Below are 72,089 nucleotides of genomic sequence, written 5' to 3'. Positions count from 1 at the left end.
ATTTACCCTGTTAAAACCCCCCCCTCACAATTTTCTACTTTTCAAGAAGGTCCCACAGTCCAAAGATGTGCTGGTTAGGTGGATTGGCCGTGCTGAATTGCCCCTTAGTGTCAGGGGGACTAGCTAGGGTAAATGCGTGGAGTTGTGGGGATAGGGCTTGGATGGGGTTGTGGTCGGTGCAGACTTGATGGGCTGAATGGCCTCCTTCTGCACTGTAGGGATTCTATGATTCTAAGATCACCCCTCATTCTCTGAAACTCCAATAAACTAGGCTCAGTCTGCTCAACCCTTCCCCATAAGCCAAACCTTTCATTCCAGGAAAGGGGAAACAGTGGTGTGGTGGTAATGTCAGTAGACGAGTCGTCCAGAGGCCCAGGCAAATCTGCTGTGGGTTCAAATCCCAACTCGGCAGCTGTCGGAATTTAAATTCAATTCACAAAATGTCTGGAAATGAAAGATAGTCTTGTTATTGGTGACCATGAATCTCTGATCAATCGTCATAAAACCCCATCTGCTTCACTTATATCTTTAGGGAAGGAAATCTGCCATCCTAACCTGGTCTGGCTTACGTGTGGCTCCACAGCCACAAAAATGTGGTTGATTTTCAACTGTTCTCAGAAATGGATGGCACGGTAACACAGTGGTTAGCACTGCTGCTTCACAGCTCCAGGGACCTGGGTTTGAATCCCGGCTCGTGTCGCTGTCTGTGTGGAGTTTGCACATTCTCCTCGTGTCTGCGTGGGTTTCCTCCGGGTGCTCCGGTTTCCTCCCACAGTCCAAAGATGTGCGGGTTAGGTTGATTGGCCATTCTAAATTGCCCCTTAGTGTCCCGGGATGCATAGGTTAGAGGAGTTAGTGGGTAAATATGTAGGGATATGTGGATAGAACCTGGGTGGGAGTGTGGTTGGTGCAGACTCGATGGGCCGAATGGCCTCTTTCTGCACTGTAGGATTCTATGAAATGGGCTTGCCTGCCATTCAAAGGCAATTAGGGATGGGCAGCAAATGTTGGCCTTGCCAGCGACACCCACCGCCCATGGAAAAAAAAAATTAGCCTATGGTGAATCTTCTCTGAACTGTCTCCAATGTAAATTTGAGGTGATTTGATTTATTATTGTCATATGTATTAGTATACAGTGAAAAGTATTGTTTCTTGCGCGCTATACAGACAAAGCATACTGTTCATAGAGAAGGAAATGAGAGAGTGCAGAATGTAGTGTTACAATCATAGCTAGGGCGTAGAGAAAGATCAACGTAATGCAAGGTAGGTCCATTCAAAAGTCTGATGGCAGCATGGAAGACTTGAGTCGGTTGGTATGTGACCTCAGACTTTGTAGCTTTTGTATCTTAAATACGACCTTAAGTAAATTGAGGTACTGGATCGATCCAGAGTGAGACGTTGCAGGTAAAGGGACAGAAAAGGTCAATAAGTGGGTTGGGGGTGGATAGACATGGGCACAGAGGAGAATGGAGGTAATGAAATGGTCACTGAACAATGTTTAAAGTTTATTTATTAGTGTCACAAGTAGGCATACATTAACACTGAAATGAAGCTACTGTGAAAATCCCCTAGTCGCCACACTTTGGTGCCTGTTCGGGTACACTGAGGGAGAATTTAGCATATCCAATACACCTAACCAGCACGTCTTTCAGACTGTGGGAGGAAACCTGAGCACCCGGAGGAAACCCACGCCAACACGGGGAGAACGTGCAGACTCCACACAGACAGTGACCCAAGCTGGGAATCGAACCCGGATCCCTGGCGCGGTGAGGCAGCAGTGCTAACCACTGTGCCGCTGTGCCACTCCCAAGTGTGGAGAAATGGAAAGTGTGGCACATGGCGAGATGAAGCAGTGATCATGACTACAGTGAGGGAGCTCATGTGGGTACGAGAGAGGTGAGGAGGACTGGACATTGGGAGGGAAAGGTGAAGATAAATCTAAATGAAGGTTTAGTGATATAGAATGTGGAGTTATACGATGAGAAGACAGAGCTCGGATTTGAAACAGAGTCTGTGCTGGGGCAGTGGTAGTGAATCAATGTTGTGGCAGCATCAGTGTATTAACATAGATTTTTTTCATAAACATTTCCAATTTCTTCATTTGGCTGTGTTTTAATTGATTCCTGTAAGATGCCTGTGTTTATCCAATGTACTGTCAGAGCATGTGGACCGTAATGCTTTAACTGGATCATCCATTTTTGCTGCTTCTGTTGAGTGCAGGACTAAAGGGTGATGTGTGCATCTGTGTCAGAGTCTTTGTTCAGCTCTTTCTCTTGGCCCTGAAGGTGGAAAAAGATCTAATTATTTTGCTTTAACACAGAGACATCAAGAAAGGGAGTATGAAATTCTCCCGTTGAACTAGATAAAGAGATCTGTGAGGAATTCTCCACGGGCAAACACCATTACAGATAGTCAGACTGAAGCCTTTGTGATTTTGTGATTGCCCCAGTCTTCTCACAGCTTTTGGAGCTCGTAGCTTTGTGTCTTGATCAGAGGCTGATGAATAGAAGCAATGATTATTGTCCGATAATTGCTGGAGCATCCTTATCTGTTATTTATCAATCATAAGTTAGGGCGTATTTTCTGGTGGATGATGTGAGATGCTGTGCCATCCCTGCCTCAGCTATCTAATCTCGGCCAATCTCCTGCCTCTTTGTGACCTCAAAAGACTGGCACAATTGCAGCTGCCTCATTCCCTATCCTGCACTTAGTGGCGGCTGCTCATCCCTTGCTCACCTTATTGTGCAGGTTAGGTGGATTGGCTATGCTAAATTGCCCATTAGTGTCCTAACATGTGTAGGTTAGGGGGATAAATGTGTGGGGTTACAGGGATAGGGCAGGAGTGGGCCTGGGTAAGATGCTCTGTCAGAGAGTCGGTGCAGACTCGATGGGCCAAATGACCTCCTTCTGCACTGTAGAGATTCTACGATTCTGTCCTGTGGCACAGGAAGCAAATGGATTTCATTGTCCTCAAATGAACAAGAAATAACAAGAAGTGTAGTCACTGTTGAAACTTCTGCTTTAAATCACCTTCAATGCCAGGATACAGAAGAGCTTTTACAAAGAGGAATTAATGGTCAGATTGTTTCAATCCATGCTGAATTAGATTTCTACACCCAGTTGTAGAATTGTCAACCCTCCAGGATTGGCCTGGAGTCTCCAGGAATTAAAGATCAGTCTCCAGGATTCTGCAGTGATCCCAATTGGAAACCCTACTTGGTTATCCCTGTTTTATTAATCCAGACAAATTTTGGTTAATCAATGCACCTCTGTTTCCAAATCTAAATTAAGTGAAGTGAACTTAAGTGAAGTTTCCAAATCTAAATTAAGTGAAGTAAACTTTGGACCGGTAATGTTCATGGCTTTAATTCAGAAAACATCATCTTCAATGTGTGGCTTCACCCAGCATTGGGTGACAATGGCCTTTTGTTCACATAGCCTCGATCCATCATTCCACATGTCCTCATGTGCTGTTCAGCTGTTTAAAGTTTCCCTGAAATGAAGTATTTTCCTATGAGTGGTTCACAATCTGTTTTTGTTGTGCAGTATTTACAATTAAAGGCACAACAATGAAGTGTCAGATTTAGCGCAGGGCAACATTCAATCACAAAGTTTAAAGTTTATTAATTGTGTCACACGTCGGCTTACATTAACACTGCAATGAACTTACAGTGAAAAACCCCCTAGTCGCCACACTCCGGCGCCTGTTCGGGTACACTGAGGGAGAATTTAGCACGGCCAATGCACCCAACGAGCATGTTGTTCAGTCTGTGGGGGGAAACCGGAGCACCCGGAAGAAATCCACGCAGACACAGGGAGAACGTGCAAACTCCACACAGAAAGTCACCGAGGCTAAAATTGAACCCAGGTCCCTGGTGCTGCGAGGCAGCAGTGCCAACCACTGTGCCAACCGCGCCACACAAACATCCCCAGCAAAATATCCAAGTGATGAATTATTGGCGAGTCGTCCAATGAAGAAATGAAGATGAACTCAATTTCACCGCACAACATTTCTTGCAGCAATGATACCACCACAAGCTTCTTGTCCTCAATGTTACCCTCAGTAATGATCATGTCCTTTCAGTATCCAAAAACTAGCCTTTTTGCCCGCTGTTCCCAGCCAGGTTCCAATGAAAGCATAGAATGGTTATAGCACTGAAAGAGGCCACTCAGCCTGTCATGTCGGTGCTAGCCTTCTGTAGGGGCAAGTCCCCTGGTGCTATTCCCTTCCCTTTTCCCCATTGCCCTGCACATTCTTCCTTTTCAGATCATGCCCTTTTAAAAGCCTCCACCACACTCCCAGGCAATGCATTGTCAATTCTAACCACTTGTTGTGTGAAAATACTTCTGCTCCTGTCACTATTGTTTCTTTGGCCAATTACCTTAAATCTACACTCACTATTTCTCGACCTTTCCACCCTTGGGAATGGTTCATGGAATCATAGAATCCCCACAACGCAGAAGAAGCCATTCGACCCATTGAGTCTGCACAGACTCTCTGACAGAGCATCTTACTGAGGCCCTCTCTCTCACTCTATCCCTGTCATCCCACACATTTCCCATGGCTAATCCTATCTAACCTACACATCTTGGGACAATAAGGGACAATTTAGCATGGCCAATCCATCCTAACCTGCACATCTTTTCCCTATAGTTCCTATAGGGAGGACTGTACGCCTCATTATAGGGTTATCAACCCCGCATAACATCATATCTCTTCTTAACCTCCTCTTCTCCGAGGACAACAGACCCAACTTCTCCAATCGTCCTACGTAATTGAATCAACATTTATAATCACACTGCAATAAGGTTAGGTAATCAGGCGATGCCATTCCATCCTGCCAACAATTAACGAGGGTTGATTCTGTACATCACAATAGAGTGACCATTCGTTTGCCCGGTTTAATACTAGCCTTTCTAGTTTTCAGCTGATCTGTCCACTGTCACTACCAGATGCTTTTACACCTGGTATTTTTAATCTGGTACCTCCCAGGCTTTGATCTTCATTAGTTGTTATCAATGTTATTTAACATCACGATTAGGTTGGCCTTGCAAGTGCCCGCAAAGATCCAACTGGATAAAAGCAAAATACTGCGAATGCTGGAATCTGCAACAAAAACAGAAAGTGCTGGAAAGTCTCAGCAGGTCTGACAGCATCTGTGGAGAGAGAACAGAGCCAACGTTTCGAGTCTGGATGGCTTTTCATCCACCAGCTCTGACAAAGAGTCATCCAGACTCAAAACGTTAGTTCTGTTCTTTCTCCACAGAAGCTGTCTGACCTGCTGAGATTTTCCAGCATTTTTAGTTTTTGTTGCGGCTTTATCTATTGCTGACTATTGACAGATTATTACTGGAATGCTGAAAATGTTTGACAAGCCACTTCAGGTTTTAGAGGAGGAATATTGCCCCCAAAAGAACTGTAAGAAACTACAAATGGATGTGAACGAAGCCCGGTCCATCGCGCAAACCAGCCTCCCATCCATTGATTCCGTCTACATTTCCTGCTGCCTCGGAAAAGCAGCCAGCATGATTAAGGACCCCACGCACCCCGGATATTCTCTCTTCCACCTTCTTCCGTCGGGAAAAAGATACAAAAGTCCGAGGTCACGTACCAACCGACTCAAGAACAGCTTCTTCCCTGCTGCCATCAGACTTTTGCATGGGCTTACCTGCTGTCCTTACCTGATCTGGTCTACATGTGACTCCAGACCCATGACAGTATTGTTGACTGCCCTCTGGAATGGCCTCGCAAGCTAGTTGTATTCAAGAAGGCGGCTCACCACCACTTTTCCAAGGGCAATTATGATTGGACAATAAGGTTGGGTGGCATGGTGGCACAGTGGTTAGCACTGCTGCTTCACAGTGCCAGGGACCCGGGTTCAATTCCAGCCTTGGGTCACTGTCTGTGTGGAGTTTGCACGTTCTCCCCGTGTCTGCGTGGGTTTCCTCCGGATGCTCCAGTTTCTTCCTACAGTCCAAAGATGCGCAGGTTAGGTTGATTGGCCATGCTAAATTGCCCCTTAGTGTCAGGGGGATTCGCAGGGTAAATATGAGGGGTTATGGGCTTAGGGCCTGGGTGGGATTGTGGTCGGTGCAGACTCGATGGGCTGAATGGCCTCCTTCTGTACTGTAGGGATTCTATGAATAAATGCTTATCAGCGATGCCCACATTCAGTCAATGAATATTAACAAGTACTCAGCCAACTGTCTCTTCATTGCACCTATTTTATTTGTTCAACCACTCCCAGTGGTAGCTAGTTTCACATTCTGACTGCTCCCTGAGCAGATTTATTTGTGTCTGTCTTGGCTCCGTGTTCTGGACTCCCCCACAAATGGAATATGGGAGAGTCCAGATTGGTCAAGATTGGTGGCATAGTGGTCAGTGAAGAAGGTTATCTCGGATTGCAACGGGATCTTGATCAATTGGGCCAGTGGGCTGACAAATGGCAGATGGAATTTAATTTAGATGAATGAGTGGTGATGCATTTAGGTAGATTGAACCAGGACAGGACTTACTCAGTTAATGGTAGGGCGTTGGGGAGAGTTACAGAACAAAGAGATCTAGGGGTACATGTTCATAGCTCCTTGAAAGTGGAGTCACAGGTGGACAGAGTGGTGAAGAAGGCATTCGGCATGCTTGGTTTCATTGGTCAGAACATTGAATACAGGAGTTGGGACATCTTGTTGAAGTTGTATAAGACATTGGTAAGGCCACACTTGGAATACTGTGCGCAATTCTGGTCACCCTTTTACAGAAACAATATTATTAAACTAGAAAGAGTGCAGAAAAGATTTACTTAGGATACTACCAGGACTTGATGGTTTGAGTTATAAGGAGAGGCTGGATAGACAGGGGCATTTTTCTCTGGAGCGTAGGACGCTGAGGGGTGATCTTATAGAGGCTATAAAATAATGAGGGCATGGATCAGCTAGATAGTCAATATCTTTTCCCAAAGATAGGGGAGTCTAAAACTAGAGGGCAAAGGTTTAAGGTGTGAGAGGAGAGATACAAAAGTGTCCAGAGAGACACATAGGGTGGTGAGTGTCTGGAACAAGCTGCCAGAGGTAGTAGTAGAGATGGGTACAATTTTGTCTTTTAAAAAGCACTTAGACAGTTACATGGGTAAGATGGGTATAGAGGGATATGGGCCAAATGCGGGCAATTGGCACTAGCTTAGGGGTTTTTAAAAAAAGGACGGCATGGACAAGTTGGGCCGAAGGGCCTGTTTCCATGCTGTAAACCTCTATGACTCTATGACTATGACTCTAAAGAAAGTTACTTACCAGCTTTTTATTTCTGATATGGTTTTGAGCGCCAATGTTCGTTATTCTCAGTTAGTATTCTATGAAATAAAATATATCTGTTTTCTAAACCAACCCTCGATATCACAAGATCTCCAATCCTGCTCTCTCCGAAATGAAAGTTAGACTCTCTGGTTGTGCCAATTTGATGGAGATGATAAGTCACAATTGAATCTGTCAGTATCCAACACTCTCTGGGGGTGGGTCTGGGAGTCCCTGAGAGTGTGGCGGTGGAAGATTCAGATGCGGCTTTCCGAAGGGGAATAGGATAATAATCTAAAGAGAGAGAGATCACAGGGCCTTGTGGGGAGGGGGTGGGAGCGCGCCTAGCTGAGTAACACTCAGAGACAGCTAGGCCAAATGGCTTCTTTCAGTGCTCTAACCATTCCCCGATTCTGTCACGCAGTCTTTGGGTTTCCGTCACTTTGAATCACGGAGGAAGTTTAGCTTGGTTCCTCTCAGGGAAAGGGGAATGTCCTGTTGGATCCCTGGGCCCATTTGGTTGAGATTTAGTCCGCTCAGTCACAAACTGTACTTTTTTATTCCCCTAGTTGCCATGGTTACAATACTCCTTTGCCGGATTTATCCGCCTTCCTAAGTTTGTTTCGGAGGAGGAGTTATGTAATGAGCATCCCTGAGGCGATTCCATTCACTGGACGCTATTGTCCAATTTCTGTTTCAGGCTTGTGTTATGTAAGGAGAAATGATTTATGTTTCACTCCCAGAACGATTGCAGTAAACTGGTTATGAGATAAAGAATGGCCTAGTGTAAATGGCATTTAGGTATTGATTTATCACACCCTCACCCTCACCACAGGGGGAATTTTCCCGTGCTGCCCACCATGGGAATCGTAGCGGGTGTGGGCGGACCATGCAAAGCTGCGTTGACGTCGAGCGGGATTTTCCGGTTTTGGGACGAGCATGGCCGGAAAATCCCGCCCCACATACCCGAGCCGGATATATTTCCACTTACCTCCCAATCTGATATTGTTCATTATTAGACTATAGCGATGTAGTGATTATAGTGATTTTGAAATATCATGAATTCAAGTTACTAAGAATTCTGTGAACCAATACCCCCAAAAAAATCATCATAAACTGGACTAATCCAACTAACGTTCTTCAGAAAAGAGAACATGGAATTCCTACTGACAGCAACAATTTGCATTTATGTAGCACCTCTAACATAGTAAGACATCCCATAGTTCCCCACGTGAGAGTTACCAAGCAACGGTTGACACTGAACCACATAGGGAGGAATTAGGTGGCCCAGACCATGGGTAAAGAAGGAGCTTTTAAGGAGTTTTTCAAAGCAGGAGAGAGAGATAGAGAGGCAGAGATATTTAGGGAGCAATTTCCAGAGCTTCTGATTTGATTTAATTTATTATTGTCACATGTATTAGCACACAGTGAAAAGTATTGTTTCCTGCACACTATACAGACAAAGCATACCATTCATAGAGAAGGAAACGAGAGAGTGCAGAATGTAGTGTTACAGTCATAGTTAGGGTGTAGAGAAAGATCAACTGAATGCGAGGTAGGTCCATTCAAAAGTCTGATGACAGCAGGGGAGAAGCTGTTCTTGAGTCGGTTGGTCCGTGTCCTCAGACTTTTGTACCTTTTTCCCGACGGAAGAAGGTGGAAGAGAGAATGTCCAGGGCGCGTGGGGTCCTTAATTATGCTGGCTGCTTTGCCGAGTCAGCGGGAAGTCTAGACAGAGTCAATGGATGGGTGGCTGGTTTGAGTGATGGACTGGGCTTCGTTCACGACCCTTTGTAGTTTCTTGCAGTCTTGGGCAACAACTTAGCACCTTGGCAGCTAAAGGCACGTCCACCAGTGGTGGAGCAGTTAGAGTCATGGACGTGCAGGTGTACAATGATCCTGGAGGGAATTACAGAGATAGGGAGGGGCGAGGCCACAGAGAGATTTGATGAAGATTTTGAAATCAAGGTATTGCTGGATTGGGAGCCAATGTAGTTCATTGAGGTTAAAGCTTTCTAATCTACACGTCAGTCCAGTCTCTGGCAGAGTCTTGTATTTTAACTGGCTATTCCAATACTAAAGGGCATCAAAGCTGGAAGGTTGGATGATGTTGAGTAGTATGAAGTGATTTAAACTGAGAGGTTTACCTGGGAATGAAGGAGTCTGCTGTGTTTACAGACTGGATTATTGTCCTCATTGATACCAACCCTGTTAAAATACACTTTTAAGAACTGGAGGTTTATCTCATGATGAATGAATAGAACATGTTGTTCACTTTATTCTGAAACATTACCTGGAAAGTTCAGATATAGGATCTTATTTGCAGCAATCACTTGTGAAGCATATTCTGAGAATTTTCTTGAGGTCAGAATTACCCTATGGAATAAGAGTGTGCCCAAATTCTCTAATGCTTACACTTTCTCAGCTGTCTCCCTGTTGCAGCATCAACACCTGACAAACCAGCGCCTCTTCCAGTGACAGGATGGAAAGTTTCACATCACACATTATCATCATACTGGTACTGGTGAGACCGCACCTAGAGTACTGTGTACAATTTTGGTCCCCTTATTTAAGAAAGGATATATTAGCTTTGGAGGGGGTACAGAGAAGGTTCACCAGGTTGATTCTTGAGATGAGGGGGTTAGCTTATGAGGAGAGATTGAGTAGACTGGGCCTGTACTCATTGGAGTTTAGAAGGTTGAGGGGAGATCTTATAGAGACATATAAGACATATAAGATAATGAAGGGGCTAGACAATGGAAACAAGAACTAGGGGGCATAGCCTCAAAATACGGGGGAGTCAATTTAGAACAGAGTTGAGGAGGAACTTCTTCTCCCAGAGGGTAGTGAATCTTTGGAATTCTCTGCCCAATGAAGCAGTAGAGGCTACCTCGTTAAATGTGTTTAAGTCGCAGATAGATAGATTTTTAACCATTAAGGGGATTAAGGGTTATGGGGAGTGGGCGGGTAAGTGGAACTGAACCCACTATCAGATCAGCCATGATCTTATTGAATGGCAGAGCAGGCTTGAGGGGCTAGATGGTCTACTCCTGCTCCTATTCCTTATGTTCTTATTATCATCATGGCTGTCCCTCGATTCGAGGGTGACATTTACTCAGGGTGGCGGGTTTCTGCCAGGGGTCTTCATGTGACTGAACAGGCCAATTCTCACCTTGAACATGGGGCAGGATGGGATCTAGAGAGCAATTTCCGCTTCCTTTTCTTTCCTCCTCTGCCGCCACTCTGCCTCACCAGGAAGGCATTTGGACTCGAAGTGTGGAGCAGTTTGATGGACAGGTTGTCGCCAATTTGAACGATGGGTGGAAGTTCCTCCCAGTCATTGATTTCAACGCTGCTGCACTTCAAGGAGAGCTTCAGAGTGTCTTTGTAACGTTTTCTTTACCCTCCCTGGAACACTGGCCATTTGACAGCTGAGAAAATTGGATCTGGTGAGGAGACACTTTTTGGCCATTCAGGGAAGGCAATGGCCGAGTGGTATTATTGCTAGACTATTAATCCAGAAGCTCAGCTAATTTCTGGGGACCCGAGTTCGAATCCCGCCACGGCAGATGGTGGAATTTGAATTCAATAAAAAATATCTGGAATTAAGAATCTACTGATGACCATGAAACCATTGTCACTTGTCAGAAAAACCCATCTGGTTCACGAATGTCCTTTAGGGAAAGAAATCTGCCATTCTTACCTGGTCTGGCTTACATGTGACTCCAGAGCCACAGCAATGTGGTTGACTCTCAACTGCCCTCCAAGGGCAACTAGGGATGGGCAATAAATGCTGGCCAGCCAGCGACACCCATGTCCTATGAATGAATAAAAAAGAAAATTCAGGTACAGCGAGGTTGATTTTGCGGGAATTTTACCTCAATGTTGATGGACTTACCTTCAAGAAGGACACTGGCATTTGTTTGAAGGCCCTCCCATAATGGGGAGATTTGATAGAGGTGTATAAGATTTTGATGGGTATAGATAGAGTGAATGCAAGCAGGCTTTTTCCGCTGAGGCTCGGGGAGAAAAAAACCAGAGGGCATGGGTTAAGGGTGAAAGGAGAAAAGTTTAAAGGGAATATTAGGGGGGGCTTCTTCACGCAGAGAGTGGTGGGAGTGTGGAATGAGCTGCTGGATAAAGTGGTAAATGCGGGGTCACTTTTAACATTTAAGAAAAACTTGGACGGGTTCATGGATGAGAGGGGTGTGGAGGGATATGGTCCAAGTGCAGGTCAGTGGGACTAGGCATAAAATGGTTCGGCACAGACAAGAAGGGCCAAAAGGCCTGTTTCTGAGCTGTAATTTTCTATGGTTCTATGGTTCTATAAGGCAGTGATGGTTTTGTGTCAAGAAACTGAACTCATGCTTGGGTACATTTTCAAAACTGGGGTTTCTACGTAAAATCAGGTGGCTTGTGCCACCTCCAGAACTTCGAGACGGTGACTTATACTTTGCTTTCAATCTTTTTCTGGTGCCGTGTCCTGTTGACATGCTCTTTATCTGGCCAGTAAGAGTCCAAAGCCTGCTCAACCTCATAGAACCCAACACCTGATTGAACTTTCAGCTTAAAAATATGCTGAGGGGAGCAGACATTCCATCCTGTGGGAGCTGTTATTCTCGACATTAAGACATTAGACCATCTGCTTAGTAATCTTTTCATCAAAAAAAAGTGCTGATTGATATTGTTGATGATGAAGTCTGCTTGCCTCTCACTCGTTAGTTTGTGAGTTGCCTATGTGAGTGAGGATAGCACTATAACCGCCTGTTATTGAGGAACACAAATATAGACACAGGTCATGGACACTTTAATACTTTAAACTTTAAGGTCCATGTCCATATGTTCACAAGCATATAGTCCCCGAGCTCAGAGTCACTGTGAGGAACGGCCTGAGGTCATCAAGTCAGCAGAATTTAGTCTGTATAGCGCACAAGAAACAATACTTTTCACTGTAAACCAATACATGTGACAATAATAAATCAAATCAAATCAAATAATTTAGTCTGTCTTGGACGGGTGTGGGTACAGTTTCTCAGGTTAGTCTAAGGTTAACTGTTATGAGTCACTTGCGAATGGGTAAACAGGCGAGTGATCCTGTGAATTAGCATAACGTACCATTGGTGGTGCACCTACTGCCAGTTCATTCACCCCTGCCCCCTGAAGGAGGCCATTCAGCCCATCGAGTCTGCACCCACCACGATCCCACCCAGGTCCTATCCCCGTAACCCCACATATTCACCCTGCGAATCCCCCTGACACTAAGGGGCAATTTAGCATGGCCAATCAACCTAACCTGCACAACTTTGGACTGTGGGAGGAAACCGGAGCACTTGGAGGAAACCCACGCAGATACGGGGAGAATGTGCAAAGTCCACACAGACAGTGACCCAAGCCAGGGATTGAACCCAGGCCCCTGGCGCTGTGAGGCAGCAGTGCATTGGCCATATGAAATTCTCCCTCAGTGTGCCAGAGTGTGGCAACTGTGGGGATTTTCAGTCACTGCATTGCAGTGTTAATGTAGGCCTACTTGTGACACTAATAATAAGTAAGTGAAATCCTAAATCTTTTGGAGTTTTAGGCATGCTTGCTTGATATTTCTTTTCTATACAAACAGAGGTACACGCATTTCCATTGAATTGAATGAAAAGCTGTAGCGAATCACAAAAACAATTGCAAACTTTCACAATTGAACCTCCTGTCATTACAGCTCTCAGTTGCTGTATATAGAATAATACACGACTAGGAGTGTATTGCAAGGCAACAATTATTCACAAGGTCCAGGAGATGACACAGTGATTACTACCTTATCCTCACTCACCATCACATTTATCTCTTATAATAAATACTAATCACGTAGCAAGCTCTCACCATTTGGAAATTTTCTGTGACAGTTTACAGAATACAATGCAACATCCCATTCATTACATTGTCTGATTACCTATTCTGACAGCTGGCTGCAGAGTAACAGCCTTACCGAAGGTTATTGTTTTCACAATCTGTAGTAAGAACTTGATGTGATTGTCTAAAGACAAATCTGATAAGTGTCTACGCGCCGTTTTGGAACTGTGCACACGTTTCCCATTCAAACATCTTATACAACGCCAATTACACGTAACCCTGTCAAGCTTGTGTTTAAATTCCTTTTGGACATTTTCTAAATGGTACAATGCTAAATGGGGGCAAAGAGGTGAATGGTTCACACGCACACATGAATCTTTGGAGATGGAAGACAAGTTGATAACACTGTTTAAAAAATAGAGTCATCGAGTCACAGAGGTTTACAGCATGGAAACAGGCCCTTCGGCCCAACTTGTCCATGCCGCCCTTTTTTTAAACCCCTAAGCTAGCCCCAATTGCCCGTGTTTGGCCCATATCCCTCTATACCCATCGTACCCATGTAACTGTCCAAATGCTTTTTAAAAGACAAAATTGTACCCTCCTCTACCACTGCCTCTGGCAGCTTGTTCCAGATACTCAACACCCTCTGTGTGAAAAAAGTGCCCTTGTGGACCCTTTTGTATTTCTCCCCTCTCACCTTAAACCTATGCCCTCTAGTTTTAGACTCCCCTACCTCAGCACTTTCAGGAAAGGAAAAAATTAAATCATAGAATCACTACAGTGCAGAAGGAGGCCATTCGGCCCATCGAGTCTGCACCGGCCCTATCCCCGTAACCCTACATATTTACCCTGCTAATCCCCCTGACATTAAGGGGGGAACTTTACCATTCTGAGTCTAAGTGCCGAATCCGGGCGTCAAATAGTTCCGCGCCTGGAATCCCCTTTCCAGCGCGCCCATACGCATTTTGCCGGCTCCGGCCCGATCCGCACTGTGGGCGGGGCTTAGTGCTGGCGGACCGATCGGAGCTCTGAACTGCGCATGCGCAGTTCGAAAAAGATCTGACAGAGCGCGCCCAGGCGCGAAAGAAAGAAAAAGCAGAGAGCGGAGAGAGTGGCTTTACTCTTCCCTGCAGGGGCAAGAGAGCGGGAGAGATGGCTGTGGTTGGTAGTGTACCAGTGATGGTGTATCCCTTTACAGGCCCAGCTTGGTCCTTCTCCAGTGTCTCCTCTTGGACTTGTACTGATCTTGTTGTCGGTTTTCATGCGGATCCACTATGGAATCGGCCGGTTCTGCTTCATCTTCTTAGCGAGGAATCGCTTCATCCTGAAGGTTTTGTGGGATGGCATGGCCGCACGTCCACTCCGGCAAGAGGGATCGGCCGCAGACAGGCAGCGGAACCCCCCTGACCAGAGGATGATACGTCACACCCCCTCTCCTCCTCACCCCCCCACCCCCCCCGAGGATGATACGTCACACCCCCTCTCCTCCTCACCCCCCCCACCCCCCCAGGGGATGAGACGTCACACCCCCCCCCCCCCGACCAGAGGATGACCTGGGTCAGAGAGCCGTTGCAGTCTCTGACCCCCCGCTCTTCGGAGGCTGCAGCGGCGACTTCAGACTTTTATTTTGCAGGTCGGTGACAGCGCGGACGCGGATCGGGCCAGAAGACGGTAAAGTGGGATTTGGCGGTAGAGTTGGGCGCGCGGTTCATTAAGTCAATTTAAATGCATGCAAATACATTTAAATCGTCGGGCCGCCCGATTCGGGTGCGGGCCGGACCTGCGCTCGAATCAGGTGTCGGTAAAGCCGCGATCTGCTCGGATTCGGGTGCAGATCGCGGTATAGGCCCAACGCCCAACTTTACCGCAATATTGCGCCTGAAAACGGGCGCGAAGGTTTGGTAAAATCAGGCCCTTAGGGTCTATTTGGCATGGCCAATCAACCTAACCTGCATATCTTTGGACTGTGGGAGGAAACAAACGCAGACAAAGGGAGAATGTGCAGACTCCACATAGACAGTCACCCAAGGCCAGAATTGAACCCAGATCCCTGGAGCTGTGAGGCAGCAGTGCTAACCACTGTACCACTGTGTCACCTGAGCTCAATGTTAGCTTGTAGCTTAACGTTTTACGAGGGAGACAATGTTTTAGGGCCATTCTCTGGCAAAGCCAGCGTTGGCGCATGGTTGCATCACATGTCAAAGGAAACCTGTCCTTCAGTGGGTAAAAATAGCATTTGTCATCCAAATATACACACGGGAAAACTTCCAATTCTCCCAGATGCACAACTGAACTCTTGGGTATTTTTGTCCTCAATCTGACCACACAATGAACACTCAGTGTGCAACTTGGCAACACCTTAGACACTCTGACAATGAAAACTTTAGAAATAAGATACATAATTAGGTTAGGTTGAATCTCTGCCCTTGATTTACACTCTTTGCTCATGATTGCTGCTGAGCATTCTTTGCCTGTTGCAATGTTGACTTTGACTAAAGTGTCCCCTCTGGAGACAGAGCTGAACCTCTTTTCACAACTGCCTGATGGGGAGACAAAGGGATTTGGATCCATTTGAGAACAGCAGCCCGAGAACTGACCCAGATGGAAGTGTCTGTGTTTGGATTTCTTACACAAATGTTTTACCTGCTGCCATATGTGTTCCATCCACAGCCTTCGTCTCACAGTGGCCGCAGCTGTAGCACAGAGAACATATTCCACAGCTGGAGCACTGTGTGCAGTTCTGGTCGCCACATTACAAGAAGGATGTGATTGCACTGGAGAGGGTGCAGAGGAGATTCACCAGGATGCTGCCTGGGATGGAACATTTAAGTTATGAAGAGAGGTTGGGTCGTCTTGGGTTGTTTTTGTTGGAGCAGAGAAGACTGAGGGGCGACCTGATCGAGGTGTACAAGGTTATGAGGGGCAAGGACAGAGTGGAAAAGGGCCAGTCACAAGGGGATATCAGTTCAAGGTGAGGGGTGGGAGGTTTGGGGGGGATGTGAGGAAAAATCTTTTTCCCCAGAGGGTGGTGACGGTCTGGAATGCGCTGCCTGGGAGGGTGATGGAGGCGGGATGCCTCACATCCTTTAAAAAGTATCTGGATGAGTACTTGGCACGCCATAACATTCAGGGCTATGGGCCAAGTGCTGGCAGATGGGATTAGACGGGTGGTCAGGTGTTTCTCGTGTGTCGGTGCAGACCCGATGGGCCAAAGGGCCTCTCCTGCACTCTGTGATTCTATAAAATTAGTAGAAATTACAATATAGAAGATCACTTGGTTCAAACAGTCCTGTTTGAACCAAAGCCATAGCAGCAGGAGTTGTAATCCTATGACCCCACCATGTTCCCTTTAATCATTTTTCCTAAACTACCTGTCTAACTCATTATTAAATATTGATGTGTCTTCAATCGCTCACTCCAATGCAATACATTCCATATCCCTGCAGCGCTCTGTGTGAAATATTTCCCCTACTCTTTGCCCGAAATCTCTTACACTCAGGATTACTAATATGTCCTTTTGTTCTTGATTCCTCAATTTCTGGAAACAAATTGGAGATATTTACTCTGTCCCATTTCTTCATCATTTTAAACAGCTTGAAAGTAAAGTTTTTTAAAGTTTATTTATTAGTTACAAGTAAGGATTATATTAATGCTGTGAAATTCTCTGAGTCGTCACACTCCGGCGCCTGTTCGGGTCAATGCTCCTAACCAGCACCTCCTTCAGAACGTGGGAGGAAACCGGAACACCCAAAGGAAACCCACGCCGACATGGGGAGAATGTGCAAACTCCACGCAGACAGTGACCTGAGGCCGGGAATCGAACCCCGGTCTCTGGCGCTGTGAGGCAGCAGTGCTAACCATTGTGCCCTATCTCATGCTCTATCTCATGATCAACTCTGTTTTCATTTTTTTTAAAATCTCCTGTTTGTCAATCTTTTCTTCAATCTTTGTGCCTCTTTACACCAGGCAACATCCTAACGAATCTGACGTGATACTCTGCTAATGGCCAGATTCATCATCACATCTGGGGGACACGGTGCCACCGTGGTGAGCATTGCTGCCTCATAGCGCCAGGGATCCCGGGTTTGATTCTGACCTCAAGTCACTGTCTGTGCAGAGTCTGTACGTTCTCCCCGTGCCTGCGTGGGTTTCCTCCGGGTGCTCCGGTTTCCTCCCACAGTCTGAAAGACGTGCTGGTTAGATGCATTGGCCATGCTAAATTCTCCCTCAGTGTTACCCGAACAGGCGCAAGAGTGTGGCAACTAGGGGATTTTCACAGTAACTTCATTGCAGTGTTAATGTAAGCCTACTTGTGACACTAATAAATAAGCTTTAAGACTCCCTTTGGCCTTGCTCAACCAAACCTTTTGTCATTTAATCTCCCCTATCCTCAAGCCTATCACAGACCACCCCTTTTTTGTTCTTTTACTCACCCTCCTCTCTTTCACTTGCTCAGAACCTGTAACATTTCTAACTTTTTCCACTTCAGATGAAAGGCCACGCCCCTGAAATGTTAACTGTGTTTCTGGACACTGCCAGACATGCTGCATTTTCCAGCATTTTGTGTTTTTATTGCAGCATTTGACTGTTGCCCAGCTGAGATCAGCGAATTCAACACAGTTGGGACGTTGACAACATTAATTTCATTGCTAATCCTAAATATCAGCCCACTTTCACATCAGAACATGAGGAAACATGGAATGAGAAAGGGCAGATTTAGCCCATCGAATTAATCACTTCAAGAAACTATACTTTACATTTTTTGTATTCTTTCATGGGATGGTGGCATCACTGACTAGACCAGCATTTATTGGCCATCCCTAGTTGCCCCTCAGAAGGTGGTGGTGAGCCGACTTCTTGAACCGCTGCAGTTCATGTGTGTAGGTACACCCACGGTGCTGTTAGGGAGGGAGTTCCAGGATTTTGACCCAGTGACAGTGAAGGAACGGCGGGCAATATATTCCCAAATCAGGATGGTGAGTAGCAGGTCACAAAGCATCTGTGGAGAGAGAAACAGAGTTTCAGGTTGGTCACCTTTCATTAAAATATTTATCCCCTACATTATGCAGCATGGTGGCACAGTGTTTAGCACTGCTGTTTCACAGCGCCAGGGGCCCAGGTTTGGTTCCCGGCTTGGGTCACTGTCTGTGCGGAGCCTGCACGTTCTCCCCGTGTCTGCGTGGGTTTCCTCCGAGTGCTCCGGTTTCCTCCCACAGTCCAAAACAGGCTGGTTAGATGCAATGGCCAGGCTAAATTCTCCCTCAGTGTACCTGAACAGGTGCAGAGTGTGGTGACTAGGGGATTTTCACAGTAACTTCATTGCAGTGTTAATGTAAAGCTACACTGATAAATAAACTAAGTTATGCAGGCTTAGTTTGCTTCTTTGGTGTGAGATTTTCATGATGGCAGCAACGTTAGAACCCATATGTTCCAAACATCATTGGTTCATCTTTCTTTATTTGCAAACCTTAACCTTGTTCTTAACCATCGCAGTTCTTTCTTACACAGTGTGTGTGTGTGTGTGTGTAAGAATGTTAGAAAGAGCCATTAAAATCCCCTAAGCTCTCTGTTTTTACTCCTTTCCCTATATTAAATAGAATCACAGTTTTGTCGATAACTGTACTGCAACCTGCAGCAACGAAAGTGAGGTTGAATGTCTCATGACATTTAATCCTGGTGATTAGTGAATACACACAAAAACTTGGAGAAATTGAAATGAGGCACCAATAGGGTTACTTAAAGACTCCCAAAATATATTAGACGCTGCCCCAACCCCAGGATATTGACCTTTTTAAAGTCTGTCAAGAATTTGAAAAATGTGAAAAGTGGGACCAAATGAACAAGAAATAAAGACAAATGGGGAACGCTGTCATTTGGAAACGATTCAGTGATGATGACACAAGGGATTGCTCAGTGTTGGTTATGTACAGCACATAAGAAGGAAATCACAGGTACTATAAATGAGCTGCTGCCACAGAGAGGAAATCTGGCAAGATGAATTGGGCTTTAAATGAAGATAATAAGAGACTTTCTCATTAGGGGATCTGTGGCTAAATCCAAAGATAAACAGTCCACCAACACACAAAACTAGGCTAGTCCAATTTCCAGAAGACAGTATGCCCACTGGGAATTGCTTCAATAAGCTCTTTATGAGTGTGGCACAGTGATGGAGGGTAAATTTTACAGGATACTCACTGAGGAACTTTACAATGCAATAGGACAACTTTCCAACGATTCGTTTTAATGTCAAACTTGCAAACTTCAAACAAGAATTCCTCTTAAGTAGACCTCCTTGTTTAGTGTAGTTGATGTCTTGATAAAGAGCTGTTTGGGGGTCACCTGTCATTTTTATTACTGCCATGTTATCTAAAAGTAACAGAATGGTATCCCCAGTGCAATATTCACTATCGCTCTGAGTGTTTACAGTCTGACAAAATCAGACAGGGTCATACAGCATAGAGCGAGGCCCTTCAGCCCATCATGTCTGCACCAGCTATCAAGCACCTATCTATTCTAATCCCATTTCCAGCACTTGGTCCGTAGCCTTGGATGCTGTGGTATTTCAAGTGTTCATCTAAATGCTTCCTAAATGTTGTGAGGGTTTCCGCCTCTACCACTCTTTCAGGCAGCGAGTTGCAGATTCCCACCACCCTCTGGGTGAAAAAGCTTTTCCTCAAATCCCCTCTAAATCTCCTGCCCCTTACCTTAAATTTACGCCCCTTGGCTACTGACCCCTCTTCTAAGAGGAAAAGTTTCTTCCTATCTACCCCATTTCCATGTCCTTCATAATTTTGCACACCTCAATCAGGTCCCCCCTCAGCGTTCTCTGCTCTAAGGTAAACAACCCCAGCCTAACCAGCCTCTCTTCACAGCTGAAACACCCCAGCCCAGGCAACATCCTGGTAAATCTCCTCTGTAAACCTTTCTAATGCAATCACATCCTTCCTACAATGTAGCGAGTAGAACTGAACACATGACTCTAGGTGTGGCCTAATGAGTGTTCTATACAGCTCCATCATAACCTCCTTGCTCTTGTTTCTTGTGCCTTGGCTAATAAAGGTGAGTATTCCACTTGCCTTGTTAACCACCTTATCTACCTGCCCTGCTACCTTCAGGGACCTATGGACATGCACCCCAAGGTCCCTCTGGTCCTCTGTACTGCCTAGTGTCCTACCATTCATTGTATATTCCCTTACCTTGTTAGTCCTCCCAAAATGCATCACCTCAACTTTTCAGAGTTAAATTCCATTTGCCATTGTTCTTCCCATCTGACCAGCCCGTCTATATCGTCCTGTAACCTAAGGCTTTCCACACCACCAACTTTTGTAACATTCATGAACTGACTGATCAGATCTCCTACTTTCCCATCAAGATCATTATTGTATACTACAAACAGCAAAGCACCAGCATTGATCACTGCGGTACACCACTGGACACAGGATTCCAGTCATAACAACTAACTTCAACCAACACTCTCTGCCACTTGTCACTGAGCAAATTTTGGATCCAATTTGCCAAATTGCCCTGGATTCCATGGGCTCTCACCTTATTGACCAGTCTCCCATGTGGGACCTTGTCAAAAGCCTTGCTTAAGTCCATATAGATGACACCAACTGCACTGCCCTCATCTACACACCTAGTCACCTTCTCAAAAATTTCAATTAAATTTGTAATCTCCACTTGACAAAGCCATGCTGACTATCCTTGATTAATACACGCCTCTCCAAGTGGAAATTAATTTTGTCCTTCAGAATTTTTTCTGATAATTTCCCTAGCATTGACGTTAGTCTCACTGGCCTGTAATTAGTTGTTTTTTTTCCCCCGTATTCCCCTTCTTGAATAATGGTAGCATATTAGTTGTCCTCCTGTCCTCTGGCACCTCTCCTGTCCTGTCTTTCTTGGACGCACGCATCTCCATCAAGGACAGTCACCTCAGCACCTCACTGTACCACAAGCCCACAGATAACCTCACGATGCTCCACTTCTCCAGCTTCCATTCTAAACACGTTAAAGAAGCCATCCCCTACGGACAAGCCCTCCGTATACACAGGATCTGCTCGGATGAGGAGGATCGCAACAGACACCTCCAGACGCTGAAAGATGCCCTCATAAGAACAGGATATGGCGCTTGACTCATCGATCGACAGTTCCGATGTGCCACAGCGAAAAACCGCACCGACCTCCTCAGAAGACAAACACGGGACACGGCGGACAGTACTTCCCCGGAGCAGAGAAGCTACGACATCTTCTCCGGAGCCTTCAACATGTCATTGATGAAGCCGAACATCTCGCCAAGGCCATCCCCACACCCCCACTTCTTGCCTTCAAACAACCACGCAACCTCAAACAGACCATTGTCCGCAGCAAACTACCCAGCCTTCAGGAGAACAGTGACCACGACACTACACAACCCTGCCACAGCAACCTCTGCAAGACGTGCCGGATCATCAACACAGATGCCATTATCTCACGTGAGAACACCATCCATCAGGTACACAGTACATACTCTTGCAATTTGGCCAACGTTGTTTAGCTGATACGCTGCAGGGAAGGATGTCCCGAGACATGGTACATTGGGGAGACCATGCAGTCGCTATGACAACGGATGAATGAACACTGCTCGACAATCACCAGGCAAGAGTGTCCTCTTCCTGTTGGGGAGCACTTCAGCGGTCACGGGCATTCAGCCTCTGATCTTCGGGCAAGGCGGCCTTCATGACACACGACAACGCAGAGTCGCTGAGCAGAGACTGATAGCCAAGTTCTGCACACATGAGAACGGCCTCAACCGGGATCTTGGGTTCATGTCACACTACCTGTAACCTCCACCACTTGCCTGGGCTTGCAAAATCTCACTAACTGTCTTGGCTGGAGACAATACACATCTCTTTAACCTGTGCTTAAGCCTCTCTCCACTCACATTGTCTGTACCTTTAAGACTTGATTACCTGTAAAGACTCGCATTCCAACCATTATTTTGTAAATTGAGTTTGTGTCTTTATATGCCCTGTTTGTGAACAGAACTCCCACTTACCTGACGAAGGAGCAGTGCTCCGAAAGCTAGTGGCTTTTGCTACCAAATAAACTTGTTGGACTTTAACCTGGTGTTGTGAGACTTCTTACAGTGTTTACCTCTCCTGTTGCCAGAGAGGATTTGAAAATTAGTGTCAGAGCCTCTGCAATCTTCTCCCTTGCCTCACACAGAAGACTAGGATACATCTCATCTGGGCCTGGGGATTTATCCAATTTTAAGATCACTAAAACTGCTAACCGCTCCTCCCATTGTACAGGTTCAGACACTCTGACCCCTTTCCCTCACTGCACAGATTTAGAATACATCCACCACCACCATTCCAGATAGCTCTAGACTCCAGACTCCCTCCATGTACTAATCTAGACCTCAGACCCCCTCCATGTACAGGTCTAGACACCCTGGCACCTCTCTCCTGTTGTACAGATTTCATAGAATCCCTACAGTGCAGAGTCCATTCAGCCCGTTAAGTCTGCACTGACCACAATCCCACCCAGGCCCTATTCCTGTAACCCTACTTATTTACCCTACAAACCCCCTGACACTAAGGGGCAATTTAGCATGGTCAGTCGACCAAACCCGCACATCTTTGGAGTTTAGAACACCTCCCCTGTAGGGTCTAGACTCCAGACTCCGACTGCCCCCCATCCACTCCACCCCCATACAGTTCTAGATCCAAGACCCGTTAGGTCTACCCCTCAGAACCCTCCAGTTCACTCCCTGAGCTTCTAAAACTCTAGCTTCCACACCCACCTTGTATGGGCCATGCCCAACTGGCCCAGGTTTGAGTGCAGCGATTCACCCTCCCTCCCGGATCATTGTGATATGCGTCCTGACATTGCTGATAACATCCTCATCTCTGAGTCAGAGGGTTGTAGGTTCGAGTCCCGCGACAGGGATGTAAGCTCAAAAATCAAAGTCTGTCCCTCCAGTCCAGTGCTGAGGGAGAGTCACACTGTCAGAAACACTGCCCTTCACATGAGGCATGGCTAAACTCTCAGGAGATCCCATCGCATTATGGGAAGAAATGGCATCCGGGCCAATCTTAATCCCTCAGCCAATACCTGGAAACAAGTGATCAGGGGTGGCAGTGACATTGCTTTGTAAGGGATGTTGCTGGGAGTAAATTGGTGGCTGCATTGGGGCAACACGGTGGTACAGTGATTAGCACTGCTGCCTCACAGCGCCAGGGACCCAGATTTAATTCCAGCCTCGGGTCACTGTCTGTGTGGAGTTTGCACATTCTCCCTGTGTCTACGTGGGTTTCCTCTGGGTTCTCTGGTTTCCTCCCACAGTCCAAAGATGTGTGGGTTAGGTTGACTGGCCAAGATAAATTGACCCTAGGGTCAGGGGGATTAGCAGGGTAAATGTATGGGGTTACTGGAATAGGGCCCGGTTGGGATTGTGGGCGGTACAGACTCGATGGGCCAAATGGCCTTCTTCTGCATTGTAAGGATTCTATGATTTCCTACATTGCAACACTTCAAAAAATATCACATTGGCTGTAAAGCCTTTTAGAAATCTGGAGGTTGCTACAGAAATGCAAACCTTTCTTTTCATGCTTCCGAATTACGTGTTTACTCAGGAAAAAAACAAAATAATTCAGATGCTGCAAATCGAAAAAACAAAAAACACTCAGCAGGTCAGGCAGCATCTGTGGAGAGAGAAACAGAGTTCCTGTCTCCAGCTGCATTGTAACATTTATTGCGAGGTGTCTTTGTTGCTGTTACTCTGTGTCCTGTTCTGGCTTTCCCTGTACATGCTCACTGTCCCTTAATGACAGTGACTTCTGAATCAAGGAAGTTTTGTTTATCTTTTTCCCCATTATCTTTCTGTGGGGGAGGGTTATGTATCTGGGATAGATTAGCAACTGTCAATAAACTGATAATAAATAAATTTCTTCCGGCTGTGGTCAGCTATCTGATGTGTTAATTAACCCTCTCCCTCTCCCTATAGTTGCAGGCTGGCCTGCCTTATGGGTATTTTCTGTGTTATTTACTGTCCCTCCGGAGGGCTGGCACAGACGCGACGGGCCGCATGGCCTCCCCCCGCAGCTCCCGGATTTACAATTTCTCGCACCCTGCAGTATTTCCTTTTGAGTGAATTCATCTCCTTTGCAGGAACACACCTGGATTTCCACTGGCGGCTGTGTCTGCAGCCTCTCTGGGGCTGACCTCTTCTCCCTCTCTGTGTCTCTCCCACTCCCTTTAAAGATGTGTCTCCAGGTCCGAAGCCTTGGGTCATCTGTCCCTGAGTGAGTGACCTCCCAGTGTGGCTCTGTCCAGTTTACACCCCTGTGTGGCTGACTGGGACCCTTTAATGTAAGGTTGTGATTGTTGTAGGGGGTCTGGCTTCTTCTGTGTCCCCCACCTTGGTTCTGTCGCTGCTGGTCTCAGCACCTTTCAACTCCACCTGAGACTACATCTCTCTCTCTCTCACACAGACCCACAGAGTGACTCCAGATGCTGAATGGTCTGTGGATGCAATTGCATTTTCCCCTCCCCTTTCTCCCCCGCCTCTCTGGGCAGTGAGAATGAGGGAGGGATGGGAGTGGGAGTTTGCAGTGTAGACTCCCTCAAACCGACACCACCTTTGGGTGCCAGTGTGGGGGGGGGGAAGGAGGTGGGTAGGTGGACAGGGCGGAGTCAGGTCGCTGCATCGCAGGCGCTGCTGAATTTGGGGACCGAATGAGGGAGATGGAAGATGTTTTAAAAAGAGAGGGGGAGAATATAAGCTCCCCACAACACACACACACAGGCTGAGTTCACAGAGAGAGCTGGATGGAACCATTGGACGCAGAGAGAAGTAACTTCCCATTGCAGCCTGCTGGAGATTTGGACTTGAAGGATTCTCAAACTGGGATTATTTCTGAGATGATTCGGACAGAGAGAAGAATTTAGCTTCAATCAGTCGCTGCTTTCTGCATTGTGTTTGGGGTTTTTTTTTTCTGAGAATCGTCTGGTTGGTTTTGGAACCACTTTCTTTGAGCCTGGGCTGCAGACACGGACTCCTGCCTGCCTCTCCACCCCCGGGGACTGAGCTCCGGGCCATGGGAGCGGAGTGGGGCTGGATGCTCGCAGCCGGGGCAGGGAGGAGCGGGGGCCGCTGACTGCCCCGGAGTGGAGTGGGGGGAAACGGGGCCATGGATCCGGCTCTGCCCCCGCTCCTCACCAACCTGTCCCTCTCCGCCACCGGGCAAAGCCGCTCGCTGCCTCCCAGCTCCTCCACTCCGGTTCCGGGCTCCTCCTCAGCATCGCTGCCGGTCAAGGTCCTCTTGGAAACGATCATGATCCTCATGTGTCTGGCGGCGGTGACAGGTCTGCCATCAGTAACTTCTCTCTCCTCCCTTTCCCCTGCATGTGTGCACAGTGTAGATAAGAAGCTGGGTGTACATCCAGAGTAAACCCCCCCTTTAAAAAAACAAACACAGAAGATTGAAACTGTTTGACAAACAGCTGAGGGACAAAACAACATTACAAGATCCACAAACACACAAACATTTACCATCATCATTCTCTCTGTTAATCTGTGTGTGTGCTGATTTCTGTATATCTAAACATAAAACTGCACATCAAAATATCCTGGATTTGGCCAAACCGGAATCAGTAGACTTGCAATTTGCAGACTTTATGATTTGCAGGTTAAACGAAACAGCAACGGCTTAAATTACTCATTTTGCAAACCTCTCCAGAGCAGCCCTGGGGCTGGGATGTCTGTGGGATTGCTCTCATTGTTGGACACGGGCTGAGAATTCAGTTTGAGTGCTGAGTATTCTCCTGTCCCCTCTGGGCTGGGTTAACAAGGAGCTCTCACTCCCATTCCCAATTTTCCCCGTGTTTCTCACACTCATTCCATATCTAAGGAGGGGGACAAAAAGACATCACGCGGGTAATGTTGCTGAGATTAGGTGTATCTGGAGTGTCTTTTTGGGGGATGTTTCGGTTTTTGGACTGGCTGAACTGATTCCCGAGTCTCGCAGTTCTATCTCCGAACTTGCACCCAGACCCTGGGAGGGTCCGGACCTCGAATTCCTCCCCCCCCCCCTCCCCCTGCCATTATAGATGTCTAAATCCCAGAACCACCCCCCCCTCCCCCCGCCCTCCTCCATGTACAAGTCTAAATCCCAGACTCCTCTATGTACCGATCTCGACCCCAGACCCCATCCCCCCACCATGTACAAGTTTAGACCCCAGACCCCTCCTTGTACAGGTCTAGACCCCAGGCTCTCTCCATGTACAGGTTTAGACCCCAGATCCCTTTCATATAGAAGTCTAGACACAGAGCCCTACCATGTACAAGATCTAGACCCCAGGTCCCCTCTGTGTACGGATCTAGACCCCAGACATCCTCCATGTGCAGGTCTAGACATTCACTCCCCCATTGTACAGGTTTCAAACACCTCCCCTGTATAGGTCTAGACTCCAGGCTCCAACTGCCCCCACTCCACCCATGTACAGCTCCAGATAACAGACCAACTAGGCATAGACTTCAGAACCCTCCAGTTCACCCGCTAAACTTCTACCATTCTCCTTTCCACGCCCACCTGGGTATGCCAGCCTGGCCCATGTTTGTGTTGTAATGATTGATCCTTATTCCCGGATCTCAGAGGGATTCAAACAAAGAACAAAGAACAATACAGCACAGGAACAGGCCTTTCGGCCCTCCAAGCCCGCGCCGCTCCCCGGCCCAGGATTGAATCCTGAATCCAGGATCCCCGCCCAATTTTCCAGCCTATCTACATACCAATATCCTATCCACCGAGCTGTCCCTCACAGCTACGATGCTTAACTCTTTGTTTACCTATTAACTCACCCCCACCCCCCCATTCCAGACCATGTGATCTCTAGGGAGAGGCGAAAACCCAGAGTGAAAACCCCAGGGCCAATATGGGGAAAAAAAATCTGGGAAATTCCTCTCCGACCCCCTGAGGCGATCGAAACGAGTCCAGGAGATCACACTGGCCCTGATCGGAAAATGCTTCCCAACCCTAGTCATTTCCACTTCCACGAACACCATATGAATTCCCTGCCCCCGAGACAGGTTCCCAACTATCTGCAGTCTCGCTCTGTACTGGCACCAGCAAGCTGATCATAGAATGAAGCCTTGAAACGAGAAACAAGGAACAATTAGCCCGCGCCGCTCCCTGGTCCAAACTAGACCACTCTTTTGTATCCCTCCATTCCCACTCCGTTCATATAGCTGTCTAGATAAGATTCCTTAGCCAACCCCTGTTGCTGCTTTGACAATGTGGAATAATTTTATTGTTAGAATTGGGCATTTTTCAAAATACATTTTGTCATTTCAGGGAATGTCCTGGTGATTGCAATTATCGCTGTGACGAAGCATTTCCACTCAGTGACCTCGGTGTTCCTGGTGAACTTGGCAGTCAGTGACTGTCTAGTGGGCCTGGGTGTCATGCCATTTGTCATCATGTCTGTGTTTTACCAGGACTGGAACCAGTACAACGTGAGTGTTATTTTCAAATTCCAGCTGCTTTGTGCAGGCATTTTGCTTCCAATAATTATTTTCAAAACCGGATTTTCGTGAAGGTGGCACAGTTTGGGAGGTGATGGCCCAGTGGTATTATCGCTGGATTATTATAATCCTGAAACTTGGCTAATGTTCTGGGGACCCGGGTTCGAATCCCACCATGGCAGATGGTAGAATTTGAATTCAATAAAAAAATCTGGAATTAAGAATCTACTGATGACCATAAGGGCGGCACTGCTGCTTCACAGCTCCAGGGACCTGGGTTCGATTCCCGTCTTGGGTCACTGTCTGTGTGGAGTTTGCACATTCTCCCCGTGTCTGCGTGGGTTTTCTCTGGGTGCTCCGATTTCCTCCCACAGTCCAAAGATGTGTGGGTTAGGTTGATTGGCCATGCTAAAATTGCCCCTTAGTGTCCTGAGATGCTTGGTTAGAGGGATTAGCGGGTAAATATATAGGGATATGGGGGTAGGGCCTGGGTGGGATTGTGGTCGGTGCAGACGCGATGGGCCAAATGGCCTCTTTCTGCACTGTAGGGTTTCTATGATTCTATGAAACCATTGTCGATTGTTGGAAAAACCCATCTGGTTCACTAATGTCCTTTAGGGAAGGAAATCTGCCGTCCTTACCCCGGTCTGGCCTACATGTGACTCCAGAGCCACAGCAATGTGGTTGACTCTCAATTGCCCTCTGAACAAGGTCAACTCGGGATGGGGGCAGTAAATGCTGACCAGCCAGCAATGCCCATGTCCCACAAATGAATTTAAAAAATCTCAAATTGAAACAATCTCCCCACTTGAAAAGATTCATTTGTGCTCCATTGAAAGAAAAACTGTATCTCCAATCAGTGGATGGAAATAGATGATGGATAAGACAAGGCCAGTGGCAGCAGGTAGCTACAAAAAGCAAAACTAACTCTAGAATAATCTTTGTATAATTTTAAACAAAACGCCAGGATAACTTCCGTACAAACTTTAATTGGAACATGTGGAAGCCTTTCTATTAAGAGTTTGTCCAAATGCTAATCATTACACCGGTAACCTTTCTCCAAACACAACCTATAACACAATGGTAACTTTCCAAATCAACTACATGCACGTTTGTATAGAGACTTTAACATATTAAAATGAAAAAGAGCCTTTATCAGAGCATTGTCAGTCGCAGTTTGATACCCAGTCGTATAAGGTGATATTAGGAAAATTGACCAAAAACCTTGGCCAAACAGGTCAGTTTTAAATAAGAACTGAAAGTGCTGTTAAATCTCAGCAGCTCTGACAGCAGCTGTGGAGAGAGAATAGAGTTTCTTCATCAGAAACTTTGGTGCTATTCTCTCTCCTCAGATGCTGTGAAACCTGCTGAGATTTTCCAGCATTCTCTGTGTTTCAGATCCAGCATCAGCAGTATTTTGTCTTCAGGTCAGTTTTAAGGATGGAAGCAAGAGAGAGAGAGGTCAAGAAGTTAAGGGAGGGAATTCTAGCCTAGGCAGCTAGAGGCCTGACTGTCAATGGCGGAGCGACAAGAATTGGGAATGTGCAAGAGGTCGGTATTGGAGGAGCGCAGAGATCTTGGAGGTTGCAGGGCTGGAGTATGTTATAGAGAAAGGAAGGGGTTATGGTGATGAACCTAGACTCAATACTGGATTCTCAATATTGGGCATGTACAAGAACTCTTGGAAGTGAGAATTCCAAAACAAATAGCTGATAAGAAAAGGGCATTAGGATAGTTTTCATTTAAGAAATAACTCATTTAAAATGAAATTGTAGTTCTGGGGCATATGCGAAGGGAAAAATCTGATGCCCTAATAATGCTTTTCGGTGGATAGGATATTGGTATGTAGATAGGCTGGAAAATTGGGCGGGGATCCTGGATTCAGGATTCAATCCTGGACCGGGGAGCGGCGCGGGCTTGGAGGGCCGAAGGGCCTGTTCCTGTGCTGTATTGTTCTTTGTTCTTTGCTCATTGCATATCTGGAGGACCCAGTTCCACCTCAAAACACCTGACCCTCCAAATCCTTTCAGAAACAACCCTGAACTGTGAAATATTTCAGTTTTCTTGAGAATGTTTCAGAACAGATGCTCAAAGCCCAGAATTACACTCATTAGAAATATGTATTCAATGTACTGGGACAACTGGAGAGTTGGAACACCCAGCAATATTCTTTAATTTTAAATACAACCATTTCCTAATAAAGTCTAAATCAATGTTGATTTCTAATCAGCATTTTGTTTTGTAGTCTTGTTTTGTAGTAATGTAATGCTGGAGTTAGCCTTTGTTGTTACCTGGGTTAAATCAAGGCCACCGCTCTGTGATTTCACAGAAAGACGGATGAAATTGCAGAATTTAAGTTGCAAAAGTACTGGTGAAGGATTTAGGAATCTGTGTAATAAAAAACACAAAATGACTCACTTAGGCACCATAAAACAATACAGTAGATTATAAATGGGCAGAGTCACGGAAAACAGACTCCAAAATGCCTCTCACATTCTGGAGACCCAGGCAATAAAAATGAAAATGAACGCATTTGGATCACCGTAAACCAGTCACGGTTCTTTGAGTTATTGTCCTAGAGAAGGCTCCTGGTGAAAGAGCTGAGATCTGAAATATTAAATCATTGGGGATTAAATGCCCGCTTTCATACCTTTGCATTTACGGTTATCCATCAGCGTTTCTGAAAAACCATTGTCGGATTTGTGTATTGAAAAGCATTTATTTTAAGCGCCCCGAAGTATTTACTCAATGAAAAATGTGGCAGAATCAAACGAGCCTTTTTTTTGATGTCGCTGTTCTGTAGTGGAGGTTGCAGTGCTGTACTGGGTGCCAGGGGCAGCGCTCTTGGGGTCGATTGTTGATTATTACTCCCATCCACTGAGGAATTCAAAAATAAGACTAGAACATGTAAGAAAAACCCACTCCTTTCACCGCCCCAGAATGTCCCAAAGAGCTTTCCAGCTAATGAAGTGTTGAAGTGTAAGGGTAAAAATACCGCGGATGCTGGAACCTGAAACAAAAACAAGTGCTGGAAAATCTCAGCAGGTCTGACAGCATCTGTGGAGAGAGAATAGAGCCAACGTTTCTGACGAAGGGTCATCCAGACTCATAGAATCATAGAAACCCTACAGTGCAGAAGGAGGCCATTCGGCCCATCGAGTCTGCACCGACCACAATCCCACCCAGGCCCACATATTTTACCCGCTAATCCCTCTAACCTACGCATCCCAGGACTCTAAGGGGCAATTTTTTTAACCTGGCCAATCAACCTAACCCGCACATCTTTGGACTGTGGGAGGAAACCGGAGCACCCGGAGGAAACCCACGCAGACACGAGGAGAATGTGAAAACTCCACACAGACAGTGACCCGAGCCGGGAATCGAACCCGGGACCCTGGCGCTGTGAAGCAGCAGTGCTAACCACTGCGCTACCGTGCCGCCACTCGAAACGTTGGCTCTATTCTCTCTCCACAGATGCTGTCAGACCTGCTGAGATTTTCCAGGAAGTGTTGAAGTGTTGTAAGGTTGGAAACTTGCTTGTATGTGTTCTTCCTTTTTAAAGAATTTGCCTCTTTCAAAGGGAGACGTATGTTGCTGTCCCGCATGATTGAATCTTTCAGAAACATGACAAATTAACTCGTTGTGTATGAAATGCGATGACTCGAATCTGACAGTCACTTCGCATGTGTCCGGATCTCAAAACAGCAATGAGATGAGTGATCATTTAACCCGTTTTTAATTGTGTAGTGCAGAATGGTGGCCCATTGCCATTGGGATATGCTCAATATTAATGGAGATGAGTGAGGGGACGATTTTTTAAAAATATAACCGCAAGCTTGATTCTTTAATAGTTATAAGATGATGCGAGGCAATGTCCACTTTTTGTCTTCAGTAATCATGATGTGGAGATGCCGACGTTGGACTGGGGTAAGCACAGTAAGATGTCTGACAACACCAGGTTAAAGTTCAACAGGTTTATTTGGAATCACAAGCTTTCAGAGTGCTGCTCCTTCCTCAGCTGATGAAGGGGCAGCGCTCCGAAAGCTCGTGATTCCAAATAAATCTGTTGGACTTTAACCTGGTGTTGTGAGACGTCTTACTGTGTCTACAGCAGGTACAGGATGGAGGACAGTGTCCACCTGGGATAATTTAAAATGTATTACAGCTATTGTGTACATACTGGCGTTAAATTATGAGGACAGGTTGCACAGGCTAGCCTTGCATTCTGTTGGTGTAGAAGATTAAGGAGTGATCTAACTGAGGTGTTTAAGGTGATTAGAGAATTTGATACTATGGATAAATTAATCAATTAATGAATCTGGAATGTAATCATTGATAGTTGCAAAGACCCATCTGGTTCATTAATGTCCCTTTAGGGAAGGAAATCTGCCATCCTTATCTGGTTTGACCAACATGATGATCAGCCATGATCTTAATGAATGGTGGAACAGGCTCAAAGGGCCAAATGGCCTCCTCCTGCTCCTATCCTCTGTGTTTCTATGTGACTCCAGAACCACAGCAATGTGGTTGACTCTTAAATACACTCTGAAATGTTCAGTTCAATGACAATTAGGGATGGACAACAAGTACTTGCCTTGTTAGCGACACCCACATCCTGTGAAAGGATAAAATAAAGTAAATAGACACTATTTCCTTTGGTTTGGGAGTTCTGCACAAGGGACGCAAGTTTAAAATTGGAACTCGGTTGTACACAGATGGTGTCAGGAAGCAGATCTATACAAAAGAGCTGTGGAAGTGTGGAATTATCTATCCTCTAAAGAGCTGTTAGCCTGGGGGTCAACAGAACATTTCAAAACTGAGGTTGATAGTTTTTTTGTTGAGAAAGGTGTTACGAAAGGTGGATTGGTCATGCTAAATTGCCCCTTAGTGTCCAAAGGTGTGCAGGTTAGGTGGATTGGCCATAATAAATGCACAAGGTACGGGGATAGGGCAGTGGGGTGGGCCTGGGTAAGATGCTCCTTGGAGAGATGGTGCAGACTCGATGGGCCAAATGGCCTCCTTTGACACTGTAAGGATTCTGTGTCGACCTAGAAAAATGTTCAGAGGTAGCCAGGGGGCCTGCCATGGGTCCACGTCAGTGCTGTGGAACTTCACCCCCCCGTTAAAATAAAAACTTAAAGATCTTCCAGCCCTCAAATTCCCCTCCAAACACTCTCATGCCCCATCCATGCCACCTGATGCCGCCATGCTGTGCTAGTCTCCTAAACAACCCCATGAGCCCCCATGCCCCACATGACAATGTATGCCGTCTACCCACTCCCTAATGGGCCTTCATGCTCTCCATGCCAACCTTAAGTCCCTCCAAACAATCTCTATGGCACCTCATGCCAAGCTATGGCACATTCATGTCCATTCAACAAAAGAAGCGATGAATGCTATGTGACAGTGGGATGTGTAAAACGGCTTAGAAAAAGTCATTCCCAGCAAAGTCTCATCATGTATTCTTGACTGAGAGCCAAGAATTTCATTATCCCATTGAAACACATGAGCCCCAGGGAAAACATTGTTTGATTGACAGCTCTTGTTCTCTGATCTATGCTGTCAATTGCACAATGTTTTTTTGCACCTAATTTCGGCTTGTGACACTTTAAAGGTTTTGAATGATTGACACTTTTATAGGGCTGTCATAAAAAGTAGAAAGAAAGTGGGAAGTAATTAACCCATCTGACTGTTGTTTAGCATTTATCACTGTCACTATGTGGTACATCGCTGCAACACAGTGCACAGTTGATGAATGGGCATGGAAGTGCTATAACTTAGCATGGGATCATGTGAGGCCATAGGGATTGTTCGGGTTGCATACCGTGGCATGGAGGGCATGTGTAGCAATAGGGGTGGGTAGGGGGGCATATCTTGATATGGGGAGGCATAAAGACGGTCTTTTTAACTTACCTTTCAACATATTCCCTTAATAGACTATGGGTAGGGCTTTAAGGGTGGCGAGCTATTGACCCTTGCAATCCTGAGCGTCAGCACGTTAATACCAACTCCCGGAAGCCCATTGCCATTTCGCGCTCACTTGAGTGTTGACTGGCAGTGGGACGACTTCCATCCACCCTTGGATCAGATTGGCTGACAACTCTCCAATCCAGCCAGGCACAGTGCCGTAGTGGCCAGAAGTGGTACTGCATCACTCTGCCTGGGACTAAGCCCTGGGACCCTTGGAAAGATAAGTCCTGGGAGGGGGGAGGGGAGGATGGTCCCGGGGCAGGTAAGGGATGCCCTGAGGGGATGGGGGGGGGGGGGGGGGTGGATTGGAAGGGGGCAATCATGGTGTTGAGGAGTTACGGGGGGTGGGGTAGGGAGCCCCGAAGCTACGATGTCCTGGGGGAGGGTGGGGGCACCCCAACTCTGGGGCAGCTTTCAGATTGAGGGCCCCTCCCCACTTGCCACCCGAGATGGGAAAGGTGTAAATGCCGCTTTCCACCTCACCCACACCCGCTCCCGCCAGCCCAAAAATTGAGACTGACTGGGAAATGATCCTTAATTGGCCACTTAAGGGGTTTAAGAGGTGAAAGTGTGGGTTTCCCATCCGAGACCCTGTCCATCCATCTTGGTTTGGGAGAGTGGGTTCCACAGAGGAAACCTGCCCTTTCAAATCCCCCCCCCACCGCCTGCCCCGCCTCAGAACCCATGAGCTCCTCTCTACACTACTTACGATACCATCAATCTTTGTAAAAGTTGGATATGAATCTCTCCATTATGTTATCTACATTATTAATAAATATAATGAATAGTTGAGGTCCCAGCACAGGTCCCTGAGGGATGCCACTAATCACTGCCTTCCAATTTGAATGCATATCCATTAATCCAACTCTTTCTACCTTCTAACGAGGTCAATAATTAGCCTTCAATTCCACAAGCTTTAATTTAGCTCACAATCTCTTATGTTATCGAATATCTTCATTGCAGCATCTAATTGTTTTTAAAGTAATTCCCAGCGTATTTTTTTTAATCCAATGCTTTATCTGGAAGTCTATTCCCTGTTTAAATCCTATTGAATGTGAGGGAGAATTTTCTGATCCCACTCCCTAAAATTACTCACAACATGACAAGTATCCACTTGACCTACCCTGGCAGTAGAATTTATAAAGCTGGGATTGATGAATTTGAGTGAGGGTGTTGAGGGATTATGCAGATGGAATTGAGATACAAGTCAGCCATGATCTAATTGAATGGCAGAACAGGTTAGAAGGGCTGAATGGTCAATGTTCCTAACTTGGCGGCAGTAGTTTACATTTATTTTTGAATTCTTGAGCACCGGGTTGGGTGCCGAGCATTTTGTTTTGTCTGGTTTATCCTCCCCACATTCCTCCAACCCCCTCTACAAAAAGTGTTTCTTCCTATCCTGTCACCTTTTTCCATGTGTATGGGAAACACAGTGGCGGCACAGTGGCACAGTGGTTAGCACTGCTGCCTCACAGGGCCAGGGACCCAGGTTCGATTCCCAGCTTGGGTCACTGTCTGTGCGGAGTCTGCATGTTCTCCCTGTGTCTGGTTTCCTCCCACAGTCTGAAAGATGTGCTGGTTAGGTGCATTGACCCGAACAGGCGCCAGAGTGTGGTGACTAGGGGAATTTCACAGTAACTTCATTGCAGTGTTAATGTAAGCCTTACTTGTGACTACTAAATAAATAAACTGAAACTAACTTGCTTGTTCCCCGATCTCTTCTGTGCATGACCAGCTCTTAGATAGAGCCATTGTGACACAGAAGGAGACTATTTGGTCCATCAAGTCCATGTCTAAGAATAACCATGATTGATCGATCCTTTCACTCCCCCTCCAACATCTTGGCATCATTTTGATGATATTGTGCAATGGGCAACATTGACTCAGTGACCTGTTCCACATCTCTCACTGTCCTCATTTCAGTGGTGGATGATTTACATTAATGCCCTATATAGAGTCAAAGAGTTTTACAGCACAGAAAGAGACCCTTCGGCCCATCATGTCTGTGCCAGCCATCAAGCACCTATCTATTCTAATCCCATTTTCCAGCACTTGGTCCGTGGCCTTGTATGCTTTGGCATTTCAGGTGCTCATCTAAATGCTTCGTAAATGTTGTGAAGGTTCCTGCCTCTCCCACCCTTTCAGGCAGTGAGTTCCAGAATCCCAACACCCTCTGAGTGAAAAAGCTTTTCCTCACATCTCCTATAAACCTCCTGCCCATTATCTTAAATCTATGCCTCCTGGTTATTGACCCCTCTACTCAGGGGAAAAGTTTCTCCCTATCTACCCCTATCCATGTCCTTCATAATTTTGTACAGGTCCCCCCTCAGCGTTCTCTGCTCTAAGGAAAACAACCCCAGCCTAACCAGCCTCTCTTCATAGCTGAAACGCTCCAGCCCAATCAACATCCTGGTGAATCTCCTCTGCACCCTCTCCAGTGCAACCACATCCTATAGAGTGGTGACCAATATCAAGATTAAACACTTTGCCTTCCAGAAGATGCTGGAATGTTTATAATTTTTTAAAAAACTCATAAACATCAATCTGCTTTTTGTTGTTTTAGGCATGTGGCATCATTAGAAAGATGACTGTGTTGGACCTTTGTTTATTTTAACAATAAACACCTGGTTCGCTTTTTTTGAGAAATAAATTTGCACTAATTTTGAATCCAGTGTTAAAAATTCCAACTCTGTGAGGGAAATACAAAGTTTAAAGTTTATTTATTAGTGTCACAAATAGGCTTGCATTAACACTGCAATGAAGTTACTGTGAAAATCCCCTAGTTGCCACACTCCGGCACCTATTCAGGTACACTGAGGGAGAATTTAGCATGGCCAATGCATCTAACCAGCACGTCTTTCGGACTGTGGGAAGAAACCAGAGCACCCGGAGGAAACCCTCGCAGACACAGGGAGAATGTGCAAACTCCACACAGACAGTGACCCAAGCCAGGAATCGAACCTGGGTCCCTGGTGCTGTGAGGCAGCAGTGCTAACCACTGTGTCACCGTCCTCTGCCATTCACACTCCCCGACAAACCCCATGATTTTGCACCTCTCTGTAATCTCCTTGCAAAGTTGTTCCCCTGTACTTTTCCTACAATACACCCAGTAGTAACAGCCCCTTCTAGGTTCAGTCTACAATATTAACATGGTGGCACAGTGGTTAGCACTGCTGCCTCACCGCGCCAGGGACCCGGGTTCAATTCCTGGTTTGGGTCACTCTCTGTGCGGAGTCTGCACGTTCTCCCCATGTCTGCATGGGTTTCCTCCGGGTGCTCTGTGGTTTCCTCCCACAGACCGAAAGACGTGCTGGTTAGGTGCATTGGCCATGCTAAACTTGCCCTCAATGTACCCAAACAGGTGCCGGAGAGTGGCGACTAGAGGATTTTCACAGTAACTTCATTGCAGTGTTAATATAAGCCTACTTGTGACTAATAAATACATCTTTTTCTTTGAGAATTCAGTAATCTCAACCTTCCTCCCAGGAAGTCGGACTAGTACAGGAAAAGCCAACTGGAACGGGGAGGGGGGGGGGGGGGGGCGGGGGGAGAGGGGGGGGCGGGGGGGGGGGGGTGAGGGCGGGGGACAATTCAGGCTGTGAGGATGTTCGCTGTTCTGAAATAACTTCAACAGAATCAGACTCCTTTTACCCCGTCCAGGGGAGTTAAAGGCTCTGAAAAATAGCTAAACCAATCTATCCAAACATATTAGAGCATGGAAGAATGAGGAGGACTTTGATCTGGTATCATTCAAATCACACCGGACAGTCTTACAAGAGATCGCCATGGATAGGAGCACTGGAGAATGCAAATTGCCAGCTGAAACAAGCTGTTAATGTGTGTGTCACTGAGCCAGTCAAGCCAGTGAATGAATTTGAAGTTTGACAGCTGTGGGTTGCTTAATGTAACAGGGAGATACTTGGTTAGAGAGAAGAATGTCAAGCACCACTTGTCAGAAAAAGCCTCACTTGTTTCATTAAAAAAAACACAACATCTAAGATGCCAGTGCAATATGTTAAAAAGAAGTTGTAATACATGAAAGGGTATGCAGCATCTTTTCATGGAAACACAGCCAGCTGGTTCTTAACTATCCTGCCCCAACATAATTGTTCAAAACTGCTTTTGTGTTGATGCTTCTTTGTTTAGATAAAGCGCATCCATTTCAGGAAGTAATTTGTATGGAGATATATATATATGCCAGTGAATCACACCCAGCTTGGTCACCTTGTGGAGAGGCTGTAACTAATCTCGGATGAAGTGCAAAGGAGGAAGGAAGAAGAGAGCTGAGAAAGAAGGGGATTGGGATCCCTACACAGTCACTGCACTGATTCCATTGTGCAGCTCTTTACTGGTACAACCTTGCTCTGCGCCATGAGGTGTTCACTTATACCCAGGGACTTGTTACTCTACCTCTGTCTCCAGATGAGGCGTTGTAACTTTCCTTATGGATTGATCTTATTCAATGTTTGACCAATTTTCTACAATGTCATCTCTCTTGAATATCCTGACTGTCTGCAGGAAGCTATTATCTACCTGACCGTCATAAATGGGGTTGTTTTTAAGATAAAGTTGGAGGTCAGAGCATTGTTAACCATTGATTCTCGCGATGAGTTCCTGGACTCACTTTTACCCTACCCTTACTTTTGAACACATGAACATACGGAATAGTAGCAGGGGTAGGCCATTCGGCCCCTTGAGTCTGCCCCGCCATTCAATAAGGTCATGGCTTTTGTTTCGAATTCCACATTCCCATCTACTCCCGATAACCTTTGATTCCCTTACCCCTAACAAATCTATCTACCTCCACTTTAAAAATATTCAATGGTCCCGCTTTCACCGCCTTCTGAGGCAGAGTCTATCACACAACCCTCTGTGAGAGAGACTTCTGGCTCTCAGTGGCCTTGTGGTGTTATTGGCCCTTCAAGTACAGCTCACTTGCTGTACGATTGGTATTAGAGCCATTTAATGGGGAGATTTGGACTATGATTCTCCTCAAGATGTTAACAAGTAACACTATTGCAGCACTATGCTGCACTCTACCATGTGGGCTCAATGAGGTGAGAATCTTCAGAACTAGTTATGTAAAGTCCATTACAATTTGCTAGCAGCCATTAACTTGACTATGCTGATGGTCTCCTGGCTGACTTTCCATCTTCCATCCTTCACTAACTTAAGCTCATCATAAACTCTGCCACCCGTATCCTAACTGGCACCAAGTTCCATTCCCCCATTACCCCCTGTGCAGGGGCTGGGTGACTTGCATTGGCTCCCAGTTTCCGTTTTAAAATTCTCATCCTTATTTTCAAATCCTCCAGGGCCCCACTCCTCCCTTCAGCCCCACAACTCCCCGGATATATGCCTCCAATTCTGACCCCTCCTCCAATATGCCTCCAATTCCCCTCCAATTCTGACCTCTTGCACATCCGCGATTTTAGTCACTCCACCATTGGCTGCCATGCCTTCAGGCGCTTCGATCCTAAATGCTGGAATTCCCTTTCTAAACTTATCCATGTGATCCTTAAATGCCTTCAGGGATGGGCAGTAAATGTTGGCCCAGGCAGTGACACCCACATCCTGTGAACAAATAAAAGAAAATAAATGCAAGTCCTTATTTTTCATATTCTCATTTGTAGCCAGAAATATTAAAGTTTCCATTCCTGCCTTGGTAGAGCCAGTTCCCCGGTTATTATTAATGCCAGAAATATAACGGCAGGAAATTCCCACCGAGGAACCATTTTGTAACATTTCTTATCTATGTGAAAAAGGGGTAGATTGTTCGAGAGTTGAGGAGTTGGTTCCCTGCCTCCACTGGAGTTAAGGGTGGTGGCACATGCCTCACAGTGCCAAGGACCCGGGTTCGATTCCTGGCTTGGGTCACTGTCTGCGTGGAGTTTGCACGTTCTCCCTGTGTCTGCGTGGGTTTCCTCCGGGTGCTCCGGTTTCCTCCCACAGTCTGAAAGACGTGCTGGTTAGGGTGCATTGGCCGTGCTAAATTCTCCCTCAGTGTACCCGAACAGACGCCGGAGTGTGGCGACGCGGGGATTTTCACAGTAACTTCATTGCAGTGTTGATATAAGCCTACTTGTGAGTAATAAATAAAGTTTACTTATAAAGGGTGGAGTGAGTGATAAGCCCTCTGCCCTGTGCTACCAAGGAAAGAGGATCAGTCTATCTGTAAATGGGTTGGAACTTGAAGCTAGAAGTTAGTTGGAATTTATTTTTCACCAGTCAGTGGGTGGGAAAGTCACAAGATGAACAATTTCATCACCAACAACTCTGAATTAGCGCACATGCAGCTCATTCACACATCGTAAGAAATCATTCATAGCTGATAGAGATGGGCACAAAAAGCAATCAACAAGGTTCTGGGAACTTGTTTTCATTATTCATTCACGCGTCGCTGGCTCGGCCGGCACTTACCGCCCATTTCTAATTGCCCTTGAGAAGGCGGTGTGGAGCTGCCTTCTTGAACCGGCTGCAGTCGGTGATGTTAGAGAATAACTCATCTCCTGACTCCCCAAAGCCTGGGGACATCACCAACTGCAGCCGGTTCAAGAGGGCAGCTCCACACCGCCTTCTCAAGGGCAATTTAGATGTCAGGGAGGGAGTTCCAGGATTTTGACCCAGTGACTGTGAAGGAACGGTGATATACTTCCAAGTCAGAATAGTGAGTGGCTTGAAGGGGAAACTTCAGGTGGCGTTCCCATGTGTCTGCTGCCCTTGACCTTCTGGGTGGTAGTTGTCGTAGGTTTCAAAGGTGCTGTCAAAAGAGCTTTGGTGATTTGCAACAGTGCATCTTGTAGTTGGTGCACACTGCTGTCACTGTTCTTGATGTTGGAGGAAGTGGATGTCGGAGCTGGTGCCAATTAAGCGGGCTGCATGGTCCTGGATGATGTTGAGCTTCTCGAGTGTTGTTGGGAGCTGCACCCATCCAGGCAAGTGGGGAGTATTCCTTCACACTCCTGACTTGTGCTTTGTAGATGGTGGACAGGCTTTGGGGAGTCAGGAGGTGAGTTACTCTCTGCAGAATTCCCAGCCTCTGTCCTGCTCTTTTAGACATGGCATCTGTCTGGCTGGCTGGTCCAGTTCAGTTTCTGGTCAATGGTAACCCCCAGGATGTTGATTGTGATATTAGCCTCTCTCTCAATGGGGCTGAAATACAAAGGAGCAGAAGTTACATTTCAGCTGAACAAACCCATTGCCAAATCCCATCAGGACCACTGGATTCAGTGTGGGATACTGCACTGCGGGATGGATGGATGGAGCTTGGGAGGGACAGCGCAGATCCGCCAGAATGTTCTCTGGGCTCAGACAGTTAGATTATGCGTTCATTGGCTCACGTTCTGTCGAGTTTAGAAAATTGAGGAGTGATCTGATTGAAAAATTTAAAATGTCAAAAATTAGATCTGGGGAAACTATTTTTTCAGCTGGGTGAATGGCAATGAGTGGAAATAGACTGCGATGGGTGCTGGGCTGTTCAGGAGGGAACTCAGGAGGGACCTTTTTATACAAAGTTGTAGAAGTCTACAATAACCTGCCCCAAAATGCTACAGATGTTGGCAGATAATTACAGCTCTCAGGATTGAGATTGATAGATATTATGCTGGGTTAAGGTATCAAGGGATATGGGGTGACTTTTCCTGTTCTGCCCGGGAATTGTAGCGAGTGAGGGGCAGACCCTGGAAAGGTCTGTTGATCGCGGGCAGGATTTTCCAGTTTCGGGGCGAGCGCAACCGGAAAATCCCACCCCATGGTGTCAAAGCTGGTAAATGCAAGTCAGCCGTGATCTAACTCAACCCTGGAGAAGACTCTTGCAGCTGAATGACCTCCTTCTGCATATTTCTAAAAAGAAATCCCATGTAAAATATGTTTCCAGTCTCCCTTCAGAAACACTGCCTTTGTATGGACGACTTATCAAGGCGGGGGAGCCACCAGAATTATGCATTGACTCTTGGTCCAGCAATGTCTTAATTTTAAAATTTTTACTTTTGTTTTCAAACCGCTCCCTGGGCGGGACTTTCCCGTCCTGCCCACCACGGGAATCGTGGCGGCTGGGACACGGGGACCGTGCAAAGGTCCGTTGGCCTAGGGCAGGGATTTTTGACCTTGGGACGAGTGCGGCCAGAAAATCCAGCCCTCTATCTCTGGAACCTCTTCTGGCACCTCAACATCCTGAGATCACTGCGCTCCTCCAATTTTGACCCTGTTATGGATCCCTGATTTTAATTGCTCCATCAACGGTGACTGTGCCTTCTGCTGCCTGGGGCCTTAAACTCTGGAATTCTCTCCCTGAGCCTCTCAGGCTCTCCAGCTCACTTTCCATCTTTAAGACCCTCCGTAAAACCCCGTCACTTGTCCAGTTATCTTCATAGAATCATCATAGAAACCCTGGGTGACAGTCATAGTGCAAAAGGAGGCCATTTGGCCCATTGAGTCTGCACCGACAACAATCCCACCCCTGGGATCCCAACCTCTCAGGTTGTTTGATGCCACATTTTGTTTGATAAAAGTACCTTGGGATATTTGACTATGTCAAAGGTGCCATCTAAATGCAAGTTGTTTGAATTGTGTGAAACAGCTAATGAGGTAACGCCGGAAGCTTTCTACAGGGTGCTGGATGGAATGTAATCATAAACCGGTTTATAAAAGTTGAGATTTAGCTTTTGTTTCACAAGCGGGGAAATCGTACAGGAGTGGAGACGGGAGGTATCCCCTGATTCTTGAAACCAATAATGTTTTGATTCCTACACTTTTTATTGTCAGTGAGGGCCTTGAGATTCTGAGCCCTTGTTCAGGGTGATCAATAAAATCTCCTGAACGGTGGGTTCACATGTTCCCTTTGTCCTTGTTTTCTCTGCCTTGTACAACACAGAAACACCTGCGTGTATCTCACTGAATCTGTGAGTGTATTTGAACCCAGTGATGGTTTTGTTTTTTGAAAAACATTCTACCTTTAAACAGCCCAGTTTGTAAGGTCAATATATATTCCATTGAGTGATTGTGGAATGGTTATGGTATAGCAGCAGGCCATTCAGCCTGTCGAGCTGGTGATACTGGCTTCCTTTGTGGGAGCAACTCAGCCAGTTCCATTCTCCCTGCCCCTATCCCCTGTAGCTCTGCAAATTCCTTATCTTCAGATAATTATCTAATTCCCTTTTGAAAACCACAATCGAATCTGCCTCCACTGCATACTCGGACAGCACATTCCAGATCCTCACTACACACTTTAAGAGAAAAGGTTTTCCTCATATCCCCCATGTATTATATATGTAGGGGGTGGGTTTAGCTCAGTTGGCTGGACGGTTGGTTAGTGAAGCAAAGCGATGCCGACAGTGTGGGTTCAATTCCCGTACTGGCTGAGGTTATTCATGAAGGCCCCGCCTTCTCAACCTCGCCCCTCGCCTGAGGTGTGGTGACCCTCAGGTTAAATTACCACCAGTCAGTTTTCATACAATCCTACAGTGCAGAAGGAGGCCATTCGGCCCATTGGGTCTGCACCGATCGCAATCCCACAGGCCACCACCCCTCAACCCCACCTATTTGCCTGGCTAATCCCCCTGACACTAAGGGGCAATTTAGCATGGCCAATCAATCTAACCTGCATATCTTTGGAGTGTGGGAGGAAACCGGAGCATCAGGAGGAAACCCACGCAGACACGGGGAGAATGCGCAAGCTCCACACAGACCACCCCCAAGGCCGGAATTGAACCCAGGTCCCTGGCACCGTGAGGCAGCAGTACTAACCACTGTGCCACCGTGCCGCCCCACTCTGAAAGGGGAGAGCAGCCTATGGTCAACTGGGACTATGATTGGTATGTAATATATATATATAGAGTGGCATAATGGCAATGTCACTGGATTAGTAACCCAGAGACTCAGGCTAATGTTCTGGGGGACAAGGGTTCAAATCCCACCCCAGCAGCTGGTGGAATTTGAATTCAATCTGGAATTGATAAACTTGTCTCAGTCATGGTGATTGTGAATCCATTGTCGATTGTCGTAAAAACCCTAAGATTCACTAATGCCCTTTTAGGGAAGGAAATCTGCTGCCCTTACCCGGCCTGACCTGCATGTGACTCCAGATCCACAGCAATGTCTCAACTACCCTCTGAAATTGTTTGGCAAGGCACTCAGTTCAAGGGCAATGAGGGAATGGGCAATAAATACTGGCCTCACCAGTGATGCCCACGTTCCAGGAAAGATATATATTTTTTAACCTTACTCTGACATATAGACAATATATGAATATTTACTGTAACATTGGGGGGTTTACCTTGGTGGGGTTGTAGCTTACACAGGATCCTTTCTATCTCAGGGCAAAGGAGAATGCCAACATTGAGTGAACTGTCTTTACAAAGGGAAAGGTTTATCCAGGTGATTTAAGCACAATATTAGAAAAGGCCGGATGGGGAGTGTAAACAAAGATGGAGTCAATGTCGAACACACTCTCTGGTTATTAGATACCTGGTAAGAAGTCTCACAACACCAGGTTAAAGTCCAACAGGTTTATTTGGTAGCAAATACCATAAGCTTTCGGAGCGCTGCCCCTTCGTCAGATGGAGTGAAAATCTGTTCTCCAACAGTGCACAGAGACACAACATCAAGTTACAGAATACTAATTAGAATGCAAATCTCTACAGCCAGCCAGGTCTTAAAGGTACAGATAATGTGGGTGGAGGGAACATTAAACACAGGTTAAAGAGATGTGTGTTGTCTCCAGACAGAACAGCTAGTAAGATTAAAGAGATGTGTATTAGATACCATATTAGATACCTGGCAGAGAGGTGTAAGAATAAATCCTCGCGTTAGTGTGCTGCTGTTAGGACTGTGTGTTTCCTCATCACTGACTGTCACCCAGTGATTGCTGTGAGAGAACCTTGAGATGTGAAGGTGAGGGTGAGGACAGGGTAGGCCTTCCTGTGGTCTGGGGTTAGCAGTAATACTGTTGTTCCCCCACGCCCGGCCTCCACCTTGAGTAACCTGACAACACTGCATTGTTTTAGTTTTCGAGGGGAAGGTTTATGTGAGCGATTAGCTGAGCTTGCACCATTATTTTAGTGTAGAGATGTTGGGGCATGGAATGCTGTGAGGTGGTGACCATTTTCAAAGGAGATACGCATCCAGGTCTGACAGCAAGGAGGGGGAGGAGTTTAACTTTTAGACTGTTCTAGCAATGGGCTAGAATTTTCAGCATGGGCTAAATGGCCTCTGTCTGTGCTATCTATTTTTGATTTGATTTGATTTGATTTGATTTATTATTGTCACACGTATTAGTATACAGTGAAAAGTATTGTTTCTTGCGTGCTATACAGACAAAGCATACCGTTCATCGAGAAGGAAACAAGAGAGTGCAAAATCTAGTTTTACAGTCATAGCGAGTGTGTAGAGAAAGATCAGCTTAGTATGAGGTAGGTCCATTCAAAAGTCTGATGGCAGCAGGGAAGAAACTGTTCTTGAGTCGGTTGGTACGTGCCTTTTGTATCTTTTTCCTGATGGAAAAAGGTTGAAGAGAGAATGTCTGGGGTGCGTGGAATCCTTAATTATGCTGAGTGCTTTTCCGAGGCAGCGGGAAGTGTAGACAGTGTCAATGGATGGGAGGCTGGTTTGCGTGATGGATTGGGCTACATTCACGACCTTTTGTAGTTCCTTGCGGTCTTGGGCAGAGCAGGAGCCATACCAAGCTGTGATACAACCAGAAAGAATGCTTTCTATGGTGTATCTGTAGAGGTTGGTGAGAGTCGTAGCTGACATGCCAAATTTCCTTAGTCTTCTGAGACAGTAGAGGCATTGGTGGGCTTTCTTAACTATAGTGTTGTCATGGGGGGACCAGGACAGGTTGTTGGTGATCTGGACACCTAAAAACTTGAAGCTCTCGACCATTTTTGCCTCTATATATCTGAGATATATCTGCCTCTATTTCTATTCCTGATAATTAATGGCATTTACCTTAATTATAAAATGTTACACAGAGTCTGCAATACAGAAGTAGGCCATTCAGCCCAACTAGTATATGCTGCTATTTATGTTCCACTGGAGCCTCCTCAGACCTTACATCATCTCACCCAATTAACAATGCAGCGTCAAGTACTGATGACACTAAAGGATAGATTCTGTCATCATAGAATCATAGAATCATAGAATCCCTACAGTACAGAAGGAGGCTGTTTGGCCCATCGAGCCTGCACCGACAACAATCCCACCCAGGGCATATCCCCGTATCATTTAGGATTTCTGCTTCTTGCTACAAGAAAAATCATTGCTCAAGACCTTTCACTCAAGTTGATCCGACGTTGACACTGGAAGAAGCAGCAGAATGGTGGAAGTAAACCTTTCCGAGAAACCTGGCTGCTTCTCTGCGTGGGAGCGACGGAAACTAAAGAAGCATCTGCTGGAGGCTGAGTGACAGATCGTGCCACCCTCCTATTGATGGGTGAAGCAAACAGATCAGAATGTGAGAGTGCAGGGAAGTGAGGGGCCCTGCCAGTGAGGCGAGGAGCACTGCCAGTGAGGCGACAGGCCCTGCCAGTGAGGCGAGGAGCCCTGCCAGTGAGGCGAGGAGCACTGCCAGTGAGGCGACAGGCCCTGCCAGTGAGGCGAGGGGCCCTGCCAGTGAGGCGAGGGGCCCTGCCAGTGAGGCGAGGGGCCCTGCCAGTGAGGCGAGGGGCCCTGCCAGTGAGGCGAGGGGCCCTGCCAATGAGGCAAGGGGCCCTGCCAGTGAGGCCAGGGGTCCTGCCAGTGAGGCCAGGGGCCCTGCCAATGAGGCGACGGGCCCTGCCAGTGAGGCGAGGAGCCCTGCCAGTGAGGCGAGGGGCCCTGCAAGTGAGGCGAGGGGCCCTGCCAGTGAGGCGACGGGCCCTGCCAGTGAGGCGAGGAGCCCTGCCAGTGAGGCGAGGGGCCCTGCCAGTGAGGCAACGGGCCCTGCCAGTGAAGCAAGGGGCCCTGCCAGTGAGGCGAGGGACCCTGCCAGTGAGGGAGTCTTTGAGCGATGGGTTGAAGCCTACTGCCCGCATAGGCCCAGGCTTCAGTTGTGAGTCGGTGCCCCGAGCCTTGGTGATCCCGAGCAGCAGCAGTGGGGGCACTGGAACCAGGCCCCATATTCTAGAACTACTAAGAGAAAGCAAAATAAACAGCCAGGGTTTCAGCTGCTGATTGCTATCTGGAGACAGGTTGATGTGGGTGAAGGAAAGGATGGGGCCTCAGTAACACACTTACACCCAAATTTCTAGAAAATATCTTTTCCAATTCCTACAGGCAAATGGACCTAGTCCAGGGGTCCACACTTTATATTGTTTAGCACCTTCCTCTTATACACAGTGAGCATCGGTCTCAGATTATACGGTGCGTCCTGTAATCAGGATTATTACCTGCCTGGCATGCTGTCAGGATACTGTTTCTCACACATTTAAAGTCTGTGCATGTGCATCAGGTAAATGTGCATTTGTACCTCTCCTGGCTGCCTGATTGGACATGTATGCAGTGCACCCACTCACTCTGGCCCCACAGCTTTGCTATCACCTCCTGCCTGTTCGTATGGTATCCCATGCCGAGGTGTCCATTAGATTTTTTTCCCCAAGAGTTCGTCAACCTGCTCATATATTATACAAGTGGCATAATAAGGGCAGCACAGTGGCACAGTGGTTAGCACTGCTGCCTCATAGCGCCAGGGACCCGGGTCCGATTCCCGGCTTGGCTCACTGTCTGTGTGGAGTCTGCACGTTCTCCCCGTGTCTGCGTGGGTTTCCTCCGGGTGCTCCAGTTTCCCCCCACAGTCCAAAGCTGTGCTGGTTAGGTTGATTGGCCAGGGTGAATGCGCAGGGTTACGGGGAAGGCCTGCATAGGATACTGTTTCAAAGAGTCAGTGCAGACTTGATGGGCCGAATAGCCTCTCTCTGCATTGTATAGATTCTATGATACAATCTCTGGCTCAGTCAAGAACTATCTCAGTTCCCTCCAGCACAGCTCTGATGACTGGTTGTTGGTCTCAGAGGCCCCAGCAACCTGGAGTGTTCAGGATTTTAACCCTGTGAGGCCTGAAAGATCAGTCCGGGGCTGGAGTAGGGGGCTGGGAGTGGTGAGGGGACCGAGAGATTGCCATAGTAACCTGTAGTTGCTTTGTGGAGCAGAGGAGAAGCATTCTGTTGAGAAAAACTAAATTGGGCCTTTATTTATTGAGTGGCTATAAAGTTAGGCCTCAGATTCAGACAAGGCATCCAGAGCCTGTTCTAACCTGGGCGAATATATTTGGGGGTTTTGGACTGGAAAAGGCCCCAACCAATTTAGCAGTGGCTAATTGCCAGAGCAGATTCTATACTGTGCTTAATTGATTATTTTAGCACTTCCTTTAGGGGTGACGGTGGTGCAGTAGTATTGTCACTGGGCTAGTCATCTAGAGGCCCAGGCTGAAGCACTGGGGACAGGGGTTCAATTCCCACAGTAATTGGTGGAATTTTCAATTCAGTTAATCAATGTGATTACAACCTCCATTCCATTGACTCTGTCTACACTTCCCACTGCCTCAGAAAAGCTGCCAGCATGATTAAGGACCCCACACACCCCGGACATTCTCTCTGTGGTAAACCACTGTTAGCTTATTACCGGTATATGTGACATGCCTGGACACATCCCTGCCGGCCCTACCCGAGACTCCTCCCCCCACTGGTCCAGGTATAAAGGCGACTGCTCCCCACCCCCCTGCCTCAAGTCTAGACCAGTTCATCGGCATGGGTATGCTCCAAGTCTTTTGCTAATGAAAGCCTATTTGTTCTTGCATACAAACTAGTCTTTGCTCGATTGATGGTGCATCAATCTCTTCCACCTTCTTCCTTCGGGAAAAAGATTCAGAAGTCTGAGGTCACGTACCAACCAACTCAAGAACAGCTTCTTCCCTGCTGCTGTCAGACTTTTGAATGGACCTACTTCACATTAAGTTGATCTTTCTCTACACCCTAGCTATGACTGTAACATTACATTCTGCTCTCTCTCCTTTCCTTCTCTATGAACGGTATGCTTTGTCTGTATAGCACGCAAGAAACAATACTTTCCACTGTATACTAATACATGTGACAATAATAAATCAAATAAATGAAAAGATATTGAAAAGTTAGTCTCAGTAATGGTGACCTTGAAACTATCATCAACAGTTGTAAAAACTCATCTGATTCATTGATGCCCTTTCGGGAGGGAAATCCTTATCTGGTCCGGCCTACATGTGACTCCAAACCGGAGTGATGTGGTTGAGTCTTAATTAGCCTTTGAAATGTTGTGGCAACTCATTCAATTCAAGGGCAATGAGGGATGGGCAACAGATGCCGGCCTTGCCAGCGACACCCACATCCCATGGAAGAATCCATTTTTAGAAAGGGGCCTGTAAAATGGGTGGGTTTGGATCCCTTGGAAAAGGCTTGTTTACATGTAGAAAGTCACATTAAATTCTTCACACCTGCAGAGATGTTAATAGCATCATTGGGAAGGGATCTCTAGGGGCTCACTGAAAGAGAGAGATCTTACATCATCTTCCTATCCTGCACAATGCACTGTCACCCAATCCAATAGGGGAGCTAGCACTGGTGCAATGGGCTGAAGGGACTCTGCTGTACAGTAGTTTCTCTGTCTCTACATTGTAAACTTGCTCATGTTTTTAATTGGCATTACCCCAGATCTATTTATCACTGCTGCAGTGTTTGTTCTTGCTCAACACCGCACTCCCGGTGCTGTATAATTCGTTGCTGGGTAATGTGCTGTTCTGGACAAACAGAGAGTGTAAATATGGCACTAAGGGCTCTCTGTTAGCTCCAGTTACCTGAATTCAAACCCACATCTAACAGGAGCACTTTAAAAATAAAAGCTGCACGAAAACAAACCCCATCGCGCATTCCCAAAATACTCCCCTTTTGTCTTCACGTTAGATTGTTCTCCCAGTGTATGTTTCGTTACAAACAAGCTTATTTTAATTCCAGTTTAACATACAAGGATAGTGAACGTGTACACCCGAATGCTATATGGCTCTGTCCCAGTATGGGACTCTGTGGGCGCGATCTAACGGAAAAAAATTCTAAGTGCTGGATGAGCGTGAAAACGGGAGAGAATCATGGGTGGGTAGGTGGGGGGTGGGGGGCAGGTGTGGGGCGGGTGTGGAGGGGAATCTGTGGAACCTAGGCTTGCCGGTGAAGCTGGCTGCAGAGCACTAGGGGTGCCACTGCGCAGGTGTCCCAATCTCCCAGTGCACTGGGACATCTCCTGCCACCAGCTACCCCCCCCCCCCCCCCACCCACCGCCCCCACACTAACATCAGGGAACACCGCCCCCGCCCCCCCCCCCCCCCACCGATCACTCCCTGTGCCGGTTCTTCCCCCCTCCATTGATCACCACCCCTGCAGTGTTGCCCCTCATCATAACCCCACTGCTACTCAACCTCCACCTCCACAGGCCTCACCCCCTTGACACAGCCCCTGGCACAGTTATATGTCTGGTGGGCAGTGCCAGAGTGCCCAGTGGGCAGTGCCTGGCCCTGCCCCAACCACCCGGGAGCATCAATGGTCACCGATTTCCCCCAGGAAGCCATTACGTCTGCTCACTGCTTGTGGAGACTGGCTGTGGATCTCGCTGGTGGGAAGCGCGGCTGGTGAGGAGCTTAATGCAATTGAGCGTGGACAAGAGTGTCTGGGACTCACTAATGACATGCTAAGCATGTCTAATTTCATCAGCAGGACCAGGCTGGTATGAGGGAGGCGAGAAGCCAGGCGCAAACCCGATTCTTCACCTCTCTCCCAAACTTACCACCTCGCCTCGCCGAACAACGGGTGAATGGGGTGGTGAGATTGTGCCCTCTGTGTCTATTTGAGTCCAACATGGGTGTGTGTGTACATATGATTTCAGTATATCTCTGTGTACAACTTTATAGTGCATGTCAGCTTGATGATCTTTCATGCTGGGGGGAGTGGGGGGGCGGGGGGCGGGGTGGCGGTGGGGCGGGGGGGGGGGGGGGGGGGGGGTAGTGGTGTGGGGGTGGGAGGGGGACATTTTACAAGCATGTGTCAAACATTCCGAAATCCCAATTGGATTTGTGCTCCCAACGTGGGTGCACAGAATCAGGAAATCTCCCAGCGCTCCGCAACTGCCTTGGGAAAATGTGACCTGACTGGCAGGAACCTCCTTGCAGGAGGAGGGAGGTGCAGCAAGGAGACAGGACTGCCACCCATCACTTTCCCACCCAGAGCCAAATCAGAGGTGACCACAGGGGCTGCTGAGGTGGCCTGGGTGCGCTGGGACTTCAGAACAGTTGTTTCCTTGAACATTAAGCCCTCTTGCCCTCATCTCCCACAGATGTTCGTTCAACCCACTGCCCATGCCCATACATGCCAACCACCCATTTGACTCTGACAGCCTCCATGCCAATTTCTTATCAACTCATACCCTCCCACCCACCACCCTTTGGCCTTAAAAACCTCCAGACCAACTCCCCCAGTATCAGGAGGCTTGAGGAGATTAAATAAAATACATTTCTAAGTATGGTGGACAATAAAACAACTCACTGGAGGAGGAGGTGCCACAAATATCCCCATCCTCAATAATGGAGGAGTCCAGCACATCTGAGCGAAAGATAAGGCTGAAAAGTTCGCAACAATCTTTAACCAGGAGTGCCGAGTGGATGACCCATCTTGGCCTCCTCCAGTGGTCCCCAGCATCACAGATGCCAGCCTCCAGCCAATTCAATTCACTTCACGTGATATCAAGAAACGGCTGAAGGCTCTGGATACTGAAAAATCTATGAACCCTGACAATATTCTAATAATAGAACTGAAGACGGTGCTCCAGAACTTGCCGCGCCCCTAGCCAAGCTGTTCCAGTACAGCTACAACACTGGCATCTACCCGGTAATGTGGAAATTTGCCCAGGTATGTCCTGCACACAAAAGGCAGGGAAAATCCAACCCGGCCAATTACCGCCCCATCAGTCTACTCTTGATCATCGGTAAAGTGATGGAAGGGGTCATCAACAACGCTGCCAAAAGGCACTGAAAATCTAGGCCTAAGATTTTGTAGGCTCAAAGGGAACTCCAAATTACTTTTATAATCTTCCTGTCATAAAACAGTGTATCCTGCAATGACTGTGTTGTGTAACCTAGGGTTCCCTTGGCATAACAAAGAGAGAGGAGAAACATAAATAGTTTCATAATAACACAAACAACTTCAGAATATTCTGATCTGTCCCCAGCTATAGGATCTGCCTTTTTGTAGAATCCTGATCTTAACTTCCTCCAATGGCTCAGATGGTGAAGATAATGTGCATTAATATTTTAGGACATTATTTTCTGGACTTAAGGCTACTTCAGCGTAATTAGTTGATCCCTCTTGCTGAACTGAACCAATTTTAATGACTGGAGACTCGCTACTCAAGGAGCATTTGAGTCATGTAAACACTTAGGTTATGTGCCAATGTCCCCTGTTTCCTTCACTCCACCATTGTTGGATGTGCGTTCAGCTGGGCTGGGCTCCATGCTCTGGAATTCCCTCTCTACATCGCTCTACCTCTTTTTCTCCTTTTAAATCACTCTTTCAAACCCACCTCGTTGACCAAGCTTTTGGCTCCGCATCTTAATATCTCTTTATGTGGCTTCATGCCAATCTTTTCCTGATGACACTAACATGAGGCACCCAGAGAACAACCATTGCTCTGTTAAAGGTGCTATATAAATGCAAATTGTCATTGATAATGGGAGGTCTTTGCACTAATGATTTCAGGTCTTTAAATTGTCTTTACCTAGGTGTGTGTTACACAATATTAAAGTGTTTTGGTGTAGGGCAGTAATTTTCCCATAGTGTATTAGTTAATAAATAATCCTGAAAGATTTATTTGAATATTTACTCTTCTGTCGCTGAATAAGCACCGTGCATCAGATTATTCAATCAAATCTGCATTGTTTAGCTCTAACTGAGACAATGTATATTGGGAACTCACAGCCCTGACATGGTTTTAACTTGATTCCCTCATTCAGAGGGCATGTATGCAGTGGCCTACCATCTATCACTTTAACCATTACTATTCCCCAACTCTCCCCAAACTGATTCTACATCTTTATCTCCAGAACTAAGGTCATCCCTCTCTATTCTACCAATGTCATCTTGAATTAACGCTTTAACATCCTGAAACCACCTTTCCCTAGCTTGCTGTACTTCCTAAATGTTATTTACCCGGGAATATTCAAGTCCCAGCCTTCCTTGTCTTGCGGCCATGTCTGCGTAACGGCTATCAGATTGTACATATTTATTCCTATTTGCGCTGTTAGTTCATCTGTTTTGTTATGAATTCTATTCGTGAATGCATTCAGATATGGAGCCTTTAACTCTGTCCCTTTGTTATTTTTGTAACCTCTAGTCTTATCTCATGATGCACCCTGGGAAGATGTGATAAATTGAATAGAGAAGATAAGGACAGCAAGGTGGCAATAATGATCAGAGTGAGGCAGGAAAGCACAGAGCGGATCAGCAGATAAATCTAGAGGTTATAAAAATTGTAACAAGACAGGACTAATGGCTTCGTATCTGAATGCACTTGATGGGCTGAATGGCCTCCTATCTGTTGTATGATTCAATAATGGTAGTAAATGGGATGAGAGATGGCAGCCTCCTGTTCTTGAGGGTTGATGAATGTGTCTTGAAGTGAATTCTAACTTTGTTCCAATTTTTATTTACAATTTGGCTTTTCCATCTTCATCATTTCCTCTTCCCAACCCGCTGCTGATTCATACAGAGTATCGCCTGCACTCTGACACCTTCCCCCAAGGCCATTTTCCTTCAGTAAGTGACTAGGCACCTGGTTGGCACGATGGCACAGTGGTTCGATTCCCAGCTTGGGTCACTGTCTGTGTGGAGTTTGCATGCTCTCACCCGGGTTTCCTTCGGGTGCTCCGGTTTCCTCCCACACTGCAAAGATGTGCAGGTTAGGTGGATTGGCCATGCTAAATTCTCCTTCAGTGCAGCTGAACAGGCACCGGAGTGTGGCGACTAGGGGATTTTCACAGTAACTTCATTGAAGTGTTAATGTAAGCCTACTTGTGACATTAATAAATAAACTAAAAAAAAAGAACCCGTGTCACTGCCTTCACCCCTCTGTCAGGACATGGAGACCTGAATGGCTGCTATTGCCAAAGTGACTGAGAATGACACCAAATCTCAGAGTTTCCTCGCAAATGTTGTCCAAGTTCTCCTTTTATAATCCTTCTTAAAACCAGCCTCTTTAACCAAACCGTCTGATCATCCAAATGTTTCCTTCCACGGCTCTCTGTCAGGTTTCATCTGATCGTGCTTCTGTGAGGCACCTTAGGACTGTGCTAAAGATTATTTTCTCTTTATTTTTTTGATGGGATGTTGGTGTCACTGGCAAGGCCAACATTTGTCTTTAAAATTTAGAAGTCCAAAGATGTGCAGATGAGGTGGATTAGCCATGATCATTGCACAGGGTTATGGGGATAGGGCAGCGGGGAGGGCCTGGGTGGAATGTTGTTTCGGAAAGTCGGTGCAAACTCAATGGGCTGAATGGCCTCTTTCTGCGCTGTGGAAACTCTATGGCCGGAATTGGGGCAGAACGGAAATCTCCGTTGGACTCAGGAGAGATTTTATGATTTCGCTCGAGTGAGGTCACAAAATCCCGGCCTATGATTCTATGATTTGAGAGGATGGATTAGAAAATATCCTTGCATTTGTGGAGAAATTGAAACTAGGGTGCGCCAACATGAGATAGTAACTGATAAATCCCAAAGGGTAGTTTGAGAGAAACTACTTTACCCAGAGAATGATTAGAACGTGGAAGCCGTTACTTAGTGAATAGTGAGTGAGGGGCAGGAGACCCCACTCAGCTCATTAACATTCCTCAGCTTGGTTAATAGCTGTGGGCACAGGGTGAACCAGTGCTTTAATTTGATGGGATTGGCCTGTTCCGAATCCTATGTCTCGGGCTGCATGGATGTCGTTGCTCATTCTGTTATTCAAAGCTTTCAGTTATGGGCATAAGCAGTACCCTCCCTCTTTTGCGTGCTCTCCTCACAGCTCCGGCAGAAATTACCCTCCCCCCCCCACCCCACCACCGCCCCGCTCGTGTGGACCCCGATGGCAGGCTGTCCCTTAATATTCTCCATGAGAGTTAGTCACACTGACGGGGCAGTTGTGGTCAGTGGGGCATGTCCCCCGCTGACTCTCTGGGTAGCGAACCCCCCCCTCATCTGTAAAGTCCAGCCCGTACAGGATTTTAATTGAACGGTGGGTCAGGTCGGGGTTGAATGGTCTACTCCTGTTGTTTGCAATGAGAAGGATTTGTTTTTTCCTTTATTCCTTCACTTGATGTGGGCGTCACTGGCTGGGTCAGCATTTATTACCCATCCCTAATTGCCCTTCAACGGAACGGTTGGCTGGGCCATTTCAGAGGGCATCTCAGAGTCAACCACATTGCTGTGGGTCTGGAGTCACATGTAGACCAGACCGGGTAAGGACAGCAGATTTCCTTCCCTAAAGGACATTAGTGAACCTGGAGGGAGGCGATGGCCGAGCGATATTATCGCTAGACTATTATTCCAGAAACTCAGCTGATGTTCTGAGGGCCTGTGTTCGAATCCCACCACGGCAGGTGGTGGAATTCGAATGCAATTAAAAAAAAATTTGGAATTAAGAATCTACTGATGACCATGAAACCATTGCCGATTGTCAGAAAAACCCTTCTGGTTCACTCATGTCCTTTAGGGAAGGAAATCTGCCATCCTTACCCGGTCTGGCCTACATGTGACTCCAGAGCCACAGCAATGTGGTTGACTCTGAGATGTCCTCGGGCAACTAGGGATGGGCAATAAATGCTGGCCAGCCGGCGACGCCCATGTCCCACAAATGAATAAAAAAAAGATGGCTTTTTTTACAACAATCGCTGATAGTTGTCATGGTCACCGTTATTTATTCCAGCTTCTGCTTTGATTGTGTTTTTATTGACCTTTACTCTTTCTGTCTCTGGCTGCAGGATCTGTGCCTATATGTGGGCTATACCTCCTCGGTGTACTGTACAGCCTCCGTGCTAACCCTGGCTGCCATAGCGCTGGACCGTTACCATGCCATCATCGACTGTTTGCAGTACAATTCGCAGAGCACCGTGCGCCGGACCGTGGCCACGGTGGTGTGGATCTGGCTGCAGTCTGCCATTAGCAGCTGCCCACCGCTGCTGGGCTGGGGCCGTTTTGGTTACTCTCCGGCCATCTACAGCTGCTCGGTGGAATGGACGGACAGCCTAAGCTACACGGGCTTCGTGGCTGTCTTCTCCTTCCTGCTGCCCGCCTCTGTCATGATCTTCTGCTACATCCGGATTGTGAAGGTGGCCCGGGGGCACGCCAAGAGGATCCATCACATGGAGAACCAGCTGCAACGGAGCGGCGGCGCCCACAGCCCCGGACCGGAGCTGCCGACCTTCTCCCGGTTAATCAGCAGCGTTAACTCGCGGATCATCGCGGAGGAGCACCGGAGCGGCACCTGCGACCTCGGCCACCACCCTCACGGTAAAAGGTCGGACATTTTCTCCAAGTACAGCTCGCCGGGCCGCGAGCACCACGGGGCTTTCCGACTCTTCCTGGTCATCTTCGCCTTCTTCTGCTGCTGGGTGCCCTACGAGGTGGTGGGCCTGGTCCAGGCGGTGGAGACGGCCATTGGCGGCAGCGGGCGGCCCTCCCGCATCCCCCCCGGCCTGGTGACTGCCGTCCACTGGCTGGCTCTACTCAACTCGGACATCAACCCGCTGCTGTACGCGCTGCTGAGTCGCCGTTTCCGCAAGGCCCTGCGGCACTGGCAGCGCCGGCTGGAGGCCAAGGTGCGGCTGGGAAGCCTCCCGCCCGCCTCCCGCTGGCGGGACGAGGAGGAGGAGGCGGGGGGCACCGCCGCCGTCTCGCTCTTCCAGTCTGGGCTGCCCTCCAAACAGAGGAGGACCAGCTCCAACACCACGGGGATAAGCCAGCTCAGTCCCCGGGAGCCCCGGCTGCAGGTCCGCTCCTGCTCCGTCTTCTCCATCAGCTCCTTCCCCCATAGTCTGCCCGATGAGAACCTGGAGGACTTCCTGACGGCACAAATCGCCGGGCCGGCCTCTACCAACTCTCTAATCTTTGTACCGTCTGACAGGACATCTGAGAACCACAGAGACTCAAAGGGCGACATTCCCACCTCTCAGTATTTAAAAGTCCCACAGCTTCCACCAGAGACTGACACCATCGTTTTACCCTCACAAACATTCGGCGAAAAACAGTCCTCCACATATGTATTTGGAAAGATAACAGTTAAGGTTGAAAACGATGCCATTGACCTGTAGATGAGTTGCAGTTTTAGCATTGCCACGTGCACCTGAACCTGGTGCGTCACTGAAGGAGATTTCTCTCCCGGCAACAACGGACATGCCAAAGCAATGAATCTTTCACATTGTCAGGGGTTAACCCATAGGTGGGAGAAACATCACTGCCTGGTACAAAGAGCAGGATAAGAGCCCATAATCATAGCACAGGTACGGTACACCACCAGAAACCAATGTCAGAAAGGATCCTTGATGGTCGATAGAGAGAAACGAAAGAGGCAAAATGAAGAAAAACATGTGAGGTTCACAGACAGGAAAAGGCCAACAGCTCCATTTTAAAAATTCTTTGATGGGATGCGGGCACCAACTGACAGTTGTTGCCCATCCCCGATGGACAGACTAGCCCATTCAGAGGGCAGTTAAGAGTCAACCACATTGCTCAGGGTCTGGAGTCACGTGTAGGCCAGACCTGGTGAGGATTTCCTGACCGTACGGCAGATTCCCTTCTCTAAAGGGCGTTAGTGATGGGTTTTTACGACAGTCGATGATAGTTCCATGATCACCATTACCGATGCTAGCTTTCAATTCCCGATTTTATGAATTGAATTTAAATTCCTCCAGCTGTCGTGGCGGGATTTGAACCCAACCCCCTCCCAGAGCCCACTACCCTGGGCCTCTGGGTTAGTATTCCAGTGACGTGGACGCTCTGCCACTGTCTATCCCGATATCAGCCCCGCGCTTACTACCCACCCATCCCCAACCCCCTCCCCTCTTCACCCACCGTCATATCTTCTCCTGAGAGGAACAAACAGAAAATAAAGCACAATAAGGGAATAAACACTTTGAAAAATTAAACTTGCATCCATCAGTACTTATTGAATTTGGTTTGGAGGTGAGAGGGCACAAGCGTGTTAACCATCTTTTGGAGGCTAATTCACATTTGGTCTGTGCTGACTGCAGTGCATTTGAAATGACCCATGTAACACCTCAAACTCGCCTACAGACTGGCTTCCAGATGGATGCTGAGGGCAAGTGAGCACCGGGGTGAACACTTAACGCCAGCACATTAACTGCATGCTCTTTGCACATCTTGCTGAGAGTTCCAAATGATGTGACTCCGTCCCTGGCTCCAAAAGGAAGCCCATCCCATCAATCCCGCCACTTTTCCTCACAATAGTAGCAAAATCCTGCAGCTGCTGGAAATCCCGAAATAAAATCTGAAATTTAAAAAAAACGCAGAAAGTTCTGGAAAAACCTCAGCAGGTCTGGCAGCACCTGTGGAGAGAGAGAAACGTAGTTAACATTTCGAGTCCGACATGACTGTTATTCAGAAGACTTTGAAGAAGATGTTGCCAGACCCACTGAGGTTTTCCAGAACTTTCTGTTTTTGCTGACAATTTTCATGTCTTGTTTACTGGGCTATAAATGGGGGGAAGCACGGTGGCACAGTGGTTAGCACTGCTGCCTCACAGCGCCAGGGACCCGGGTTCGATTCCCGGCTTGGGTCACTGAATGTGCGGAATCTGCACATTCTCCCCGTGTCTGCGTGGGTTTCCTCCAGGTGCTCCAATTTCCTCCCACAGTCCAAAGACATGCTGGTTAGGTGGACTGGTTATGCTAAATTGCCCCTTAGTGTCCCAGGATGTGTAGGTTAACTGGTTTAGGCATGAGAAATGTGTGGGGTTAAGGGGATAGGGTGATAGAGAGGGCCTGAGTAAGATGCTCTGTCAGAGAGTCGGTACAGACTCGATGGGCCAAATGGCCTCTTTTGCACTGTCGGGATTTTATGATTTAATAAAGGAATGGAAACTTTTTATGTGGTTCGAGGTGTGAGATCGAGGGATGGGAGCCGAGACCAGCTCCACATTTCATTTCAGTTTCCTAGGTTGGGGGAAAAGAATTGTCTGATTCTATGAAAGGCCAAGGCTGGGACTCACTCACCATTCACTTCATACCATTAAAAATCAGCCCCAAAGAATGATCTGCAACCTTAGTGTTATTTGTCGATTGATCCCTTCATTAGCTGGTAAATGAGTATGTTTTGAATCAGATAACTAAGTTATTCAAGTCTTGTGATGACTGTTCAGAATCTGCTTTATAATATCTAATGGTCACGGAGACTGATTCGGGGCTGAATGGCCTACTCCTGTTCCTATGTATAAGCGTTAATGGTCAAACATTAATGAATCAATCAATTAAATGACATTCCTCTGCTGTTGGAATAGTAGTGTTAAGCTGATTGCTTTAAATTGGTTAATGCCTCTGTCAAATTAATGGATAAAGTCATGTCACCCGGTCCCATCAATTTGACCCTTAACCAGGGAGTTCACATTCTAACAGGCCCACCTCAATTGCCTGATTAAAGTCGTTACAGATCCTTACAGCCTTGGGACTTTTATTTTCTCCATTAAAGGCTGTATAACTAATGCAAGCTGTTGGCGTTATTAACTATTTTCACACGCTGTTGTTCAACATGTCTCCTTTCCTCTGCCTAAGCGCGAACTTCAGTCGAACGCTTCAAGTGTTCTTGTTCCACCCTGACACCAATCCCCGTAACGCTGATGGTTAAAACTTTCACGCCTCGAGTAAGAGCGAGTTTCGTCAAACATTCTTTTTTCCACAAATAGCCTGTGGGTCATTTCTGGTTGGTGTTGCTAGGTAATGAAACAAAATGGGTACAGACAAATCCTTGTAGATAGGTACTCCTGACAGCACAAACAGTTTGCTCAGAGGAACTCACTGTGCCTTTCCTGTTCAGAGACACCATATGAATATTAGTTGATTGTAGCTCAATTGACAATAAAATTGCTTCAAAAATGAACTACTCAGATGGTCCTAATGTTCACTAATGTAATAGGCTGGTTGCTGTTGCAATGCATGTCAAACATTCTCAAGGTCACCTCAGGTTCGGTTCTGATTTTGAACAAAGAGAACCATTCAAAAACATATGAACGCAAGCCTTATGGGCGCTCTACCATTCAGTAAAATTGTGGCTGAACTTACAAAAAGACAAAGAGAGACTACAGTGATTCTCATGAGCGCCGGACATCTCAAGTGTTTTACAGCCAATAAAACAGCGAGAAGCGTAGTCACTGTTGTAACGTAGGAAACACGTGCACCAGTTTTCACACAGCAAGCTCTCACCAACAGCAATGTGACAATGTTCAGATCACCTGTTTTTGCAATGTTGATTAAGGGATAAATATCGGCCCGGACACCAAGGGGAATTCCATTCTTCTCCTTTGAAATAACACCATGAGATCCCTTATGTTCATCTGAGGGGACAGGGTCAGTCTAACATCTCATCTGAAAGACACCACAGCGCACGCTCAGCACAGTCCTGGACTTGAACCCACAACCTTGTAGATTTGGTACAACTGAGTGGCTTTGCTAGGCCTTTTCAGAAGACAGTTAAGTGTCAACCACGTTGCTGTGGGCCTAGAGTCACATGTAGGTGAGACCGGGTAAGGATGGCAGATTTCCTTCCCGAAAGGGCATTAGTGAACCAGATGGGTTTTTACAACAATCGCCAATGGTTGCCATTACTGAGATAAGCTGTAATTACTCAGGAGGTCTGACTGAAAAGGAACATAGTTTATTACAGAATACAAAGTAAAACCACTACCGTGGTGTACACACATTAGCCCCTGTCTGGGACTTCAGTTCAGCAAGCCCAGTCCTGGGCCTGCCTTATAAAAGTCTCAGATGATGAGTTCCAGCGAGGCAGGCCACTGCCTGTTACCAGGGGAACTCGTACTCAATGGGCCTCACAGGGCAATCAATCAGTGATTCCCCATGGATATTGTGCGGCTTCTCACATTAGCTTTCTTTAAAATTCCAGATTTTCATATTAATTGCATTTAAATTGCACCAGCTGCCATGATGGGTTTCGAACTTGTGTGCCCATGGCGTTAGCCTTCTGGATTACTGGTCCTGTGACATTACCACTATATAACTGTGTCCCCTCCAGGGCACTTTCTCAAGGGCAATTAGGGATGGACAATAAATGTTGACCCAGCAAGAGGCACCCACATCAGGGGCAACGCAGTGGCACAGTGGTTAGCACTGCTGCTTCACGGCGCCAAGGACCTGGGTTCGATTCCCGGCTCGGGTCACTGTCTGTACGGAGTCTGCACATTCTCCTCGTGTCTGCGTGGGTTTCCTCTGGGTGCTCCGGTTTCCTCCCACAGTCCGATAGGTGTGCTGGTTAGGGTGCATTGGCCATGCTAAATTCTCCCTCAGTGTACCCGAACAGGTGCCGGAGTGTGGCGACCAGGGGATTTTCGCAGTAACTTCATTGCAGTGTTAATGTAAGCCTACTTGTGACATTCAAAAAACTTAAAAGAACAAAAAAGAGATGAATGCTATAAAACGGGCCGCAACTGACACACTGCAAGAACTACAATAACAATATGTGATAACAAAGATGTGCGGGCTAGGTTGATTGGCCAGGTTAAAAATTGCCCCTTAAAGAGTCCTGAAATGCATAGGTTAAAGGGATTAGCGGGTAAATATGTGGGGGTAGGGCCTGGGTGGGATTGTGGTCGGTGCAGACTCGATGGGCCGAATAGCCTCCTTCTGCACTGTAGGGTTTCTATGACTTCTGTAACATAGAAACATAGAAAAACTACAGCACAAACAGGCCCTTCGGCCCACAAGTTGTGCCGAACACATCCCTACCTTCTAGACCTACCTATAACCCTCTATCCTATTACGCTCCATGTACTCATCCAGGAGTCTCTTAAAAGACCCTATTGAGTTTGCCTCCACCACCATTGACGGCAGCCGATTCCACTCGCCCACCACCCTCTGTGTGAAAAACTTACCCCTAACATCTCCCCTGTACCTACCCCCCAGCACCTTAAACCTGTGTCCTCTCGTAGCAGACATTTCCACCCTGGGAAAAAGCCTCTGAGAGTCCACCCGATCTATGCCTCTCAACATCATATACACCTCTATTAGGTCTCCTCTCATCCTTCGTCTCTCCAAGGAGAAAAGACCGAGCTCCCTCAGCCTATCCTCATAAGGCATGCCGCTCAATCCAGGCAACATCCTTGTAAATCTCCTCTGCACCCTTTCAATCTTTTCCACATCCTTCCTATAGTGAGGCGACCAGAACTGAGCACAGTACTCCAAGTGGGGTCTGACGAGGGTCTTATATAGCTGCATCATTAACTCCTAAACTCAATCCCTCGATTGATAAAGGTCAGCACACCATACGCCTTCTTAACCACCTCCTCAACCTGCGGGGCCAATTTCAGAGCCCTATGGACCCGGACCCCAAGGTCCTTCTGATCCTCTACAGTACTAAGAGTCTTTCCCTTTATATTGTACTCCTTCATCCCATTTGACCTGCCAAAATGGACCACGACACATTTATCTGGGTTGAAGTCCATCTGCGACTTGTCCGCCCAGTCTTGCATCCTATCTATGTCCCTCTGTAACTTCTGACATCCCTCCAGACTATCCACAACCCCACCAACCTTCGTGTCGTCGGCAAACTTACCAACCCATAACCTCGCCTTCCCAGCCAATCTCCATGTCTACTTATTCCCAGGGTGTCCAAAAATCTACTGTTATCAATTCTTTGTGTTTACTATCAGTTGGTATAGAGTACGGGGCTTATTGCTGAGGGGGGGGACTGCAGGCCGTCCATTTGGGGTCAGGGGTTGAATTGGCAGACCCCAAATCCCACTTTCTCTCATTGCAGGGGGACCAGAGGTTTCATGTCACACATGGAGTGGTCATACCTGTTTCAGCGGCCGCACATGAAAGATCTTTCCAGCTTCGGGCGGTACGGAGGTTAGCACTGCTGCCTCACAGCGCCAGGGATTCAGGTTCAATTCCAGCTTCAGTCACTATCTGTGTGGAGTTTGCACGTTCTCCCAGTGTCTGCATGCGTTTCCTCTGGGTGCTTCGGGTTTTTTTTATTCATTCGTATGATATGGGTATCGCTGGCTGGCCAGCAGTTATTGCCCCATCCCTGGTTGCCCTTGAGAAGGTGGTGGTGAGCTGCTTTCTTGAATCGCTGCAGTCCACGTGCTGTGGGTTGACCCACAATGCTGTTAGGGAGGGAATTTCAGGATTTCGACCCAGCGACTGTGAAGGAACTGCGATATATTTCCAATTCAGGATGATGAGCGGCTTGGAGGGGAACTTGCAGGTGGTGGTGTTCCCATGTATCTGCTGCCCTTGACATTCTAGATGGAAGTGGTTGTGGGTTTGGAAGGTGCTGTCTAAGGATCTCTGATGATCAACCTAGCAAATTGTCTCTGGACTGCCGTCAATGCCAGTACATCTTTCCTTAGATAAGGCAACCAAAACTGTACACAATACTCCAGGTGTGGTCCAACTAGTGCTTTGTATAGTTTCAGCAAGACCTCCCTATTTTTATGGTCCATTCTCTTTGAAATAAAGGCCAACATCCCATTTACCGTCCCAATTACCTGCTGAACTTCCTTGCTAGCTTTCTGTGAACGATGCACGAGGACCCTCAGTCCCCCAGTGCTGCAGCTTTCTGCATCTTCGGAAGGGCAGTTGGAGGTGGACACCAAATGTTGGTCTGCCCAGTGACACCTACCCGCTGTGAAAAGAAATCCCAATTTTTCTTCTCTCATCTTGCCAGTTTATGCTGGATTACTGATGCAAATTATGTGGAAGGGAATTCAGTTTGAACAATCTGTGTTGGTGGCCGGACTTGAAGGGTGTGGATTGTGCGGTTAAGTGAGTTTCCTGGAGAAGTGACTTTACCTCTGGATAAAAGCAAATTACTGCGGATGCTGGAATCTGAAACCAAAAGAGAAAACGCTGGAAAATCTCAGCAGGTCTGGCAGCATCTGTAAGGAGAGAAAAGAGCTGACCTTTCGTGTCCAGATGACCCTTTGTCTTTGACAGATGTTGCCAGAACTGCTGAGATTTTCCAGCATTTTCTGTTTTGACTTTACCTCTGTCTGGTTATCTCTCTCAGGAGATTGAATGGGTTGGGTAATATCCAGAGATGGGGTAAACTGCACAGAATCTCTGAAAGGGCAAAGTGGCTATTAATATTGTTTTGGAATACTGTTTAATCGTTCTGCATTGGTCACTGAGAAATGGCATTTAGCAGGGCCGTTTTTTGAAATATACGAAATGTGTTAAATGGAAAGTAATATATAAAGAACAAAGAAAATTACAGTACAAGAACAGGCCCTTCAGCCCTCCAAGCCTGCACCGACCATGCTGCCCAACTTAACTAAAACCCCCTACCCCTCTGGGGACCATATCCCTCTATTCCCATCCTATTCATACAATCACAAAAATATCCAGGGACTGCGCATTGACCTGTGAAGTTAATGTTCTTTCTCCACAGATGCTGCCTGACCTGCTAAGTATTTCCTGCCTTTTCTGTTTTTATTCCAGATTTCAGCCTCTGCTCCTGCCTCAGGAATTATGCTGCTGCCTTTTTCAGTGAAAGGTTTAAGTTTCAGCTTGTCATTGTCACCCGGGCTGTGTTTCACACTCCCCTCCCCCTCATTTTTACTGAGTTTTATATAAGCGTCACATTTTGACTGGGTGAGTCACTAGTTACTGCTAATTATAACACTTATTTAAATAGTCCGTGCGAGAAACAAGTTGCTCAGTAACTGTGCTTTTGAACGGCACCACAGGACTACAGCCTGGGCTGTTTTAATCCACTGGTCTGAATAAAGCACATTCACAAAGCACAGCTCCTGTCTTCATTCTGGGCAATAAAAATAGCACATTGACTGAAATTTAACTCTTCAGTTCCAGTTGGCTGCGATTGGTTACTTTTGGCTTAAAGATCAAAGAACAGAGAACAAAAAAAAGTACAGTAAGAAGTCTCACAACACCAGGTTAAAGTCCAACAGGTCCACCTGGCATCACTGCTCCCCCCTCAGCTGACTCACCTGATGAAGGAGCAGAGCTTCGAAAGCTCATGATACCAAATAAACCTGTTGGACTTGATTAACCTGGTGTTGTGAGACTTCTTACTGTGCCCACCCCAATCCAATGCCAGCATCTCCACATCAAAGAAAAGTACAGCACAGGAACAGGCCCTTCAGCCCTCCAAGCCCGTGCTGATCATAGAAAGAAGATCATAGAAACCCTACAGTACAGAAAGAGGCCATTCGGCCCATCGAGTCTGCACCGACCACAATCCCACCCAGGCCCTACCCGCATATCCCTACATATTTTACCCACTAATCCCTCTAACCTACGCATCTCAGGACACTAAGAGGCAATTTTAGCATGGCCAATCAACCTAACCCGCACATCTTTGGACTGTGGGAGGAAACCGGAGCACCCGGAGGAAACCCATGCAGACACGAGGAGAATGTGCAAACTCCACACAGACAGTGACCCAAGCCGGGAATCGAACCCAGGTCCCTGGAGCTGTGAAGCAGCAGTGCTGACCACTATGCTACCGTGCCGCCCCAATCATACCCTAACTGAACTAAAAAAACCTTCTGCCCTTATTTGGTCTGTATCCCTCGATTCCCTCCCTATTCATGGACCCATCCAGATGCCTCTTAAATGTTGCTAATGTGCCTGCTTCCACCATCTCCTCTGGCAGTGCATTCCAGGCACCCGCCACTCTCTGCGTGAAAAACTTCCTCCGCACATCTCCCTTAAACTTTCCCTTTCTCACTTTGACCCTATGCCTCCTTGTAATTGACACTTCCACCTTGGGAAAAAGCCTCTGACTATCCACCCTGTCTATGCTTCTGATAATTTTGTAGACCTCTATCAGGTTTCCCCTCAGCCTCCATCTTTCCAGTGAAAATAATCCTAGTTCATTCAACCTCTCCTCATGACCAACACAGCACGGCGCCTTTTTTAGGTACACACTTTTAGCAAAGATGTGAAGACATTAGACAGGATGCAGAAAATATTAACAATGAGAATTCAGTGAAAAGAGATAAATTGCGACTATTTTCCTTGGAGAAGAAAGGTTAAGGGGAGATTTCGCCAGGGTCACTCAGCTCCTGACATCATTCCAGCCTTGGTTAAAACATGGACAGAAGAGCTCATCGCCAATGGTGAGGTGAGAGTGACAGCCCTTGACATCAAGGCAGCATTTGACCGAGTGTGGCATCAAGGAGCCCCAGTGAAACTGGAATCAATGGGTATCAGGGGGAAAACTCTCCGCTGGTTGCAGTCATACCTGGTACAAAGGAAGATGGTTGTGGTGGTTGGAGGTCAATCATCTCAGCTCCAGGACATCTCTGCAGGAGTTCCTGAGTTAGTGTCCTAGGCCCAACCATCTTCAGCTGCTTCATCAATGACCTTCCTTCCATCATAAGGTCAGAAGTGGGGATGTTCGCTGATGATTGCACAATGTTCAGCACTATTCGTGACAACTCAGATACTGCAGTCCATGTCCAAATGCAACAAGACCTGGACAATATTCTGTAACCTCAGACTGCTTAATGTTGGAACTGATCAGTGAGAGGGTAATTACTGGAACCATTTACTTAAATCAGCGAAAGAAAAACACTGATACACAGAGATCAACAGTCAGAACAATGTATAGACTTTACTTCTCAAAATTCCGTGTTTGTAGAAAGATTCAAGTTGTGATTTACAATATTTGTTTTGCATCAACACAGTCCAAGGATCAAATAGGCAACAGAATCGCCCAGCAGCCTTGATGCTGGATCCAGTGAATTAACCACTTGAAGTTTTATTAGCCAACAACTTTTAATTGGGGCAGGGTGGGTGGGGGAAAGAGGTGGGCCAGGGTGCACTGATTGAAGAAATGAAATGAAAACATTATTGGAACTGAGCCAGGAATTTTGCAGTGAAAGCAATTTACTGCGGCAATTCCCAGGAGTGGGGGATGAGGAAGGGATTGGATCCATCTGGTCGCTTTGCATCGGTGGCTTACGGGGAAGATTTCCTCGGATTGCTATTTCCGGTGAAATGGTAAATGTGTTCGTTTAGAATGGGTTTGATAGGAATGGAAACTGTAACAACATTGGAGGTGGAAGGTGAAGGAGCAAAGGGTCACTGGATTAGCCCCGGGGATCTGGGGGTCGTCTTATAATGAAAGGTTAAGTAAATTGTGCTTATATTCTCTGGACTTTAGACAAGGAGAGGATTGCATTGAAAGCTACAGAAGTTCTGAGGGTGTTTGATAGGGTGGGCTCGGAGATGTTTCCGCTGGTCGGGGAATATAAAACATCGGGGAGGGGGGAGGGGGCATCGTCTCAGGATAAGGGGCTGATCATTTAGGATTGAAATCAGGAGGAATTACTTTGCATAAAGGGTTGTGAATCTTTGGAATTCTTTAGCCCAGAGTGTTCTGGATGCTCCATCACTGAATATATTTAAGACTGGAATAGACAGATATTTGGTCTCTCGGGTCGCTGCAATACAATTTGTGCTGCCAGTAAGATTTCGGTAAATGATAACAGCGTGAGTAAATCTCTCTCACTGCGTCCACCTGGGCTTCAAAAAGAGACATTCAGCAGATTCCAATCCTTCGAAGATGGTTGGTACTTGGAAGGGGCAAGTCTGTCACCGATGACGGTCGTGAGAGGAGCTATTTAAATATATCACACAACAATTAAGAGTGTTGGCATACATGTATATTTTGCCATTATAGAGCATTGGCACCAATATGTTCACTAAACCTGGTGATGGCAATGAATCTATTGCACCCGTTTCTATCAGGGTGCAGAATGGTCTGACCCTGGGCAGCTTCAGGAATCACTGCTGCTGTCGAAACATTCAACAAACTGTTTAATTCACTTTCACCAGACGGTAAACTTTATTTATTAAATATATTTATATACAGATTGCTCCAAATCAGTGAGCTAGCTGAGTATTTTGTGTTCTGTATAAACACTAAATTATTTGAAATGACAAATTGTGAAATCAAGATTTTTCAAGGCCATTTTTTTCTAAAACTTGATTTGCTTTTTAAACTGTGCACAGTTAAAGGGGCAGCTGCATCGATTTAAAATAAAGAGTACATTTTAATAGTTTAATGATGGAAATGGCCAGTTCTCCGTCAACAGGAATCCAGCTCGTTACACTGGTACGCCAGCAGGGGGAGCACTATCTCCATACTACATTCCAACATAGACATTTGACCCTGACCAATGTTCTGGGGGGATGCTACTGGCTAGAAAACTCTGGTCCTACAAAATTAATTTAATTTTTAAAGCATTTGAGTCCGATCTTTAACATAATTTATTCAGTGATCTCCTTAGGTTTTCCAGTAAAGGACATTAAGAGACAGTAGGACATTCAGCCCATCTTTTTCAACACAGTGAACGGATGAGGAATGTTGTCCCAGGGTTACCTACCTGCTCAGTTTGATATTTTGCCTTTCGAAACCCTGGCTTATATCTGGAGAGTGCATTTTGAAGTGAGTTAACAGCAGGTGGTCACAGCTCAGTCACTGGTGCAGGAAGAAATTTGCCGCTATAATTTAAGTGGGTCAAGCAGCAGGAAAGGGAATTATTCCCTCTGAGGAATTTTTTCAAAGTTTTTAAGTTTAAGTTCATTTATTAATGTCACAAGTAAGCTTACATTAACACTGCAATGAAGTTACTGTGAAAATTCCCTAGCCACCCTCCGGTGCCTGTTCAGGTACACCGAGGGAGAATTTAGCTTGGCCAATGCACCTAACCAGCACGTCTTTCGGACTGTGGGAGGAAACCGGAGCACCCGGAGGAAACCCATGCAGACACGGGGAGAACGTGAAGACTCCGCACAGACAGTGACCCAAGCCAGGAATTGAACCCGAGCCCCCGGCGCTGTGAGGCAGCAGTGCTAAATAACATTACAGCAAGAGAATGGTCACTCTATCGTTCCACCAAGAAGATAGTGCAATGGTGCTCTCATAGGAACATGATATCTTCTGCTCACGATCTATAGCAAAATTGTAAATGGTCAAAGGGTATCCGGGGGGGGGGGGGGGGAGGGGGGGATGTGGAGCTGAGATCACAATCATATCAGCCATGATCCTATCAAATCGCAGAACAGACTGGAGGGGCCGAATGGCCTCCTCCGCTTCCCAATTCATATGTTCAATATAAAACACATTTACAATTTCACTATCAGTAGTGAAGAGAGGAAATCTCGAGTGGCAGACATGTGTGTGTGTACACTGTTGTGTGTGTACACTGTGTTGTGTGTGTACACTGTGTTGTGTGTGTACACTGTGTTGTGTGTGTACACTGTTGTAACTGCCCTTCTCCCAAGTGTGGCCATGTGAGATTAGTGAGTCACGACCCAGGGTAAAGCTACCGGCAGCCGGAAACCGGGTGGAATTGTCAATGAAGAAGGACCACAGTTGCCGCCCGCTGACTGCAGCCGATCTCTCAACCCGTCCGTCTCCCCAGGAGCCACAAGGAATTTCAGGATCAATGATTTCAGCTTCTGTGGAGAGTCCGTCAGAGCGGGATACCGACAGCCACGTGGTCTTGGACAGCCGACTGCCTCAGACAGCTATAGTTTGGTGACATTCTCCTGTGGCTGAAATCCTTCCCTTTGCATTTTCTCCTTGTATCTCAAGTAATCTCTCCTTTTGTCAAAGTACTTTACCTGACGAATGAAGAGTAGAGTCAGTTATAACTTAGCCAATGGCAATGTAGCTCATATGTTAAATATTAATAGGCTTCATTCTTTAATATTTGATTATAGAAGTTGCTGACGTTACTCAGATCTTCTTCAACAAGAACAGGACTCCCCTCTATTACTGTTGAGCCTCGTTACGGTAACACACCACCCAAAGATCAATGTCATCACCAACTATGTAGTGTTTTTTTAAAATTCTTTCGCTGGATGTGGGCGTCACTGGAAAACCAGCATTTATTGTCCATCCTTAATTTGCCCCTTGAACTAAGTAGCTTGCTGGGCCATTTCAGACAGGAATTAAGAGTCAACCACATTGCTGTGGGTGTGGAGTCACGTTTTTTTTTTGACAATCAACAACTGATCAGCTAGCTTTCTAATCTAGATTTTATTGAATGAATTTAAATTCCACCAGCTACCGTGGTGGGATTTGAACCCATGTTGTGCGTTAGTCTGGGGCCTCTGGATTACTAGTCCAGTGTTGTTACCACTACACCACTGTCTCTCTCTCTCTCTCTCTTCCCCCCGCCCCCCCCAATACTCCTCCCACAATAGATTATCACCACTGTTGGCAAAGACTCCTTTCACTATGGAGAGCACAGGACGGTATTTAAACTTAAGTTACTGATTTTTTTCTCTATGTACTTTAGTTTTAAGGAATTTTCATGCTTTCCTTATATTCCTTGTCAGAGGTGATGTAACTGAAACATAAAATTCTGGAGGATAGACGCTGGGAGGCTGTTTCCCCTGCTGGAGAATCTGGAACACAGGATCAATCTAAACAAGAGGGTGGTCTCTTTAGGACTGAGGAGGAGGAAAGCTTTCCTTATTCCGAATCTTTGTAATTCCCTACCCAAAGAGTGGTGGATGCTCAGTCGTTGAGTATCTTCAAGGCGGATATCGATAGGTATCTGGGTAATGAGGATTAAGGGAATATGGGGATAGTGCAGGAAGGTGTTGTTCATGGAATCTCTACAGTACAGAAGGAGGCCATTCGGCCCATCGAGTCTGTACTGACCACAACCCTACCAAGGCCTTATTCCCGTAACCCCATTCTGCTAATCTCCCTGACACTAAGGCGCAATTCAGCATGGCCAATCAACCTAACCCGCACATCTTTCGGACTGTGGGAGGAAATCGGAGCACCCGGAGGAAACCCACTCAGACACAGGGAGAACGTGCAAACTCCACACAGATAGTGACCCAAGGCTGGAATTGAACCCGGGTCCCTGGTGCTGTGAGGCAGCAGTGCTAACCACTGAGCCACCATGCTGTCATTGTTGAGGTGGAACATCAGCCCATGATCTTGATGAAAGCTAGAGCAGGCTCAAAGCACCAAATAACCTAATCCAGCTACTGTTCCTTATCCTTTTACGGTTGGTCTCAGCCATGGCTTTTCAGTCGTTGTGAGTGGATATGTCGCAGTCCGTCACTTCTGGAAGGACTTCTGGAAGGAGCAACGCTCCGAAAGCTAATGGTATTTGCTACCAAATAAACCTGTTGGACTTTAACCTGGTGTTGTTAAAACTCTTACTGTGTTCACCCCAGTCCAACGCCGGCATCCCCACATCATGGCTTCTGGAAGGCAACAGTGAGTTTCTGTGTCCCCCAATTTTCCTGTTTCCCCCTCTCTATTTCCCCCAAACCATCCCAGCCCTGACACTGTGGATGAAGAAGTCTTCTCAATTATAATGGGCATGGCCTTGAGCTGATTGAACAGAGATTTCAGGCCCAACCCTAAACCTCGGAGGTTAAAACTCTGGCATCACAGCACCACCTGCTGGCCAGCAAATTTTAACAAGCAAATTTAATTTTTACCAAAAGGTGGCTAACTCATTAGGTTACAGCAAACGGGATTGTACTTTCAATAATTATAGTATTGTGATCCATAACAACTGTGTTAAAATACCAAACTCACATCCATGAATTAGTTGAATAAAAAATGGAAAATCTGAAGTGAAATTGGAAAGTGTTGCAGACATTTCCACCCAAAATGTTTAGCTGCCTTTTCTCTTGTGGTTACACACTTCCAGCTTGTCTCCTCGCGCTCAGTATTTAATCATTCTAATAAAATGGGTCAGTTTGGACGGGTCAGTCCGACCTTTTGTCAGAATGACCAAATTAGAGTGAGTCAAGGGAGTTAATAGCAGGGGCGCTGGCAATAATTTTCAATAAGAGTTTTAACAACACCAGGTTAAAGTCCAACAGGTTTATGTGTTTACCCCAGTCCAACGCCGGCATCTCCACATAATAATTTTCAATCCCTCTCTAAGTCACAGGAGAAGTGCTGGAGGACTGGAGGACAGTCAACGTGGTAACATTATTCAAGCAGGGAGGAAGGGATAATCCAGGAAACTACAGGCCAGTCAGTCAAACCTCAGGTGGTGGGGAAACTATTGGAAGCAATTCTGAGAAACAGAGTTAGTTTGCATTTGGAGAGGCAGAGATTAATCAAGAACAGTCAGCGTGGTTTTGTTAAGGGGAAGTCATGTCTTGACCAACTTGATTGAATCTTTAGAAGAGATGACCAGATGTGCACAGAATCATAGAATCCCATCGGGTCTGCACCGACCACAATGTATAGATGCATTTGATA

At 46.8% G+C, this 72,089-nt stretch overlaps 2 protein-coding genes across 4 annotated transcripts in view; one reads left to right on the top strand and one right to left on the bottom strand.

Moving 5' to 3' along the window:
* The first annotated feature begins 24,754 nt into the window (after positions 1-24,754).
* Positions 24,755-59,120, top strand: LOC144504325 (5-hydroxytryptamine receptor 1B). Its single transcript, XM_078229482.1, has 3 exons — positions 24,755-25,470; positions 27,459-27,619; positions 55,598-59,120. The coding sequence occupies exons 1-3, from the start codon at positions 25,296-25,298 to the stop codon at positions 56,924-56,926; spliced, it is 1,665 nt and encodes a 554-aa protein (XP_078085608.1). The 5' UTR covers positions 24,755-25,295; the 3' UTR covers positions 56,927-59,120.
* Positions 59,121-67,653: 8,533 nt separating this feature from the next.
* Positions 67,654-72,089, bottom strand: part of coa6 (cytochrome c oxidase assembly factor 6) — a 15,022-nt gene continuing 10,586 nt past the window's right edge. For all 3 annotated transcript variants that reach the window (XM_078229485.1, XM_078229484.1, XM_078229483.1), the window contains exon 3: positions 67,654-69,463. In XM_078229485.1, coding sequence (XP_078085611.1) covers positions 69,368-69,463 — 96 coding nt within the window. In that variant the 3' untranslated portion in view covers positions 67,654-69,367. The remainder of the gene's footprint in view (positions 69,464-72,089) is intronic.

This window comes from Mustelus asterias, chromosome 15 (assembly GCF_964213995.1).
Source record: "Mustelus asterias chromosome 15, sMusAst1.hap1.1, whole genome shotgun sequence".
NCBI lineage: Eukaryota > Metazoa > Chordata > Chondrichthyes > Carcharhiniformes > Triakidae > Mustelus > Mustelus asterias.
The sequence above is the reverse complement of the archived record's forward strand: the minus strand, read 5'-3'. Positions and strand labels throughout refer to the sequence as shown.

Bases quoted from the DNA above. Each gene is read 5' to 3' on its own strand.
- LOC144504325 (XM_078229482.1), top strand. From the start codon at position 25,296: ATGGATCCGGCTCTGCCCCCGCTCCTCACCAACCTGTCCCTCTCCGCC. The intron at 25,471-27,458 runs GTCTGCCATCAG...TTGTCATTTCAG, and splicing joins GTGTCTGGCGGCGGTGACAG to GGAATGTCCTGGTGATTGCA. The intron at 27,620-55,597 runs GTGAGTGTTATT...CTCTGGCTGCAG, and splicing joins AGGACTGGAACCAGTACAAC to GATCTGTGCCTATATGTGGG.